Source organism: Tursiops truncatus, chromosome 20 (assembly GCF_011762595.2).
Source record: "Tursiops truncatus isolate mTurTru1 chromosome 20, mTurTru1.mat.Y, whole genome shotgun sequence".
NCBI lineage: Eukaryota > Metazoa > Chordata > Mammalia > Artiodactyla > Delphinidae > Tursiops > Tursiops truncatus.
Genome location: NC_047053.1, coordinates 10,353,835 through 10,424,760, shown reverse-complemented (window position 1 = coordinate 10,424,760; position 70,926 = coordinate 10,353,835). Strand labels below are relative to the sequence as shown.

Here is a 70,926-nt window from a genome sequence, read left to right as displayed (position 1 = left end):
AGGAGGAGGGTATCGAGCACAGTGTCTAGATGGTCCTGACGTACAGGACGTGCAGGTGAGATATGTGCCTTGGTGGCCTAAGCCATTGAGATTCCCAGGTTGTTTGTAGCTGCAGCACGACCTGGCCTCTCCCCAGAGTGACACCCTGAGGAAGGGAGAGAGTGTGGGCTGGAAGGTGCCCAGGAAGCAGTGCAGGGGAAACGCTGACCATATTAGGGACCCTGAATGAGATGTGGTTCTTAGAGGACACACTGCGCTCTGCTCCCCTGCCGACCCTTGGTGGTATGGGATGGGCTCATAGCCCATGGGCCCCATGGAAACCTGTCCTTTGGATCAAGGTGAGTCTCAGGGGCCCTCAGGGAGGGAATGATGCAAACCGCCACTAAGGAACGATTCCAAACCCAAGGAGTCGTGGACTTGATTTTGGGTTTCAAAAACAATCTCTCCAAATGCAGTGTGCTGCTATCCTGCGTTTGATCGTGAAACAGAAAAAGGGCATTCGTGGTGACCCTGGAGAGATCCAAGTAAATGTGTGTAGTTCAGTTTTGTACCAATGTTAATGTCTCAGTTTTGATAAATGTACCCAGATTACACAAGGAGCTTTTAACATCAGGGAAGCTGAGTGAAGGGAACTCTCTGTGCCGTCTTTGCAGCTCTTATGTAAATCTAAAATTACACCCAAATAAACATTGTGAAAATAATCTCTTGCTGCTTAATTGATTCTTTTGGGAATAGTGAAAATGTCTTAGAACTAGATAGAGGCGTTGGTTGTACAATACTGGGAAATGTACTAAATGCAAGTGAATTGTACTCTAAAATGGTTAATTTTATGTTATATGAATTTTTTGCCTCAATTAAAAAAAAAACTCATAGGGAGGAAAACAATAATAGAGCAGTAATTAATACCATAGGTGTTTGGGATCTGTATAAAGCCTCAGACTTAAGGATAGCTCCAAACTTCCGTCTTTTCCCTCACCTTCTTTGGTGTGTTCTCCCAAGTACCACGTCCTCCCTCCCTCTCTCCATATCCACTCCTAAGCCTTGGTCCAGAAGCGCTCCCAAACTGCCTCCTCCTGGCTCCTCTACACTCCCAGCAAGTCCTGTCTGCATGTCTGTTAGTTCTTGTCACAGAGAGAGAAAAATAGTAGCAGTAATAATAATAATGACTACAGTCACCACACACCAGTCATGGCATTAGGCTCTTCACACGTATCAGCTCCCACACACCTGTGGTCAAGTAATCTCTACAAAGGAGGCAAGACTACACAATGGTGGAAAGACAGTCTCTTCAATAAGTGGTGCTGGGACGACTGGACAGCTACATGTAAGAGAATGAAATTAGAACACTCCCTAACACCATACACAAAAATAAACTCAAAATGGATTAAAGACCTAAGTGTGAGACTGGACATTATAAAACTCCTAGAGGAAAACATAGGCAGAACATTCTCTGACATAAATCGCAACAATATCTTTTTTGATGTGTCTTCCAGAATAATGGAAATAAAAACAAAAATAAAGAAATGGGACCCAAGTAAACTCAAAAGCTTTTGCACAGCAAAGGAAACCGTAAACAAAACTAAAAGATGACCAACAGATTGGGAGAAAATATTTGCAAATGATGTGACCGACAAGGGATTAGTCTCCAAAATTTACAAACAGTTCATGAGGCTTAGTACCATCAATACATATATCAGCTGATTATATGAACAGCCCTGTATGTTAAATACAGACAGACCTTCTAGGTATTGCAGGTTCGGTTCCAGACCACAGCAATAAAGCGAATATTGCAAGTCATGAATTTTTTGGTTTCCCAGTGCATGTAAAAGTTATATTTATACTATACCATAATCTGTGATGTATGCAATAGCATTATGTCTTTAAGAAAACAATGTATATACCTTAATTTTAAAAATACTTCATTGCTAAAATATGCTGAGCATCATCTAAGCCTTCAGCGAGTCATAATCTTTTTGTAATAGTAACCGCAAAGATCACTCCCCAGGCTCTGGCTGGGAGGTGGACATGTTGGTGGGGGGAGTGAGAGGCCTGCTCAGTCAGCGGGTTGGTAGGTTTGCGGACTGTCCCCAGCAAAGCTGTGTCACTGAGGTGTGATCCAGAGCGGGCAGGCAGTGGAGAGTCTGCAGAGCGTGGGGTATGAGGTTGTAAGTCAGCAGCTGAGGGCGTCTGGCTTTGGGTACCTCCACTCCCCAGCGGGCAGCAGGCACAAGCAGGTCTTAGACCCTGGGATCCCAGGCCTTTAATTCTCTGAAAGACCAAGAATGGGATAGCCACGGTAAGAAGAAATGTGCAGGGTTAGGAAAACTACGTTTGCTAAATGAGGCCCTGAATACTTCCGTGGGTCTTCCCGAGTTATCCTCATCACATCTCTGCACAGGAGATGGGAAAGGGGAGTCTTTATGAGACCAAACGGCAGGGCTGAGTTCAAGCCCAGGGAGGTCAGAATCCAAAGCTCACGTGCACTCCCCACACTGTGCTGCCCCCAGGACACAAAGGGCTCCAGCGAAGAGAGCACGGTAGGAGCATCCAGTCACCTGTAATGAGGTGACGTTTAGATCGACGTGAGTCCTCTGTGCCCCAACAGGCTTGACTTCCTGTTCCGATGGGCAGAAGGATCAATTAGCTCATCTCACTTTTACTGTTGGGCCCCTGGTTTCCAAAGACCAATCAGCTTGGGGAAAACTGAGGCAGGGTAGCCCTTTGTCTTTAAATCAGGAGGCAGATCTCCTTGGAACGTGTTCAGGCTGGCCATGCCGGCCCGACGGTGGGCTCCATCTCTCCTGGCCCAAGTGCCTGATGGGCCCAGGAAGACAGGGGTGAAGCCTGACTTCCAGACCGAGTCAGCCGAGAGGAAGCAGCCCTCTTCCGATGGGATGTGTGGCATTAAACAATGAGTGCATCATCTCCTAGTCACATTACCTCACCCCAGGGGGTGTTTCCTGCCCATTATCACATGGTGTGGTTGGCTGGATCTCCATTTGTCACAGCAAACATCAGGCATGTGTTAATGGTCCCATAAAACATGCCCTGTTGGGTCTTAATGTCTATTTAATGACACCTGCTATGCTGCTATGAAGGCTCCCATAACTGAGCTCGCAGTGGGAGATGAGGGGCTATTAGATTTTGGAGAAGGAGTGTTCTCTGAATGACAGGCTGCCTCTCCCCAGGAGGCTGATACCCTGCTAGGATGGGTGTGGGTGGTTGATGTGAAATCACAGGGTTTAAGCAGCAGGAATTTTAGGAGATGAGCTGGTCCAAATCCCTCCTGGTTCTAATGGGAAGGCGAGGAAGCTGAGGCCCGGAGGGAGAAGGGCAGAAATGATTCCAACAGGGACGAATGGAATATCAAGTCTGATTTATTTTCAAGCTTTTCCCAACCGCTGATTTATGTTCAGGATGAATCCCAATCACTCCATTTCCTATTTAAGGAGGGCAAGAAAAATGGAAGCTATGGGAGCAGGAAATACCAAGGGAGGGGAATTTATTTCTCACCTTCCCAAGAGTTGGAAATCTCTCACCCCCTTCCTTCCCTCCCTTCTTTTCTCCCTCTCTCTCCCCTCCCTTCCCCGCCCCCCCCCCCCCTTTCTCCCTCTGTCTCTTCCTCTTTCTACATCTCCTGGCCTCAACGCTCATCCTCAGGTAGGGAGAGGCACAGGGGGTCCTGGAGAAAAGAAGGTTTGAACAGGAAAGCAGAGAGAGATGTCACTTCCCCTCTGTGTCAAAATCTTATCCTGGGAATGGTGGCAGTTCACAGAATACTTAAAATCCATTCATTCATTCATTCGCCATAAATTGGGCTCAGAGCTGAGATGCTTATTGTGCTAGACGGTGTTTCCCAAAGACAGCTGCTCCAATAGCTTCCATCCCACTCTTTCTTCTATAATGGGACCTCATCAAGAGGTGTAGTCTAAGTCCCCTCTTTGAATCTCTGCTGGCCTGTGACTCACTTGTAACCAGTATGATGTGGTTGGACATGAACATTGCATGATTTGTGAGGTCGTATACAGCTTACTCCTGGTCTCTTGGGACACTTGCTCTGGGGAAGGCCACCACCTGAGGACGTCGGACTAGAGAGGCTACACACAGACCCTCCAGTCAACAGCACCATCTGAGCACCCAGCAAACAGCCAACGTGAGCTGCCAGCCACAGGAGGGGCCCACCTTGGACTTTCCAGCCCAGTCAAGCCTTCAGATAGATGACTGCGGCCCCAGCTGCTATGTGACTGCAAACTGCCTGAGAGACTCCAAGCAAGAACTGCCCAGCTGAGCCCTTCTGGAATTTTTGACCCACAAAACTGGGAGCAAAATCAAACGATTGTTGTGAGCCTCTAGGTTTGGGAATAATTCATTATGCAATGGTCAGTGGAAAACCTTCAAGGATGGATAAAACGCAGCCCTGTGCTTGACAGCGTCACAACTTCATTAGAGATTGGGGACTCTGTAATCACAGCCCAAACTATGACACGGTGGGTGCTTTAACCCAGGAGCACACATCGGAGTTTGCCAGAGGGTCAGGGAGGAAGGCCATTCAGTGAGGAAGGGATGGCATGTGGAAAGGCAAGGAGGCATCACAGGAGGCCAAACGGGTGCTGTCTTGATGCCAGGATGGGTAGCTCCAGCACGCCCTCTGAGACGTAGAGCAGTATACGAGGGGCTACTCGGAACCACTGGTTAAATATAGTGCATCTTCCTAGAATATGAATTAAGCCCATTGGGAAGTAAGTTAAAACGTTTTCATATTAAAACCAACAAGAATATATTACAAACTAAAAATGCAAAAGCTACATGATTTTTTTAAGGATTGAATTAGAAAAGTTCAAATAAATTTCATACCTTTTCAGGTCTTGCTGAAGCCTCCAGGGAGATTACAGGCTGCTTAGGGGCCCTTTGATGGAAACTTTGAGAAGCCCTGTGTAGGAGAGGGGTTGCTCTCAAGAGGTTTTCATCTGGGGGTGTGATCTAGCCAGACCCATTTAGAAACATTTCTCTGGAAACAACTGGGGAAGATGGTCTGGGCAAGATCGAAAGCAGGAGTCCTATTGAGAGCCTGCTGGAATGTCCAAAGTAAGAGGCTTCGTGAAGTAGGAGGACAGTGGGAATGAGAAGAGGGGTCCACCTGAAAAGACCTTTCAGACTTAGAGCTGACAGCACTCCTATCCAGCCTTTCAGGTCTGGCTTGGATGTCTCTTTCTTCAAGAATTTTCCATCTGGTCTGGATTAGAAGCCCTCCTAAGTGGTCTGACAGTTCCCTGTGTTCTCACCATGCCACCATCACACGGTGTGGTCATAACATTAACAAGACTAATGGCATTTATTGAGTGCTTCCCACATGCCAGGCATTTTACTTGTTTGCAGTTAGGAATTTGTTCACCTGTGTAGAACAGAACCCCTTCACACACACACACACACACACACACACACACACACACACACACACAGAGTGACTTCAGCAAGCAAGTGGCCTAAGCAAGAACTATTCCTCCTATGACGAGTCTGGAAGGAAGTGGAATCGAGTTGATGCAGGTGTCCAAGGATATCATTTGGAAGTCAAGTTCCTTCCCGATTTCTGCTCCACCATCCCAAGCATGTAGTTTCATCCTCAGAGTCTCAGAGTGGTTGGATGTTCCATATATGTGTTTCTAACAAGAAGATGAATGAAAAGTGTCTCTCATGAAACTTTGTCCTAATTATTCAGGAAGGAATGCCCTTGCCAAGACTTCTGTCTACTTCTCACTGGCTAGAACTGAGGCACATGCTACCATAGCTGCAAGGGAGGCTGAAAAGTTGAGTATTTTGGCAGGATGCCTCATCATTCCAACAAAATCATGGTTCTCTTAGCAAAAAAAGAAGGGGATCATGAATATTGGGTAGGCAACTGGCTGCGTCTGCCATACCATGTACTAATTTCTTTAATTCTCACAATAATCCCATGATGTACTTTTTGTAATTTTATTATTTTTAATTATTATTTTTGTAATTTTATGGATGAGGAAGTTGAGGGACTGGGAAGTTAGGTGAATTTTTTTTAAGATTACACAGTTAGTAGGAGGAGCTGGAAATGGTAAACTCCTATGAGACTGTAAGTGACCCAAGGACAGGACCATGTATTTATTCTTTTACTTGCATTACTTTATCCCCATCACCTGACAGAGTATTAATTGGTTTGATGACTGACTGGGTGCTTTATTGACAACCTAATAAAAGTCTGTACTCATTTCATAGCTGGCTTCCCTGTCTTCCATCTCATGACAATGCAAAGAGAGATCAGAAAGAAACTCCTGACATGCTTTCCTCTTGGCCAAGGTCAGCTCAGATTTGGTACAAGGACTAAGGTCTGCTGGCTGCCAGCCCGTGCTTGGCTGACCACACCAGGACTTAACGAGGTCTGAATTGTTTCGAGGAGTGTTTTTAACAAGTTGTAAATGTATTTCACCAAGTCCCATTGCTGTATATAATTGATGCAGCTGATGGAAAGCAATCATGATCCTGTGAATCATTTGTGTCTGTCTACAAGTACATTTCATTCCCCATCTTCCAGAGCAGATGTGCAAAGCGAACGTTAAAGGGAATGTATTTGGTATTGACATATGGTCGGACTGTCTTGCATTCCACTCCCTCACTGGCTCATGTGAAATGTGAAAAACAAAAAGGCAAACTCAAAATTACTATCGATTTTATTTTTTTAAATACCCACAGATAATTGCTTTTAAGTATAAGCAAGGGCATTTGCAGCAATGATTACTTTATCCCCACTTGGTTTGTTTTAGGATAAATACGGCCGACACCTTGGGATGTAATTATTTGCTTTCATGTCTGTCTCTCTCACTTAAAGAAATGGAATGCATCTCATTCCAATTTATAACCTCCCCTTACTTGCCCCCCATTGCCCTTGCTAAGACTTAGCACAAGTCTCCATTTATTGAGTGTATGAACAAAATGAATAAAGGAATAAACCTTCTGGAAGAAAAACTGAAAACCCTGAAGGGGAAGATTTTATTGCTTGTAGTGTTTGAGGTTGTCTAACAGTCTATTTGGCAGTTGGACTTAAGGAGTGAGAGTAGAGGACTTGAACTAGTGAGGTTGTATCAGTGAGCTAATGGTATAGTAATGCTGCATAACAAACCACCCCAAAACTCAGCGGTTTAAAACAGTAAGTATTTATTTTCACAATCTTGGATCTGCAGATTGATTATAGTATGGCTGATCTAGGGTGGGCTCAGCTCCAGGCTACAGGGTAGACTCAGGTCTTTTTCACATGTGATTCTTCTGGGGCCCAGTCAGAAGTGGCAGCATCTATCTGGCACATAATCTTCTCAGGTGTATCACTGGAGTACAAAAAAGCAAACTCAATTACACAAGAACATTTCAGGCCTCTGATTGTGTCACATTACTAACATCTTATTGACAAGTCATATGGTCCACCCAAAGGTCAAGGAGTGAGGAAGAACATGAGGCCATGGAAAGGGCATGCAAGTAAAATTTATTACAGAGCAGTGAAGAGTTAGAACCAAAAATTCAGTCTACCACAATGGAAGCTATAGGAGTAAGGAGGAGAGAACGGATACATGAGGTGATAGGCAGAAAGAATAAATAGAAGTTGGGAGCAGATGGGATGTAAGTGGGGAGAGCAGGGGGAAAGTCTGTGATACATCTAGGTTACTGAGTCAAGATTTTAGTACCATGAAAGGGTAAGAACCACTACGGTAGGCTGGGCATTCCCTAGCTCAGCACACTTCCTAAGGCATCTCAAAGACCTTCCGATGTAAAAATGTCATAGTGCCACATAACTTATTCTGTAAAATTGGAATTTCCTAAGAGTTATTAGGTCTGTTGATGAGAGTAGAGACCAAAAAGCAAAGTGGAGGTAAGATGGTGGTCAGGTCAATAGCCCACCCTGTATCAGCTGTGCGACTCCTTCCCCACACCAGCCAGCTCACTCCTCACGCCCCTGCCACCTGGCTTCTGCTCCCCAGGCCCCACTTTTCTGATGAGACTCTCACCAGCTCATCAGTGATTTTCTCCATGCTAAGTCCAACAGACACCTGCCAGCTCTCCTTTTAATTCTCTACACCATGTGACACTGTCAACAATTCCCTTCCTGAAATTCCCATTCCCTGGGATTCTGCTTTGTGATTCTCATTTGCATTGCTCTCCTATCTCCCTGAACATTTTTTTTCTCACTGTCTTTTCCTGGCTCTTTCAAATTTTCAAGGAGGGAAATTTTGGCGACAGAGATAGAGAAAAGAAGTATTTGGCAGTAAATAGTCCAAAAATTTTTTGCCTTGGAAGCAACTAGAGCCTGACGCTACCAATGCCTGCTGTGCTGTGGAGCTGGACGGGTGGTAGGCTCATCTGGGGCCTCCTGCCTCATTTGAACAGTGACCCCCACCCACACCTCCCGCCACCTCCAATAATAAATTCAGGCGCGAGCTCAGCCAGTATTGGCCACATCAACATGTCTGACCCCCTTCTGAGTTTCTGAGGGGAGGTTTTGTAGCTAAATCGTCTGGGTCTCCCACACAGCCCTAGCGCGGGGTCTGGCACGTAGCGGGTGTGTTCTACCGATTGTGTCAAGTTAATACCTATCACACATGCAGAGGGGAAGGGGCACAGCCATGAGTTAAAAAGTTAAAAATCTGCTTCTCCCACTTCACGACAACCTTCAACCTATCTTTCCACTCCATCTCTCCTCCCGTCACCTGTCTGTGCTCCACTGAAATTGCTCGCGTGTTTGTCCGAATGGCCGTTCACCTCCCCACCCCCTCCCACCCCTTCAGCATTCAGCTCAAACGCCGCTTCTTCCACGAAGCCTTTGCTGATTTTCCAGCCGGAAGCAAGCGCTTTGCCTCTGAACTCCAGTAGCCCTCTCTCTGCATCTCTTCTGGAGCATTTTTTGACTGTCCACCCTGTGTCATGTTACTTCTGTCTGCTGCTTATGTATTCCCTTACCTGATTGCACATTCCTTGTCATGGGGAATTTGGTCCAAGTTTTGCTTTTCCCCGGTATTTAGCTAATGATTCGAAAAGAGTGGGTCCTCAGTAAATCTTTCGGTAATAAACAAATGGGGGTGGGGGTGGCAATCTGGGGAGAAATCTGATATATTCTTGAAAACTCCTCTCTCAAGCTTGTCGTTTTGGAAGAGAGAAGACTAAAATCCGTTTTTATTGAATCTGTCTCCTGTTTGCAGAATTATTTTGTGGTCTCATTCACTGGGCCAATTATCTTTATGAAGATGAATTACGACAGGCGAGAACCCACTTGCCTGGATTACTGTGTGCTAACTGTGTAATTAGCGGCCGGCGTCTAGGAGGGGAGTTTGTTGGATATTTCCATCAGAAAAAAAAAAAAACACATTATGTTCCATAAAAAACAATGAGCAATGATCATTTCATTTTTATTGGTCATTTAAAAACATTCACTGATAATTCTCCCCCTGTTTAATAAGCATATGTTTGCTTCCTTCAAAATATATACATAAAATTGTTGCCAAAAAACTCCCACTCTTACATAATCGTTCAGCCTTCTCCCATTATGAAACCTTAATGAAGGATTTTCAAAGATGGAAAGTGTAGAGTTCAGCAAGGGCATTAAACAAGTGGTCCAAGTTACCCTGAATGAACAGGTCTTTCCCGAGAATCTGGCTCGGGCCAGGCCCCAGATGAACTGCTGCCTTGTCCTCAAGCCAAGAGACTTTTCACACCTGAGAGGGTCTATCCTCTGTTTTGCCTTTGAATTAGACCGAGAAGAGTCCTTGTCACTAGTATCCCTTCCTTTCCATAGATAATCAAGAGGGGACTCCAGGTCCTTTCAGGGTAACTGGACTCCAGGACCAGGCCAAAGGTAGACCCAAAACAGGTGATGATAAATGTTAACTGTATGAGCGAATGACCCTAGGCTGGCCGGCTGGATGGATGGATGGATGGATGGATTCCACTGAACTGGATGGGACTTCCCATATCTCATTCCTTGTGGTTCTTGCAGAGACTATATATGTAACTCACTGCCGTTGGTTCCCAGCTCTTACGGAAAGAGAACCAGAATCTTGAGCTCCCAGGGAGCTAGTTACAGCCTCTGGATCCATCTCCCAGGTTCAGAAAGGAAAACGCTTTCGTGTGTTTCCAAAACCACCTTAGGACGTTGTGTCCGTCTTCCTAAGTAGAAATTCAGTCCTCTGCATGAAATGTGTTGTCTTTTCCTCCTTGGTCCTTTTGGCTTTGCACCTTTGTCTTCCGGCCCCTGTCGGATCCTTGGCCTCTAGGTTCACTTTCCTATCATGTGCAAGGCCAGAAAATCGCCATGGATGAAAATGGAGACTGAAAATCCAATTGGCGGCCTCTCAGAGGGAGGAAGCTCAGAGACCTTCCGGACGTACTGGTTTCTCTCCAGAAACAAGATCCGCCGACTCGTGCTGTGAAGTGCTGGAAGCCTGACCAGCCTTCCCAGCATGTGTGTTTGTGTGTGTGAGTGAAAGTCTGTGTGCTCCCATGTCTCCAGAATTCTTCCTGTGGGGGGGAAGGTGGGAGAAGGGAGGATGGAGAATGCTCTAGGGCTTGCCCCCCTACTTCTGAGCATCAGGCAGGGCTGGGTGGCCGCCAGCAGGCCAGTGGGCCACACCCCAGTCCGTGTGTTTGCTCCCGGCTGAACCCCAGGTGAATATGGCTCCCCCCGAGCTAAGCTTTTCTGCCGTGTGCCCACCCAGCACTCAAGGTGTCTCTGAGACCAAGGCACAGGGTATCCTTCCCACATTCCTGCACCATGACCTCCATTTTGCTAGCACCTGTGGTTCCCCACAAGCAAAGCCCCAGCTGCAGCCTGGTGTCTGCTCTGCCCTGGCGGCTCTCCATCTGCCCGCCCTTTTGCTTCCTACATCCCATTTGGCTTTCTTGGGCTCTGCAAACACTTTCTGCCTGTACCACTCTCTGACACCATGTAGCAGTCTTCGAACCACTGTTTGTCCCCGGAGGATCATGGGAGGGGCTGTGAATGAGCCAGAGTCACCCACCCCTCCCGTCCTGGGTGCAGCTCTAAGTTCCTGTCCTCCTGGGATCATCACAGCATTGTCCTCTACCCCGAAAGATGAGACATTCTTCTCTATATCCCTTAGGAATATGTCTGGAATGACACCCACTGGTGTGGCTTCTATAATAAGTGTGTTGATGGAATTTTCCCGAGTGGCAGGGGGGCCACCATTGGATGATGAAGGAAAATGTTTATGATCATTACTTAGATGCTAGGAAATGCCTTGCTTTAGTCAGTGGAGTGGATAATTTTTCTATATTTGTGTGATTTTTCCCCTCATTACTCATTTGCTCATTGATGTGTTTGATTATTCATTCAACAAACATTTCACAAACACCTAATGAAGCCGATGGGTCAGAGAAGTTAGCACGGGAACTGGGCACCCTAGGTTCAAATGCCAGCTCCCTCATTTCCACACAGTTTTTCAAACCCCCGATTCCTTATCTGCTAACTAGGAGTAAATATAGTATCGGCGTCATGAGGTTGTTCTGAGGGATTCAGTAAGATCACGTTTTAAATCCTCCATAAATGTTAGCTACTATTACTGTCATTGATGTTGTCATTGTCACTATTACTTTTAGCCAAATGTCGAGTGGGATGCTGCGGAAACAGAGATAAATAGCATGGCCCCTGCCCCTCAAAAGCTCACAGCCCAGCTGCAAAGGCCGATATGAAAAGTGCCAGTGAGGGTCAGTGGCAGAATGATTGAAGGCGACTGTGGGGACTGCAGAGGAGAGACCTGTGAACTCTGCCTAGGGACACAGAGAAGGCCACTCGGAGGACGCAAGTCCGTTCAAGTGGGCCTTGAAGAGTATTTAAGATGCTAACAGTCAGAGAGGTGAACGAATGACATTCCAGGCAAATGGAAGACCACGAACATGGGCAAAGGACAGCTAACCATCTAGGGTAGGTGAGCATCCTAGGACGAGAAAGAGGATGGTCATGTGGCCAGGTTACAGAAAGCTTTGAATGCCAAGCCAAGGCAGGGGCTGGGGGCATTTGGGGTTTATTCTGTTGGCCATGGGAAGTGATTCCAGCATCTTAAGCAAAGGAACAATGGGATCTGATCTGGGCCAAGGGTACAACTTGCCATTATAAAAATAAATACGTTCACCTGAGACTCTGAGAAAACTGGCAGGAATAAGCAGCCAGATTTTCAGCGCTTTGCCTGTGTGAGTTAGCTTCCTGCCACAGGCAAGGGGGCCAAGAAGAATGATGTCACGGAGGCTGTGGGATGCCTCGTGTTCAGAGCCGGCAGCCAAATGACGCCTACCAGGCACCGTGAGGCAGGGGAGGTAAACAGGAAGGCATTTAGCGCGACGCCTAGCTTCCTCCAATCCCTGCGGCCCCAGTGGGCCCCTGGCAATCTGGGGAAATTATAGATGGGACACCGAGGGGCAAAGCACATTAGAGCCAGATGGACCTGAGTCTGAATCCTCATTCTGCCACTTAACTAGCTGTGTGACCGTGGGGACCAATTGCTTAACTTTGCCAAGGCTCAGTTTCCTCATCTGTAAAATGGGAATCATGGTGACCATTTCACAAGGTCGTGGTAAGGACTCAGTGGGAGAATGTACGGGAAGTTTTAAGCACACGCCAGGTATGCAGTAAGGGCTCATCAAATGGTAGATGTTAAAAGGGGCTTTGGGGAACTTTGAAAAGACTCAGCACACAGGCCTTCTCCACTTCCCAGCACCCCTTCCTCTGTCAGGTCTTCTTGCAGTTCCTCTCTGCCCAGGCTGCAAACTGCCCCAGGACTGGCTGGAGAGTAGCATGAGTGGGAAAGCACAGCTGTCTGCCCTGGAGGGTTTACGGTCAGAGAAAACAAAGGCATATCATGCATTTTTTCACCACTTTTCTCTTAAGAGGGTAAAATACACGCCATACGTCTTTTTTTCCCCCAGAACCTTACACATTTTAGCTGTAAATGGTAAAACACATCAATGAATTTCCCCATGAATATTTATTGAAATTTCACTTTTAATACAAAGCCATTTGAAAAGTGAAACTCCAAGGAAAACCATTTTGTGCAGCCATTGATCTTAAAATATTTACTCTGAATATGCTCATCCTAGAAATATCACACACTGCTTTTTAGTATTTGTTCTGGATGAAATTGCAGGGATTTAGCCTAGTTGGTTTTTACAAGCTGAACAGTGTTGTCAAGATGACCCTCTGGACGGCATTCAGCTAGCTTTCCTTCTAGTCCTGGATTCGTTGGTTTCTAGCAACTGTTCCACAGGTGTCTCTGGGATTCACAAACGGCTAGTCAGTGGGGACTAGAGACACACCTGGAGCAGGTAAGCTCTGAAAACAGATAATTAGAGAAGCATGGACACTTGAGCTGGAAGGAGCTTCGAGGTCATCTCGTCCAATGCCGTCACCTATACCTAATGGGCCCTTAAAGATTGGACGCCAGTTTTTAACCCATCCACTGGACTGGCAAACCCGAGAAAGACTGATAATTCCCAAAGCCCATGAAGACGCAGGGGAATAAGCATTTTATACGTTGCTGATGGGAATATGAATCGTTACAGACTTTTTTGAGAGCAGGCCACCAGTATTGATTAAAATTATAAGTACACACCCCCTTTGAATCAGCAGTTTAACTTTTGGGAATCTGTCCTATAGATCTAAAAGCACTCGTATAGAAATGCATAGGTAGAGTGAGGCTTTTTTCAGCGTAGTTTGTAGTGGCCCTAACTAGAAATTGCCTGGATATCCATCAAAAGGGCAATGTGTGGATAAAGTGTTCTCTGATTCTGTAGACTGGTGGTCTCTAAGTATTTTTTTTGTTTGTTTTTGCTTTTGTTTTTGTTTGCGGTATGCGGGCCTCTCACTGTTGTGGCCTCTCCCGCTGCGGAGCACAGGCTCCGGACGCGCAGGCCCAGCGGCCACGGCCCACGGGCCCAGCCGCTCCGCGGCATGTGGGACCTTCCCGGACCGGGGCACGAACCCGTGTCCCCTGCATCGGCAGGCGGACCCTCAACCACTGCGCCACCAGGGAAGCCCTCTAAGGGGCTTTTTTTTGGATTGCTCATTTAGTGATAGCATGCACCTCCCAAATATGGATATCTTAACTGTAGGATAAACACATACAAAATAGAAATTTTAAAAAGGTGAGATAAAAATAAAGAGAGCTAAAACTTTGAATAGTTTTTCCTTGTGCCAATGGGGTGTATGCACCCTGTTTTGGAGATCCTTACTAGAGAATATTATGCTACCTTCCTAAAAGAGTGAAATTGAATTTTGGGGGCCATCATTTGATTTTGCAAAAATGTGATTATACAATGCAGATTGTTCTTCCTTTTTATCTTCCACTAAATGATGCACTATGTTCATGGATGTAGATATATGGATATAGGCATAGAGACGCACACACACATGCTTTTACATATTCATAGGAATACAGAGAAGGGTCTGAATGGATTACACCAGGCTGTCACTATTGGGACTATATTGGGGACAGGACAGGAAGGTTTGAAAAGAAAGGAAATTGGTGGGGGGGAAGATATAAAAAAGACTATAGCAAAATGGGGAAATTTTCGTAATATAATGCTAAATAAAGAGGAAAGTAAAAGTCTACATTAGTTCACATAGGTAAAAAATTAAATTAGCATATGATAAGGGACTAGAAAACTATATGGACAAATGAGGGTAGTGATTGGATGAGGTGCATAACTTTTGTCTTGTGTTTTGGTTTTCATTTAACCTTAATATTAACAGCTACCGTCTCGTCTCCCTCTGGGGTATTTACTCCTAGGTTCTCCTTCTCCCAGGACAATGACATCACCCATTGTTCTCTCTGCAGAGACCTTGTGCATACTGGTGCCCGTGCTCCATGGACCCCACGCTCCCGTGGTTTCATTTCACACACCTGGCAGACAGGCTTGTGTCTCTCAGGCCCAAGTCCAAGTGACCAAAAGAGAGAATCGGATCACCCCAGCTCAGGTTAGAGAGTCCCAATGAACTGTGGCTGGGAAGACAAGGTCGTGAGGTTAAACCCAGATGTCGCCTCCACCGCCATGTGTGAGTGATAGAGAAGGGGACGGAATCTTCCACAGATGCTTGGATGGTTAGTGGCCCAGACAGTTCTGGAGCCCAAATTCTGTAGATCCCAGGTCTGGTGAGCTTTCCTCTCCTCAGAGTTGTCTTATTCTCCACATCCGAGGACTAGCTCAGTGATCTATGGGGTTAGGACATGCAAGAGGTATCAAACAGGGCATTTCTGTGGGAAAATGGCAGAGTAATTCACAGAAACAGCATGTGGGTGTTTAAAGGAGTGAGAATAGCTGAGCGTGTCTCTGGATTATTTCCATCTGTTGTTCTTCTGCAATCAAAAGTCTGCATAAAACGTTTCACTTTTGGAATCCACTGCCCAGCGCAGCTGTCAGATCTGAGGGTTTGCTGGCATCCTTTGCACCCAACATCCTCTTCCTGGCCCCATGACTTGGCCTGACCCTGAGCAGCAAAACAACCTCAGCCCAGTGATGAGAACGACAGAGAGAGAAGGTCTGGGCAGAGGGTCCTTGGACGGGGCAGCCATGGTTGGATAAGCCCTGCTTGGTGCTCTGAGGGGCAGGAGACGAAGTCAGGTCCAGGAAGCTTCCTCAGTCAGAACTCAGTGGTGCCCGAGATGGTCCCACTGTCCTTGGCTACTGGGCCGTTGGAAGGGAAAATTCAATTATAATCCTAACATGCTTGGTACATCTGAAAATGTGTCATAGTAATTAAATGCTAATAAGGTGAGGGAGAATAAATGGGTAGTTTCCTTAAAGATTACACTCCACCACCCAAGGTCAGGGGGAAATTATAAGTAATGTAGTGGGGTAGTCAGATCACTCCGGCTGAACAAATGTCACAGTGAAGGCAAGGAGTCATTCAGTTTTCTATATTTGAACATCTCATTAGCGTCTGTGTCATTCAAAGACGTATTGGGTGGCAGAAAGGTGACATTTAAGGCCTCTCATGGAAAGCCAAGCCCTTAATTATCTGATGGAGGTTAATGTGGCCGTGGAGCAGGGGAGGCCTGGGCGGAACAGGGAGTAACGGATTATGCTAAGAGCTGGTTTCACGGGTGAGCCCAAGGAGTGGGCCATCCCGTTAGGATGTCTGGCTAGAGTCTTCCTGACTTGTTGGTTCCCTGCCAGGCTGAATGTGGGGACCAGGACAGTTCTCCTTGGTATCAAGAAGTGATGCCTGTGATTATAAGGGAGGAGACGGCAGGAAACGAGCCCTCACCGTTAACAGTGATGTAGGCAGGAGCCCCGCCAGCCTGTGGGTCTGGGGAAGCATTGCTCAGGGTGCTGAGGGCGGTGGTGTGGCTCTGTGCCGGGGAGACACCCAGCGGAAGCAGCCGCGGGGCAGACTGTGAAGGGACTGACTCAACGGTCGAAGGTCCTCCGCTGGAGTTGGCGGGCAGCTACGAAACGGCTCCCAGATGATCTCACCTTTCGGTATTCATGCCCCTATATACTCCCTTCCCCTGGATGTAGGCTGAACCTTCTGACTTGCTTCTAACGAATACAATACAGTAAAAGTGATGGGATGTGATTTCCAAGATTAGGTTACCAAAAAACAGTGGCTTCTATCTTGTTCACACTCTCTTTAGGTCTTCTCACATTCTTACTCTGATGAATCAAGCCTTACGGAGAAGCTCACATGGCAAGGAGCCAAGCGTGGCCTCTGGCCAACAGCCAGTGAGAAACGGAGGTCCTCGATCCAACAGCCCGTGGGAAACTGAATTCTGCCAATGACGACATGAAGGAGCTTGGAACTGAGTCCTGTCCCAGCTGAACCCTCAGATGAGGCTGCAGCCCAGCCAACTTCTTGGGTGCAGCCTCATGAGAGTCCTTGAGTGGGAGGACCCCGTTAAGCGGTGCCCGGATTCCTGATCCAGAGGAACTCTTAGTTAATGAATGTTTCTTTAAAGTTGTGGCTCTAAGCTATGCCTAAATTTGGTGGTAATTTGTCACCTGCTGATAGATAATGGATACAGTGAGCTTTAGACTCTGTGAGGCTGCTGGGTCAAGGAGCTCCAGGCTGCCTAGGAGGCAGACTCTCCTTGCTCTGTCTCTGCATTTCTCACCCTTGCGCCATCTCCTAGAGAGAAAGGCTCTACCTCACCTAACTTGGGAAGTGGGGCTGGGGGAGAAACCTTCCTCATTTCCTGCCTGAGCCAGGGCATGGGAGTCGGTCCAGGGAGGATATCCCCTCCATCCTTCCCTCTCTTGCCACCCATCCAAACACACTCTCCCTCTTCTATTGCTCTCAGGAGAAAAAGGAAGGGTGAATTGGGTGTTCTGTGTGCTACACCTCGGAGCCTCCAATAGAAAGGAGGTTTTTATTTAGAAGAAAAAAGTTTTGCTAGAGGTTTAATTAACTTTAAGGAATGAGCTGCAGATCTGGAGGAGGTAGAGAAGCTACCTGTCCCAAGGCAAACAAGAATGGCGTCCATCGGCAGTGGAGGCTCCCATGGGGAGCAGAGGTGGGGATGACACCATTAGACCATTTACCTGAACATCCAGGGAAGAGCTTTTGACAAGAATCCTGCCAATCTGTCTCCTGTTCTTCTCTATGAGTCAGGAGCAGATGGGTGACTGAGAACTTATGTAACAGTTCAAAACAACTCTCCAGTGGCATTTGGGGGCTGCCATATTTCTTCACTTTTTTTTACCTCTGGCAATGAATGCTTATAGATCAACCCAGTCCCCAGGCGTCTCAACAAACAGGGGATGGAAAAATTCACCAAGTGTCTCAGCAACATCTCCTCAGCTCACAAATACGAAGAAAAAGGTATTATTTTCCAGGAAGATGTTACTTTCCTGGAAACTTTACAAGCCAGGCGATTTAAGATTTTCATGCGTCCTCCTTCCTTCCACTAATGTTTCCTGTGCCTCTTGCATATCAGGTCATGGGCTAAGGGCTGAGGTTACAAAGATAGATACTGTTCCTGTCTTCACTGGTTTAAAAGCCAGTGGAAAAATACATAAATATAGCCTTTCAAGTGAACAAAAAATGTTGGTGAATTGATCATCAAATTTAAAAAAAAGAATGGAAGGAATAAACAAATTATTTGATGTTAAGAGGATTTTATTTCTCCTCTTTTCCATTTTGGAGGAGACCTGACGAAGATTGGCTTCTCAGGCATCCAGGCTCTTGTCACCTGTAGTGGTCAGGATGCTGGCATGTGAGTCAAAGGGGCAGCTGTTTGTCAGCAACTGGAGCGCACATCTGCACAAACACATATACATAAACACACAGACTGCTGGGCTCCGGTCCACCAAAGATGCCTATCTATTAATATCTTGGAGGAGCAGGGCCTTTCTGTTGCCTCGGGTGCTGGTAACTTAGGATGAAAACTCTGGGCTCCTATCTTGTGCCAATTACGGTGCCTCTCTTTAACCCCGGTCCTTTGAAAAGTGCTGCTCTGAGCAGATTTTCAAGTACTGGGGGTGCTTGATAAATGGCCCTTAACATTGAACTCAGGTACCCACCAAAAAGCATCTTGGCAAAGAATTAGCAGTGAAACGAATGGAGTCGCTTCCAAATAAGCTGGACGTGCACACGTGCCTCATGTTCAGCAACTTGTTGAAGAGTGATGGGGACGCCGTACAGGGGCAGTCAGGTGGTTCTGGGGAGGGAGCCCACATTCCGGCCCTAGTTCCCCCACCCATTCTCACAGCCGAACCTCGTAGAAACCCGTTCCCATTCCCAGTCTCATTTTTCTTATCTGTAAAATAAAGGATTTGAACTTCGGGCAACTCGGTCGCAGAAACTAAATTTTTCTTCCCCGCAAACAGAAATAATGTCCACCTCACTGAGGCACATGTGGGGTGACATCTGTGACACTTTCTGACCTGTAAGAACACTATTTACTGTAATTGATCATCACTGGCTACATCATCAAGCCATGGATCTGTCTCAGCCTGAAAAGAATATCGCAGGTACCGAAGACACCTTGGAAAGTTCATTCATTCAGCTCGTGCTTACGCATCCAGCATCAACTGGAACTGTTTTTTAAAAAAACCCCAAAACTGGAATTGTTCTCATTTTTGTTATCAAGATTCCTCCTTTTATAGAAGCAATTATGTTTGTCATCTGGGTAGATGTGCTCGTACTTCCCACGGCAGGGACCCAGATTTCTGCAATGCTTCTGCATAGTAGAAGTTCTCAGGAGGGCCCCAAATCTATCTTCAGTCACAAAAGGGAGTACTGGGGACAAATGTACTCACATCGATTTCCTGGGACTCCTGACTCCCTCTACATATTTTCTGGACCTCTGTCCTGCACACTGTATCATGGTCAGACTTGCCACGGAGAGTTTGAAGATAAGGGCCACATATAACTCCCTTTGTCCCTCCAATTTTTAGCACACAGTAGGGTTAAAGAGGTTAAAACAGAGGAGGGGACCTCTCAGTGGCATCATCCCACCTCTCCGCCAATGGCAGCGGTTCTGCTTTGCCCCAAGCTTGCGTGTCCAACTCAGCAAAACCGAAGCGGCAGGGCTACGCAGACCTACCCTCCTCCAGGTTACTGCCTCCAGTTTACTGCCCGTCAGCTGTTACCTGAACATGTCCCTCAGAGGGGGTCTCACGCTCAATCCAAGTAACTTGTCAACGCATTCCTTCCAACACGACATCATATTCTCCATGAAAGGAGTTACGGTAAATAGAACAGGACCACGGTTTTATAATCATCACAGATTACTATCCCAGTCCTCTCATCTGTCAAGTGGAGATAATCACATAGCATTGGTTAAGGATTAAAGGAGACAGCTTCTAGTGTGGGCTGAGCAACCAAGAGGAATGATTTTCTCAGGATATGCAGGTGACCTCATAATGTACTGACTTCAAGATGCTACTTGTCCTGGCTGACAGAGCACAGCTTCCTCCTGAGGATTTCACACCCACCCCCCATTCCCGTAAAAAGCAACTTCCTAACCTGACAGCTCATTCTTGTCTAAGCCTCCGTCTTCATCTACTTCAGCCATAGAGACAGAGAATGTCAGAACCCCAGGGCCTCTCAACCCAAGCCCTTTGTACACAGCTCTGGGTTGTAAGTAACAGAAACCAGACTCAACCCAACTTAAACAATAAAGGGACTATATTGGCTCATGTAACAGAACCATCCACGGGCAGGGCCAGTCACAGGCAAAGCTAGATCCTGTACTTAACAGTGTCACCAAGGACCTGGTTTCCTTCCCTCCCGACTCTCCCTTCAGTTATCAGCTTCATGCTGGGAGCGGTTCCTGCCCCAGGATCGCAAGACAGGTACCATCAAGACCCAGGATTACCCACTTCCTCGTTCACATCCAGCAGAGTGCATGAAAACATTCCCAGAAAAAGTCTTGAAATTCCATCTGGTTCCATTGCCTTAGCTCTTATGACCATACCTGAACACATCACTGTAGCCAGAGAGATGGGAGGGTGCTGTGGGCTCAGTCTAGGTCACGCGTCCCACCCCAGAAGTGACGGTAGAGACAGCTCCAGCACATCATAACCCACCCCTGCCAACGGACATCAGGGTCTGCTGGGAAAGGAAATGGGGCAATGAACATTGAGGATGCAACCAACAACCTTGTTCAGGCCAACTCGGCAAATGCTGAGTGGTCATCAACGTGGGTTCAGACCAATCAATTTCTCCCTAAAGGCTAATGAACTACTTCGGAGGCATCACATTTTAAACACCTCCAACAAGTTTCCAGCCAAAAGAAATCAAACTTCAGCCCCAAGAATTCTTGCAACCACAAAGATCAATCCCAGCACTTCCATCTCCCCTCTTGGGACCCCCCTAAGAACCAAGTAGCTCCTGCTACTTTTAAGGGAAAAAAGTGCATTCTGGTATGCAAGCATTATCGCATATTCACGCACTCAAAATCTAATTGTAGCTGTAAGAGACTTCATTATAAGATGCGCACGTAATTAGGCAGCTTTCTAACCAGGGTTTGGAAGCCTGTCTATTCTTCTCTCTCATTTACATATCGCGGGGATTATCAGAATGAGTTTTAGTTTTTTAAAATTATATATTTTGGTTTTTCCAAATCGATCCACAAGGGGAGGTGAAACCCATGAGAATTCCATGTTTTAACACAGGTTTGTGTAACTCCACAGCCTTACTATTAAAGTTGGAATCTGTGGACAGTCGGGGTTTCCCTGTTCTGGTCTGGTTCCTGATGCATTTGTCACGCTTCTAAATACAGAGCCTCTTTTACTCTGTGGCTGGTTGGGACAGTATCTTCTTTATGGAGAAGCTAAGAGCTATAGATGAGACCTAACATGGGGAGAGGCAAGTGGACTTTCCCAAAAGGACAAATTCCTTTCCTGTGTTTCTCGGAAGCTGGGCGACAGCTGCTGAGAACCGTGTACACACAGGACCTTAGCACCTCCACACACAGGGCCTTAGCACCTCCTCACCCAGTGTCTGGGAGCACGTGCCAGGGGTCAGGTGCCTTGCTGGCTGGACTGACTCAACACGACCTGGATGCACCCTGATCCCATCATTCCATCCATCTGCGTGCCTGGCTACGGTGCAAAGGAAACTACAAGGCCGTTTGAGCAGGTGGCCCTCCACCTGGAAGGACAGGAGGTTTCTGGGTACCTGGCAGCAGGGAACGGACTCACGCATCTTCCAGGAAGAACGAGCCGGTGCCGCTGTTCTCCTGACCCCCTGGGGTGATGCGGGAAGCCCAGGGGGCCAGGCCCTGGCTGCAGTCCTGGTCGGTCCTCCAGCTACTCCACTGCCCTTCACAGACTCCTCGGCATATGAGCCTCCTCCCTGGAGGTCGTCTGGGTGGCCAGGATGCCAGTCTCCAGAGGAGGCCAGCTTCCCTATTCTCCATCACTCAGTGCTACGGTCTCCTGTGAGACTTTAGGTTTGCTCTGGGATGCAGGTATCCCCTGGCCCCCCTTCCAAGGCAGTGTGGAAGCTCCTGGTGGGTTTCAATTACACCTACAACTCAGGAGAACTGGCCTCATCAGGGGCCGTCGCAGACTTGGCCACGGAGCCATGCTGTATCAATCATTGTTTACAAAGACCCTGGTGTTTCCAGCTTTGAGCTGAGCCGAGTGATGCTTCAGAAGGATCTAGAACAGCGTCGGCATCGGTGTGGGTTTGGGGGAGCCTCAGGAAGAACCTGGAGGCCACCAGGAACAGATACTCTAGGCCATTCACCGGCAAAACCGAAGGCGTGGGGGGCTTCCCTCTGAAGAAGGGCAGGTCCGCCAGGCCTCCGGGCCCTGCCTTCCCCACTGGGAGTGGCCCTCAGCTCCCACTACCAGCCAGGGAGCAGAGGGTCTGACATACCCATGCCCGGCTTTCCCAAACCCCTCACCCCCTTTTCTCCTGCTGATGCAGAGGTCAGACCAGCAGGCCCAGCGCAGGCCTGGAGAAGCTGCAGAGGGGCTCAGGGGCTGCCCAAGTTCAGGGCCGCCCACATTCCTCCCTCGCAGGGGTCAGTGTGCAGCTGAGCTCTCCACAACCCGCCTTGGGTCTCAGCTGTCCTGGGCTGTGCTCCTGGGCTCGACCCCACCCTCCAGACCTGAGCCCCCTGGTCTCCGCAGCCTCATTTCTGAGCCCAAGACATGTAGCAAAGGGCGACCCAAGAAGGTAATTAGCGGGCTTCCCTGGTGGCGCAGTGGTTGAGCGTCCGCCTGCCGACGCAGGGGACACGGGTTCATGCCCCGGTCCGGGAAGATCCCACATGCCGCGGAGTGGCTGGGCCCGTGAGCCGTGGCCGCTGAGCCTGCACGTCCGGAGCCTGTGCTCCGCAACGGGAGAGGCCAGGCTGAGCACTAAGTGGCTGCAAGGAGGGTCCCTTTCTGTGTCCCCTCCTCTGTCCTCGCCCACCCACTCCCGTCCTCCTGCTGCACAGACTCAGACAGACACACGCCCCACACCCACTCACCTCTTCTGCAAAACATACAAGGGTTTTCTAAGCCTCTGAGCCTTTGTACATGCTGTTCCCTCTGCCTCAATTACCCTTCCCCTCTGCGTGGCTGGAATAATTCCTACAGGTTCCTCAAGACCAGTTCAAAGCCACTGTGATGCATTCCCTGACCCCCTGGGAGCCCGCACAGCACACACACTCCTCTGTCACCGGGCTTCTCACTCATTTGTGATAACCCCTCCCCAATCCCCACTAGAAAGTGGGGGAGGGGACCTTATGAATCCACCTTCTCAGGAGGCCCGTAGGCTTGTACACAGCAGCAGGCATCAGTGCCCGGGACTTCCCTTCCCCTTCTTGGATGAACGAGTGGGAAAGATAGCTTCACAGAAAACAGAGACAGAGGGGGTGACAAAGAGGCCCAGTGACAGGAAGTGGTGGGTGAATAACAGAGAGACAAAGAGGGCTGGGCCAGTGGGGATCAGACAGGAGCTGCAGCCTGGTTGACAGGCCATGCCACCCCCCTTCCTCATGAACCCGGGGCGACCCCGTGGAGAGCAGGGGCCCGTCAACATAGGGGGGACAACCAGCGGCACCCAAGACTCATCCCTCCTGGGTCTGCCCATGCCCATCCCTAGCCCCCTTCTGCTGGCATTGCTGGTGTACGGGGCCCCCAGGTCTCGGGCTCCCCTGGAGGCCCAGCCCCTTCCCTGCCCTGCTGTCTCCTCGCCCCCACACCCTGCTTCTGGGACATGACCCGAGTCCCCAGCGTTATGGGGACAGTCGGAGAAAGAAGCCAGGCAAGGAGGCGCCCACTCCAGGGAGTGCTGATTTTGGACGGGGGGTCGGGGGTGCACAGAACTTGTGGCCGGTCCTGAGGTGCGGGGTTTGTGTGGACAGCTCTGCTCCACCCATGGTGCCACCAGCCCACCCCCAGCGAAGGGAGCGGCAGGGCCGCAGAGCTGGTGGGGCCCAGTCATCACACCACACACACTGTGGGTTGCAGGTGCACGGTCAGGGCTGCCCGGCCCGGCGGGCACAGGCTGGGAGCCCATCTCCAGGCCGGGCTCCCGGGTCCTCAGAGCACTAAGCTCGCCCAGCCCAGTATCCCCCAGTCAAAGCCCCTGAGCAGCAAGCCTGCACTGGGCTGGAAACAGGAAGCCCGGGGCCTCCGAGAGCCCAGGGTGCACGTGTGTGTCAGTGTGTGGGAGAGACGGACAGGCAGCCCCTAGGAACGTGCAGACGCCACACGCCTGCATCAACGTTCACGCCTGCAAGTCTGGGAGTGTCTGGCACAGGCGGGGTGGTGGCGTAGGCGCGTTAGGGCACTGTGAGCAGCGAGTGGCAGGTCTAAGCGGGTCTGGCTAGGAGTGCGTGTTCCCTCGCATCCATCCTGTGACATCGGGTCCGCCTGGCCGGGGCTCACGTCCAGTCTCCCCGTGCGGGAGGCAGGCAGCCCTGGGGGCGGGTGGGGAACCTCCTTGCAGGTGGCATCGTCACCCGAGCATCCCAGGGGGGCACCCGAGCGTTGGAGCACGTGCGTAGCCCCGCGGGGGCGGCCGGCTCCCAGCCGGGTGGGCAGAGCGGGCCGGGGCCTATCATCTGGGCACGTACTCCCGGGGCAGCCCGGCCCAGTTGTGGTCACGCAGGGCCCGGTCCACCGTCCGGATGTAGCCGTTGATCAGGTCCTTCATTGCGGGGGTGAAGGGCTCGAGGTCGTGCGGGCGCCGGCCACGCCGCCGGAAGCTCCCCTCCTTGTTGTTCTCCACGCAGAGCAGGCGCTCCTCGCTCACGGACACGTTGAGGAAGGCCACCATCTCCCGCAGCGTGGGCACCAGGCTGCGCCGTAGCTGTTCGTAGTGCACCACCAGCAGCCGCTTGCCGTACTTGAGCCAGTCCAGCACGTGCGAGGACCACCATGACGCGTAGCTGTTGACAAAGTCCGGCCACTCTGGGTGGGAGAGAAGGGGCGCTGTGTCAGGGCCCGGGCCCGATGGGGCTGCTGGCCTCCTGGGGGCCAGGATGCGCCATCGTCCACCACCCAGGGCGACCTACCCGATCTCCCACGGAGGAAGGCCCTCTTGGTGACCTCGTGTAGGGAAGGGTTACTGTCAGGCTAGGCTCTGAAGAGCTGCAAGCCCGCCTGGGAGCTGTGACCTCAGGTCCACCTTCTCCCAGCAGTTTCCTTGGAAACACACCAAGTTAAGACGAACGGGGACTGTGCGTTCCAAGAACTGGTTCTCTCTCTGGTGGACCTCGCCCTCTGGGACTGTCCCTGCGTGGCAAGAGCCCGGGGTCTCGGGCTTATGGGACACAGTGGAGTCAAAGATGACCGAGGCAGGGCCTCTCTGTCGAGATGACCCTCGGTTCACCTTGATGTTGCCCTGGCAGCTCTGCATATCCAGTCTGGGTAATGGGGGCCGAGCAGTGTGTGTGGGGCAGCTTCTGTGCCTCCTAGTCAGATGAAGACGCTGTGCAGACCGGATTTCCTGTCCCAGGGCCTCCCACACAGCTACGTGAATGGGGTGCCTAACTGACGCTTCTTGTGTCTTGTGGGTGCAATCGCCGGTGTAACAGTGACGTACAAGGAGGCCACAGACGGGGCCGCTGCAATCTCTGGCAGGTGATCTGCTCCATGAGGTTTGTTTTCAGCAAATTTAGAAATTCGGTGGGTCTTTTTTTTAAGTGGGGAGAAGGGTGCAAAGGTCAAGAATCACCCCAACAAAAATCGCTTCCATAACTGGGCTATTAAGACACCTAAAATGCTGTGGGAAGCATCTGCCTTCTCTAACCTTCACAACGACCCTATGAGATGGGACCACCCTTGTTTTTAAGGTGAGAAAACCGAGGTTCAGAAGACAAGGTCTGCAGCTTGCCTGGGGTCACTGGGCTGGTAAGAGACCCAGGAGGGATCAGAGCTCAGCCTGCCTGCATCCTCAAGGGGAGTCAGCAGGAGGGCAGGGGTGGCTGATGGGGGCTGCTCTAGAGGGAGGGTGATAGGGAAAGGCGGGGACACCCACCAGCCTCAGGTGATCCGGAGTCACACAGGGACGGAAGCACAAGGCTGCCCAGCCTCAGGCCCATGTCGCATCATGCCACCCACACTGCTGGACACAGCTGTATTTCTGATGGCTTCATTTTATATCACTCGCTATCCTGCCTTGTGTCTCTTTAATTCATTGCCCAAAGGCTAGACTGTTCGTGCCTTGAGGGCAGAGACTGTGACCCCTGTAGCCTGGGCTCCTGGCGCCTTGCCCAGTGCCTGGCACATAGTAGGACTTCAGTAAGCGTGTATCAGCAGACTGACCCCACGAATAAAGTTGCAACGGTTCCCCCCACCCCGCCGGCCCCTTCTGCTCACCTTTGCTCTTCCAGTTGCGGTCAGCTGCGTAGCCCAGGTGGCCGGCACATTTCCTGTTGAACTCGGCCACCAGGGACCTGTACGGGTTCCGGATCAGCAGGATGGCCGAGTCGAACATCTCGATTTCCCTCCTGCCGCTCTCGTGGGTCTTCACGCAGATGGTGCGCCGGCTCCTCCAGTGGTCCTTCTCGCCCTTGAACCCTGCCCGGGAGAAAGGCATCGTGGAGCCCCCGCTGCCACTGCAGCAGGCGGGTCTGAACGCTAACCTGCACCCCTGAGGGAGAGCCGACATTGGGGGCACGGCAGAGGGCACTGGGATGGCCTGTGGATGGCCGATAGGGCCTGACCCTGCCCAAGAGACAGTGAGGGCAGGAGGCATCTAAGTGGGGAAAGATGGCGTCTGCAGGAGAAAGAAGGTAAGGCACCTCCCATAGATCCCAGCAGTCAGCAGGCAGAGCCGATCATGCCCTCTCTAGACACTGCAGTGCATCCATCTGGGCATCTGCGTGGCTATGTCACACGAGCACTGCAAATAACCCTGTGCGTTGACCACAGCGGGAGGCACAGCCAGATGACGAGACTGAGGCTCAGAGTGGGTGTGTGACTGGCTCAAGATCACACAGCACCACAGCGTCAGAGCCAGGGCTCTCTCCACGTGGCTCTGTGTGTCCCTGTGAGGCCTCCCCACAGAAGGGGCAGGGTCCCCATCATCAGGCCGAAGGGCAGTCAGCAGCTGTGGCCCCACCCTCTGACCTTACGCCACAGTCCTACCCTCTGACCTTACGCCACAGTCCTGTAACTGGGCTCCAGTCTTGCGTCTGTGGAGACTCTACCCATCCCTACACAGAGTCACACATTTATCAACAAATATCATCGTGTGCCCCTTCTGTGTTGGACTTTACACTGGGGACAAAGGGGTAACACTCAGACCCCGTCTTTAAGCTTACAGTCTAGTGGGGGGGCAGCCCAAGTGTAATACACAGCATAGGGGCTCATGGGAACAAAGAGTAAGGCGGACTAGTTTGGGAGTGTGGTGGGATGTCACAGAAGGCTTCCTGGAAAGATGTCCCCTGAACCTGGTCTCCAGGCCACATCTCAACGTAGCCCGTGCCATCCAGCTCTGGTGACAAGCTCCAAAATTGCCCGTGAGCTTGCCTCGGGCTCTTGGAAACATAAATGAGTCCCCCCCACCCCCCCACCCCCCTTCACGAATGGTTGTGAAGTATTCGTATCTACAGCAAGTCTTTGATGCCTGGAAAATGCAAGTGTCCTTTGAGTCTGTAAGTCTGGGGTCACCAGCTGAAACTCAACACATGTTTCAAATTCATCTCTGCCACGGGCCGAACACCAAAAGTCTTTGCTTTGATTCATTCTGTCCAACAGCTGGGAAGTTCCAGGAAAGAATGAGTCAAACCACGAGCCAAGTAAACATGAGATCTGGTCTTTGACACCCTGCGGCCCAGGGTGCCTTTTGTACTGCCTTCGCCTATTTCAACAGGTACCACTTTTCCGCGTAACTCAGACCACGCTCGCCCGTGACGGTCTGGCATTTTGGCATTGGAGCTTCCTTGCGAATTTCACGTGTGTGCACGTGCGTGTGTGTGTGTGTGTGTGTGTGACTGCTCTGACAGTGCTCTGAGGCCAGTGGCTACACCTAACCAGTCTCGTAAGGCTCAGAGATGCTTCGGGGAATCTCTAAAGCCATTCTGAGGCAGTGTCGACCCAATCCTTATTACGTCCAGCTATCGAGCCATTGGGCCACTTAGCCATTTGTAGACGGAGACAGCCAGCTGTTTGAATAAGGGAAAGGCCTTCTTTCTAGATGAATACGGTGGGTAGCTGCAGCCTGTACACGTTAGGTGGTTCCCAGGGGACTAGGCCTGAGTGGGCAGGTCCATGTGCTTCATCTGGTCACTTCACCTGTAGCTGCCGTAACACTCAAGACTCCCGGGGGTGATGAAACTGGGTTACATGCACACCATTGGCTTTTTCCCAACCAGACCAAGATGGCTGTGGGTGATTCCAGAACCCGCTGCCCACCTCAGGAAGTTTGTGTTTTCTCCAGGCTGTTAGATAGTATCCTCATTTCCTCAACCAAACTCTAAGAATCCCAGAGAAACTGTTGTTAACACTTGACAACAGAGGAATATATTTCCCCAAATATAGATCCCACTTGGCTTATCTGAGGTTCTTAGTCTTAAACAGTGCACAGATTCGAGCCATTTTAAAGTTCATTTACTTGACATAATGAGGCCTCTTATTTCTACAAGAGAAATATTAGAAATCATTAAACTCTTGAAGATTTTTGGACCTCGTTTTAAAAAATCCTATTTTGATAAGCTACACTTGCCTCAAAAAAAAAAAAGAAAAAAGAAATGAACACATGAAGTCAGTTTCCCCTAATTATTGAGGGTTCTAAACATTAAGGAAAACTCAAGAAATGTTTACAGAGAGGGAATCTAAGCTAGTAGGCTTTCCCTTTGAATCCAGAACAGATCTTGTGAATTTTCTCTCCAAGTGTGGTCCCAGGGCTGGCTGTGTCAGCACCACCTAGGAGCTTGTTAGAAATGCCAATTCCTAGGCCCCATCTCAGATCGACTAAGTCACACTCTCTTGGTGGAGGGGGGCATGCAAACCAGGAAGCTATGTTGAATTCATAAGCCCTCAAGGTGACACTTACGCGCGTTCGAGTTTGAGAAGCACAGCTCCAGTGCTCCAAGGAGGACCCGGGCTGGAGAAGCTGCAGGCTGGGCGCTGGGAACCGCCTTCCTCCCTGCCCTGCAGCCGGCACTAACCTTTGTTGTAGAGCGTTCCATCGAAGTAGTAGCTGCCCGTGTAGAAGCCGGTGGCGTGCTCGATGAGGTGCCGCGCCCATGTGTTCCCGGCTCCCGGGAAGCTCGACAGAGCCACGAACACTTTGGATTTGGTGGGCAGGAACCTCCGGTCCGTGCACCGGGTATCTGAAAGCCCAGAAGTCATCTCAGGGTTACCCACCTCCACTGCGACTCCCAGACTCTCTCAGACCTCCCTAGATAGGAAATGCTAACCCACGACTCCCACTGGGAGATGAATGGGAAAACTGAGGCCCCAAAAGGGGAAGGGATTTGCCACCTGGACCTTGCCTGCACAGGCCCACGGCTGGCCAGAGAAAGCCCCAGTGACGACGAGACCTCCCCGTGTAAGAGTCTGGTGGGAATCAGCGTCCTGCAGACTCCCAAGGTCAGCTGGGGGCAGACCTGCTTCTCACACAAGGAAGATGCTGGAGCCTGGGCACACAGCCTGGGGGACTTACTGGTCCCCAGGTCCTGGACTGGCTCAGGGAGGCCCCCGTGGCCACTGGGCTGCCATGTCACCCAGCCCCACCACCCTGCCACTGCTATCCCTCTAGACCCTGCCTCTCTGCTCATCCTCAAACCACCTTCATCCCCAGAGAGACTCAGATAAAGGTCAGGTGCTCTTCAAACCGAGCCCCGCATCCTGTGTCCTGCCTCCAGGGATGGTGGAGGCCTCCTGTTCCCGTTATCCCAAGATAGGACCACCCACCAAGACACCTTCCCCGCCCCAGGACCGCATACTCAGTTCAAACCCCCAGACCAAGTGCCACAACCAGTGGCAGACACAGGAGGAGGGCCCTGCACGCCTGTACACCTCCAGGGGCAGAACTCACCCTGCACGGGCGTCTGGTAGACCTCACAGTACTCCGCTAGCCTTTGGGCCTCAGACTCCTGGCCACACAGCGAGCTGTCCACAGCATCCCGCAGGTTGAACTGGGGGGTGGGGTAAGCACAGTAACACTCCCAGCCCCTGAGGATGGCCAAGGGGAACTCCTGCCAGGGAAGGAGAGAAAGAGAAGCATCTTGGGTGAATGCAGGGGCCACGCCCCCGCTGCTCAGGGACCAGGGTGAGCACGGGGGATGTCCTGCCAGCTGCATGGGATCTACAGGGGTGTCTGTCCATCCTTCCAGCGCTGGGCTCTGGGCCCAAACCCAGGGGAGACAAAGCTCAATGAGACAGGACCTCTGCCCTCTAGCAGCTCATCCCTGGCCGGTGACGAGTCCACTGTTTTTTGTTTGTTTGTCTGTTTGGTTTTGTTTTTTATGATAATTACAGTCTTTATTTATGTAACTGGTCACATAGTCATAGCTGGTATTTATAACTACCTTCTTCTATTACCCATTCTTTATATATGTGTGTGTGTGTGTGTGTGTGTGTGTGTGTGTGTGTGTGTGTATAAATTTTTTTTTTTTTGCCACACCACATGACATGCAGAACTTCCTTGACCAGGGATCAAACCCGTGCCCCCTGCAGTGGAGTCTTAATCACTGGACCACCAGGGAAGTCCAGAAAAGTCCACTGTTAATAGCACCGGTGCTATTACAGAGGGGTGACTCCACTGGGGGGACTGGACCTGGATTTTGGAGACATCTAGGGGGTCGTCAGGAGTGCCAGGGAGGGAACAGCGTTCCAGGTGGGGAAACCACATGTGTCTGGGTTAGAATGGGACAGAAAGGCCCACCCAGGGCAGCTCAGCATTCAACATCTTTAACCGACAGACTGTGAGCCCCCAGTGAGGTCTGGAATTCCCACCGGCCCTCCCTGGAAAGAGACAGACCTAACCCCTGCTTCTGCAGTCCTGCTGCGGGGTGGGGTGCAGGGCCGGTGACAGATTCCCACACAGCATCTCTCCAGGACAGGAGGGGTGGGCAAGGTCAGATGTGCTCAGGCTGAAGGGGGCTTCCTTAAATCGCAGGGGCCCTGCCAGGGTTAGAAGGCCAAGCCAATTCCTGGCGGTTTTTTACATATGTTTTCTTGGTTCCGTCTGGGGAGGAGAATGCACCCACCGCACAGCAGCGAGAGCTGGGGCGCTGGCATTGGGAAGGCCTGAATGTGAATTCACGTTCACAGCCTGGGTAACCTTGAACCTTTCTGAATGTCACCATTGAACAAAAGGAATAAAACCCACCTTGCACATCGGTTATGAAAACTAGATGAGAAAGGTCCAAATTGCCCAGCGCTGGGCCCAGCACACAGTAGGTGCTTTCTTCACAGAGGAGCAGGCCATCCTCGGCCTCCTTTCCCTGGTGGGCAATTCCTCCACTCACCTCTCCCAAACATTTTACTTGAGCACCTACTATGTGCCAGGCACCAGGTAGGACACTCAGCCCCATTTCCACTCTGCCTCTCCCTGCATCTTGCAAACAGGAGATGAAGGCCCCCTGGAGCACAGAGAGAGGAGAGGAGTCCATCGGGTGTGTGCTTGGGGGCGAGGGAAGCAGTGGGCAGAGAAAACTTCTCGCTAAGGGAAACGCTGAACAAACCTTTTTATTTTTTGCCCACAGCAAAAAAAAAATCTCATAAATAAATAAATAAAGGAAAATCAATAGTGTCTTCTGAGCGTGGCTTGGCGAGCCCAGGATCTTGGCACTCAGAAAAGACAGTGGATGGTGTCCCAGCCGGGGGAGGGTGATGCAGAGCCTGGGGCCGGGTGGTCCCTTAGGAGGTAGGAGGGGAGGCTGCCGCCAGTGGAGGGCTGTTCTCCTAAGCGTAGGTGGGATGCTCTCCCAGAGGCCTCACAGCCCCCACGAAGGCCTCTCCCCATCCCCCTCCTCCTTCATCAAGGCTCAGGGGCAGCTTTGCCTCTGCCAGCCCCATGTCCCTCTCTCAGGGCTGAGCTGCCATGTGGGGACAGGAGAGGATGCTTTCACTATTCTTACACTACACACCCCTACACACACACACACACAAAATCTGCTTCCAGAGCTCAGTGCTCGCTTTGGCATTAGAAATGCCCTTAAACATTTTATGGGACCATAAGCAAATCACCTCCCCTTTTGGAGCCTTAGTTTCTCCATCTGTAAAATGGACATATTCCTTGAGTTGTCCTGCCTGGAAGAGTCGGAGGATCTCATTTCTCTCCCTCTGATCCACCGTGAGGGCCAGTGAGACTAGGACATTTACCCCCATGCCTTTCCTGGATGAGGCTTGAGTTGCAAATTTCTCCCAGGACAGGGGGCTAGCAGTAGGCAGTCATTCTGGGTGTCCATGGGCTCATGTCCAGAGGCACCAGGGAGGAAGCACCCGGTAGGAGAAAAAGCACCAGGTTTACAATCCAACAGACCTGGACTCGAATCCCGGGGCCACGGTTGAATATCTGTATGACCTTGGACCAATCACTACCTGTCCCCCAAGTCCTGGCTGTCTCATCTGTCATCTGGGGGCAATAATATTCACACCATAGAGTGCTGGGAGAGTGAAGGGAGGATGATGCATGAAAAGGACCCAGCACATAGTAAGGGCTCCCTTACTCTTAACTCTTAAGACCTTTAATTGTACTAGAGGCGGGCCCCAGACCACCCTCCTGACACGCAGAGTACCTGAGAGTTTGGTTCCTAAAATTCCTCTTTTTGGCTCCCCCTCCAAGGCCCCAAAAGCTCAGGATCAAGCAAAGCTTGGAAGTCCCTCCCCCAAGCAGCACTTGTGATCCTTAATCTCGATCAGACACATAAAGAAAAGAATCGCTGGGATTTCCCTGGTGGTTCAGTGGTTAAGAATCTGCCTGCCAATGCAGGGGACACGGGTTTGATCCCTGGTCCGGGAAGATCCCACATGCCGCGGAGCAACCAAGCCCATGCGCCACAACTACTGAGCCTGCGCTCTAGAGCCTGCGAGCCACAACTACTGAAGCCTGCGTGCCTAGAGCCTGTGCACTGCAACAAGAGAAGCCACCGCAATGAGAAGCCCGTGCACCGCAACGAAGAGTAGCCCCTGCTCACTGCAACTAGAGAAAGCCTGTGCACAGCAACGAAGACCCAATGCAGCCAAAAAATACATTTTAAAAAATACATTAAAAAAAGAAAAGAATTGCTTTGAGGGCTCAGTGGCCACAATGGGGCCCTAACCCTGGAACCAGGACCCACTCAGCCACAGCTGCCGTCACTGTCAGAGCTGCGGTGATGTCCAGCACAGGCAGCTGGGGCCGCTGGGCTTGGAGTGAGGGGACAAAAGGCTGGACAAACCCCATCAGTACCTCTGGCTAGACTCCACCCACCCTGGGGCCCCCATGTCATTTCTCAACAGAAAGCCAATCTGTGTCCTGACCCTCAATGAGAATGTTGTTGGCTTTCTGGAAGCAAGTTCTCCTGCTGATGTGAGTTAGTGAAAAGCCATCACAAGAACTGCAACCTCTGGCCTCTCCCACTGCTATCCATCCTCTCCCGAAAAGCCCTCATCCCGTCTCGTCCCAGCTCAATACCTTCATCACAGCGAGCAGAGGGAACAAGCAGCCTGGGTACCACGGCGGCAGCAGAGAGCACGCAGCTGTCTGCGTCTGTGTCTCCCACACTTCTATCCACGCTGGCTGTTACGGGCTGAATTGTGTCCCCTAAAATTCATATGTTGATGCCTTAACCCCCAGCACTTCAGAATATGACTGTATTTGGAGACAGGGTCTTTAAAGAGGCAATTAGGTTAAACTGGGGCCATTAGGATGGGCCCCCATCGAATCTGACTGGTGTCGTTATGAGAAAAGATTAGGACCCAGACACACAGAGACGGAGGAGGAGGCCATTGTCAAGCCAGAGAGACAGGCCTCAGAAGAAACCAACCGTGCCAACACTTTGATCTTGGACTTCTAGCCTCCATAACTGAGAGAAAATAAATTTCTATTGTTGAAGCCACCCAGCAGTCTGTGGGAATTTGTTATGACAGGCCGAGCAAACTAACACTAGCTTTCTTACCAGTCCTTGGCCACTGCAGTCTCGCTCCCACCTCAGGGCCTTTGCACTTGCTGTGCCCTCTGCCTGGAATGTCCTTTCCCAGATACCCTCACGGCTTTCTTTTTTTTAATTAATTTAATTAATTAATTTTTTTTTTGGCTGCACTGGGTCTTCGTTGCTGCAGGCGGGCTTTCTCTAGTTGCGGCGAGCGGGGGCTACTCTTCGTTGCGGAGTGTGGGCTTCTCATTGCAGTGTCTTCTCTTGTTGCGGAGCACGGGCTCTAGGCACACGGGCTCCATAGTTGTGGCTCGTGGGCTCTAGAGCGCAGGCTCAGCAGTTGTGGCGCACGGGCTTAGTTGCTCCGCAGCATGTGGGATCTTCCCAGACCAGGGCTCGAACCCGTGTCCCCTGCATCGGCAGGTGGATTCTTAACCACTGTGCCACCAGGGAAGCCCCCCAGATACCCTCATGGTTTTCTCCCTCACCTTCTGCAAGACCTCTTCTTTGAGGCCTTCCTGGCCACCCCATTTCGAGTTGCAACATCCCTCCTGCTATCACCGATACACCCAATCCCTTGCTGTGTTTTCTACTTTTGTTTCAGTGGCATAACTTACCTCGATGGGACACTCTGACCCTGAATGTACCACCCAGTCTGTTTTGATGAACGCCTAGCAGGATACACAGCATTTCCCCCCCACCCGTTTCCTCGGCCCCTTCCCAGTCATACCCCCCTCCCCCAAAGCAACCCCTAGTCTGACTTCCATCATCACAGATGAGTTTTGTCTATTCTAGAATGGTCTATACATAGAATCACTCAGCACATATTTTTGTGAGCCTGGTTTCTTTCTGAAAATATTTGTGAAGTCCACCCATGTTGTTCTGTCTGGCAGTGGACCGTTACTTTTCATCGCTGAGTATCGTTCCGTGCGTGGACATAACAAGCTGTGGACTCCTTCACTTGGCGGATCCCTGGGCTGTTTTCAGTTTTTACCTGTTACGAATAATGCTGCTACGCACATCCTTGGGCAAGACTTTCAGTGGATACACGTCTTCATTTCCGACGGGTACATATGTAAGGTTCCTGCTTCATTTTTCTCCACGGTGCTTGTCACCGTTCAACATACTATATATCTTACCTGGTTACTATCTGCCTTTGCCCACAAGGATATAAGCCGGGATTTGTGTGTGTCTGGGGTGCCTTGCTGCATTCTCAGTACCTAGAACGAAGTCTAGAACGTGGTGGATGCTAATGGATGTTGGATGGATGAACCAACGAACAAATGGATGTCCTCTCCAGATCCCAACTCCCCCCAGAGTGGTTGGCAACAGACTCGGACGTGAGCCTTCTGTTGGTCACTTGTGCCACGAGGAAAGAGAACAAAGCCAGCTCCATCTGAGCAAACCCTCCCTGACAACAGGAGCCCCAGGGGACTCCGCCACCCTGAGATTCCTGTCCGGACAAGAACATTTCACCAACACGGTTTAAAAAAAAAAAAGTCTGCTCAGGGCAGGCGGGGTCTGTCTCCCTCCCCGGAGGTAATGGCTGATGTCGGTGCCTCACGATCCTGTATCCCAGGGCTGTGGGGCCAGGCTGCCCCCACCAGTGACCCGAACCTTTTTGCTTCCCTGAGTGGATTAAACTGTCACGTTCCCGGGTGCTTGCAGAGCAACGGGAGAGCTGCAGACAGTAATGTGGTTTTATTTACAACATAACCTCTTCAGCAACATCATTGGATTCTGAAAACACAGAACGATTTTCAGCCCCTTGGGGATTTCTAAGACATGATTTCCTTAAAAATTAAATATTGATGAATCTTATCTCTCTGCCAACCTTGCTGCTCCCCGGCACCTCCACGTCAAGCTGCAGGGAGAGAGGGAGAGAGAGAGAGAGAGAGAGAGAGAGAACAAAAGCAAGAGCGAAAGCACAGAGAGAGAGAAGAGGAGACAATGAACCAAGACTAGGCAGAACAGGAACACAGAGGTGATACTGCTTCGGACAGATGAGGGGTTCCGAGGGCAGGGTGGGTGCACACCCTGATCCCAGTACTTTCTCTACAGCCTGAGCCTGGGTGTCCAGGATGGGGGCTCAGGCGGGGACTGGGTCTGCAGTGTGTCTGGGCATTCAGCCTGGAGCCAGGCTGGGCTCTCTGGGTGGCGGGGATCCACACGCCAAGGCTTGGCAGTGGCCAAGGGGTCAAGGAGCGGACGTTGCAACAGGCAAGGAGCGGGGCCTCAACAAGTACCCCCACTGGGGTCTCCTCTTCTCCATCCTCGCTCCTCCTTGGGCACCTTTCTCAGGATCTCCAGGATTACACAGAATTACCAAAACTTCCGAGATGAGAACTTCTGGTTTCAGAAGGCGAAGCTGAGGCTTGGAGGCCGGCGGCAAGCAGCCCACGACCTCAGGGTGTGTGGGAGCAGAAGCCAGCCTTCCGGACTCCCCGTCCGGGGCTTTGCCACACACCGCACTCAGCCCCTGGGAGGCAAAAACGTGAATGCGGTGGGTTTGTGACGAAATTCAGGAACCGGCATGGAGGTTGCCTCTGACCAGTTTCTTGCCTCCAGAGGCAGAACTGGGGAACATTCAAGACACAGAAAGGAGAGGAGAGGCCCACGAAGGGGGATGTGGGGACGGGGATGAAAGGACCGACTCTTGCTTTCCGGCGAATGTCAGTTTGAATGCAAAGCCGTCCGCTGATCCTGTAACTGAGAGCATGTTTCCCTCTGATCTCACTGCAGGTGTGGGGCTGTGTGGTTTGGACGGGCAGCTACGGGAGGTGGACCCAGACTGAGGCCTGTCGTCAGGAATCCCGGGCTTTGAATCTCATTTGTGTGACTGTCGACAAGCTACCGGGCAGCTGTGAGCCTTGGTTTTATCATCTGTAAAAGGGGCATAGCTTAATGATTAAGGGCTCTGGTGTGAATTTAAATTTAGATGGCTTGAGTCTTGATTTCTCCAGCTGTCAGGGGGATTTTAGGATGCAATGAAATACTCCCATCTCTTGGTATCTGCAGGGGATGGGTTCCAGGACCTGGCACAGATACCCAAATCCGTGGATCCTCAAGGCTGCGGTTCCGTGTTCATGGATTCAACCAATGGCTGATGATGTATACTGCGGTACGAATTTATTGAAAAAAAATCCACACATAAGTGGACAAGTGCAGTTCAAACTATACTATTACGGGGCCTTTCAGAGAGTAGACCCTCAGCAAGTTGGCTGGTCCGAGTCCGGAGGAGGCCAAAGGTATGGGGTGGGGGCATTAGGCCATCTCTCTGCATTCACTCTTCTCCACAGGAAGAGCTAACGCACCAGCCCTCTTCCACGTGTCCAGCCTCGAAGGTGCTGCCTCAGGATAACTTTGAGCTAAATGTCAGAGTGTCTCCAGGGGCCCCTAGGGGATGTCCCCTTGGGCGATGGCTCTCCGCAGACTGGAGCCCCAGACAGCAGACAGAGGTAGTAATTCACAAACCCCAGACCCACGCAGGATGGACTGCATCTATCGGGATGCAAGGGGACGTGGCCAGAGCCACCACCCAGCAGAGAACAAGCCGGCTCCGCGTTAATGCGCACAGGCAGCTGGGTTAGCGCCTCCTTTAAACGGACAAAGGAAAAACCTCAGAAGAAATGTCGAAGGGAAAACATCCAGGTGATAACTATTCTGTATGAAGAACGTATACACCCCAAAGAGGCTAAAAGAGGGCAGGCAGAAAGGATAACACCTCTCTCCCTGCGATGCCTTTCTCAGTAGGACCACTAGCAGTCGCTGGGAGAGCAAACCTCAGATCACAAGGTGTAATAGCAGAAGCTTCACACGTTAGTAAGCGAATTGCTGACGGTACCAGATTTCGCCCATCAGTCCCACCGCAGGAATGGCACACTCCCACGAACGCCTATCTACTCGAACAGCAATACGGGGCTTCAAAATTAACGACCCCGCATCCGAATGGGCAGCAGTGCAAACATCTAAGATCATTTTCACCTTCTGTTCAAATGAAGGAGGTGATAACATCTAGAGGCCAGAGAATGAGCAGGTTTTCTTCCATCACCAGCACGATCGCAGAAAATTAGACAAGATCATTTTACTGTGTTTAAAAACACATTACACAGGTCAAGTCGCCCTTGCTGGCAGAGAGTCAGATCATTAAGATGCGGACGTGGCCCCCAATGTTCTTTCCCCGTCAAACTACACTCTGGGAGCTCCCCACATCCGTTGTAACGAACTAGCAAAAAAACGGTAGAGATTTTTATCGGGAGCCACAAATAAATCTCAGGTGGTACTCGAAATCGGGGCACGGCACCAAGAAGGCTCCCCGTCTTCTCCTGCTTGCGTGCCCCACCTCTGGCATCTGCCGCTCCCGGCCCCTCTGCCCAGCCAGCCCTAATTAAGCCTGTTGTCCCCACCCTCAGGTTTAGCTCCGCCCCATTTAACAGTCTGCTGTGAGCACTTTCCATCATAAAAGTCACTGAAAACATTTTCCGTGGCTGTATCATAGTCCGCTGTATGGCCGTGGCATAATGTAACCGTTCCCACATCGTGGGACATCCGAGCTTGTCCTGCAGCCAAATTAGAATGAGATGAAGCTGCCACTGGGACGTCTCTGCAGCCTCCGTGCCACCCGCCTTTCCGGAGAGGAAGTGCTTGGCACGTCGGTCAGGAAAGTACAGCCAGAAATCTCCAAATTCACCTCTCTCATTCACCCTCAACGTCCAGGAGAGGAGAGGGAAGACCCTTCCTGCAAATAGATCCCTGGCCCCTGCAGGCCTGGGTCAGCTGAACTTCCAACTGATCCTGCATCCACCAGACCTCAACGCTGGAGGCGGAATTTGCTTCTTCATCCTCCCTAAAGAGTTGTAGAAGACAATCGATCACCAGGATTCAGATGCGTGGGGAACGTGAACCGGGCCTGGTACGGCTGAGCCAACACGTGCCAGGTGGCCCTCTGGGACAGTGGGTCCCCTGCAGGGGACCCCTGGCTGTGTCTGGAGACAGTCTGGGTTGTCACAGCTAAGTGGTAGGTAGTGGGTAGAGGCCAGGGACGCTGCTAAACATCCTACAATGTACAGACAGATCCCCGAACAGTTATCCAGCTCGAAATGTCAGCAGCTGCAAGGATGAGCAGCCCTGCCCTAGAGTGGGGTCAGGGTCCCCGCCTAGCTCCCACTGAGAACCTGAGAGCCGACAGGGAGCATCAGAAGGCCTGAGTACAAGTCATACCGACAACCGCAGAGCAGAAGGAGGGAGAAGCGAGGAACGGACCTTCTGGGAACCGGCGGCTCACTCCGTCAGGCAGATGGTGGTCTTACTTACAAGCATGACATCTGGGGCCTCATCCTCGCCCTACCGGGAATCCCTAATTCCAGAGCCGGGTCACAGGTGGACTTCAGCCACAGTTTCGCCAAGGCATCTCTGGGGGTGGCCCCGAGGACTGCTGTCTCCCAAAGGGATCCACAGAGAACACCCCTCACCCCGGAGCATCCTACCCACAGCTACGAAGCCCCACACCAGTCACACCGCCCCCTCCCTGCCACACCATCAGTAGCTCCCTCCTACCCACCGAAAAACATCTGGACTTGGAGGCGGGCATTGCAGCCTGTCCCCGTCCTACCTTTCACATGGCACCGTGGAGCCCTGCGCTCTGGGCGGGCTGGCTGCCTTCCCACTACCTCACCCCTGCCCAGCCACTGCCTGGTTTTATAATGCACTCCTCACGCCCCTCCCCTGCCCGCTGACGCCGCCCCACACCCTCCAGCTCTAACCCTTCCAAAAAGCTGCAGCCCTCCTACTGAAGCCTCCTTCATCCCCAGCAGGCACTGACCTTCCTCTGCTGTAGGTCAGAATCACCCAGTTCCTGTCTTAGCCCTTCTTCAGGGGTGAGCTCTATCTCCTGGGGCAGCTGGCATCCCCCCCATAAGTGTCAGTGTATGTGTTTGGCCCCTGTCCCACAGGTATGTCCTGCCAAGACCTGCTTTCAACTTGAAAGCTGGAAATGGTGACTCTGATCCTCACAGCTGCAACGTTCCGTGGATCGAAACAATGGGATTCAAGGAAACAGCCACTGTCCCTGCCCCATCTGACAATACAGGGGAGGCCAGGATATGAGCCAAGCTGTCAGCACAGATTCTGACGCCTGTAGGGCAAAGGCCATTTCTGAGAACCCTGGACGCCCTTTCATCCTTGTCCTGACCTCAACAATTCGCAGCATCGCTGCCCAGAGCCAAGCAAGTAACCAGCCCTTGAAACGCATCTCGAGGGGAGACGTACAAAAGGCAAAGGTGCAAAACGGCATAAGCGATCGACAACCCTCGGGTATCTTTTGGCGCACGTTGCAACGTGAGATTGCAGCGACCTGGATTTCTGTCAGTAAACATGAAGAATGGCTGGAAATGGGAGCTGAAGAGTTTAAAATCTTCAAGTTCTGTGTCTGTAACCACAAGGCAGAATTCTCTGGGCCCCTGTGGGCTGCCCCAGGGGAGGCATCCCCAGAATACCGGGCCGTCTACCTGGGATGCTGCTTTGAAGTTATCTTCTCCAAAAGAAGAGGCACAAGGATGCCTTGCTTCCCTCTCATGCAGAGCTGGTGGGGCATAAAATGAACACAACCTTTGCCGAGGGCAGCATGGCAACGTTTACCCACAGGACAAGGACAGACAGCCTTTGGCCTGGCACCTCCTAAGAATTTCATCTGGCAGGTCCACCACCGACACAAAACGACCCACCTACAAGGATAGTCATCAGAGCCTTGTTTGTAAAAGCAAAAGACTGGAAACAACCTAAATGCTTAATAGCGGGGCGTTGGTTAGATAAGTTATAGGACATCCATGTAATTGAATAAAGGAGTGGGAAAGCGCTTTCTGTGCCAATGTGGAGCAATGTCTAAGAGAGAGGAGGGGATCGTGGGGCAGAGCAGTGTGTGTGGCTCGTTACCATCTGTGGGGTTTGTAAAGGCATCGTGACTCTGTAAAGGAACAACCACTTGAATATTCATAGAATCTCTCCAAGAGTGGCTGGCCGAGGTCAGGTCCGTCAGCTGCGTCCAAGGAAGGACACTGAGTGGACGACACACAGGGGTGAGAGGAAGACTTTCCCCTCGACCCCTTTGGTGTCTTTTTACTGTGTTCCACGTGAGCATGTTATCTATTGAAAATAATTTAAAACATCAAAGAGGCAGAGCCGTGATGCTGCCCGCTCCCTTTCCTCTTGTTTCTTTTCCTGTCTCCTGTCTCCTCCGGCTAACTCGCCTGTCCCCTTCCCCCGCCGATATCACACCGAGAGGCGGCAGCAGCGTGAAAAGCACGGGGCATGGTGTCGAGAGTGGGATGTAAAGCCCCGTCGCTCTGTGCCTGCGTGTGAGAGCTCTCACTCCTGCAAACCTGCACTAGCTCCGCAGCAAGCAGGGGTCAGACTATCCCCGCTCACGGAGCACTGAGAGCCGTGAGCCGACCACCGGTGGGAAGGCTGCAACCCAACGCCTGGCACACAGGAAGACGCCTCTATGTCTGCTGACCGGGAGGCTGGCCTTCAGCAGGCCCAGATCAGCTGAGTTCCTCTGATTCCAGTGCGCGGCCCTCCAGGGAGCCGCTCTGAACTGCAGGTGTGAAGGAAGCCCAGAGAGGGCGGCTTGCTCCCCTGCTGGGCGAGCAGGTGTCCCTGCCATCTCTACTGGCTCTGATCCCACCAGGGGGAGAGGGGCGGAAGGGGTCCCCAGGCCAGATGTCTGTGAATCAACAAACAGTCTTTTCGGCTCCCAGAATTGTGTCTCATGAGCCCTGATGCCTAAGACATCCTTGGCAGTGGCTTTGGAAATGCCAGAGTTGTCAGAGAGCCACTTCAAAGGCCGCGACTGTGCAAGAGGGAAGCGAGTAGGAAAAAGGCTTTGTCTCCCCCCACCTCCAAGGGAAGCATCTCAATAGGGCTGAGAGCGCGGCAGCTCCCTGTGGGTCGGGGCCCCCTGCAGGGAGTGCTTCTTTGTGTCCAACTACATGTGCTTTGGCTGAGGCCCACGCCCTATACCCTTCTAACAACCAGCAGGCTACGGAGCTAGGCGGAGTTCAAATCCTGGATCTCCCCCTTCCTGGCCCTGTGACCTCGGGCAGGATGCCCGAGCTCTCTGTTTCCTCACCTGCAAAATGCAGTTAATCAGAGCACCTACGGTTGTCAGGAGGATTCAATGGGTTAACACGTGCAAAGTTGGAACAGAACCTGGAATAAACGATCAGTACCTGTTAGCTTCTGTTGGTAAAGACCATCATCGTTGCCAAGGCCCTCCTCTCTCCTAGCCCTACTCTGTTACACGGCCACGTATCACAGTCCCGTCAAGGCTACTGAACCCCAGCACATCGGAGCAGCCCCAACTCCCAGCCTCCTGCCACCTGGGGCTATTTCCAGGGCCACGGCCTCCAGCCCAATCTGGAGACCACGGGTCTCCAGCCCCAGCTCTCAAAGCCCTTTGGGCGGCCCGCCGGTCCCGCCAGCCTCGCTTCACACCCCGTCCCCGGTCCTGCTTTGTGCAAGCCCCACGTGGCCTTGATCAACATTTCCCACCCTGGAGCTGGCATGCAATGCAGGGACAGTGGGCTTTGGTGCCCAGCCCAGCCCCTGCACAGAGCCACACTCCAGTCCTCAGCCCAGGCTGAACCAAAGGTACATGAGTGACTACAGCCCCCGGAAGTCAGATTCGTGGCCCAACGCCGTCAGCGCAAATAACAGAAAATCTGCACTCCCCAAGTCCCAAGCCAGCATCTTCCTGTTTCCAAACCAAGTCAACTTAACATCTGACACTTGTGCCAAGAGCTCACGTCGGGAAAGGCACGATTCTTTCAGCTTTACAACCTTCTCTGACAATTCCCCACCCAGCCCCGGATCACCTCGTTAGCGGGCTTCCTGCCGGCATCCTCGGCGACTCTGCTACATCATCGCCCGCCCTCCGGGACCTCCCTCCTCAGCCCCCACCCAGGCTCCGAGGACGGACAGCCGCAGCCCCGCACGGGCACCTGCCCCTCCCCGAGACCACCACTCAGGCTGGACGGTTAAAGGACAGGGCTGTGAGATCACAATTGCTCTTACTTTCTGGGAACAAAATCCTGAACACGTCTCCACGGTCACGTTGGCCTGTACCAGGGAGTCGGGGAAGGCGTGGGTGACGTTCTCCAGCAGTCGGAAGCAGCCCCGGTACGTGACGGTCCTTCCTGCGGGGAAGGAAATGGGGTTCCGGTGAGAAATGGTGCCCACCATTCTCGGTGCCTGTCACAGAGGAAAACAGTGGCTTCAGAGGCCAAAACAGGTGGAAAAACACTCAGGAAAGGCAGATTTCCAATCAGAGAGGGCAAACTGCCCGTAGAGGCTGTGGTCAAGCCAAGCTCCTGAGAGAAACCAGGCACCAGAACCTTCGTTAGCCTGGGTCGCCGGGGTCACCGACAAGGGACCATTTGCTGAAGCTTCTGCACTCATGTCTTGCTTCTCCTGCCAGCCCTCGGGGGACAGTGTGCGTCCTCTCCTCCTCCTTCCCTTCCTTCCTTCCACAAATCGGGATCGTGCACCCATTCCGTACTAGATTCTGCACTGGGTGACCCAAGAGATTGACACTCTGGAAAACTCTGTCCTACCCACGCACGCGCGAAAAGAAAAGTCGACTTGGAAACCTGAAATCCTGCCACACTCCCTCTTGCTGTGCCGTCGAGTCACACCACTACTTTGCTTTCTCTGGTCTTGAACTCCCGCCAAATTCTAGGAATACTCCTCAAGCCTGTGGTACACAGGCTGCCAAGTTGTTCTACAGACCTTCTGGTGGGGAAGTTCAGCTCCCTAGTTGGCTTCCTTGGTGTGGGGACAAACCTTCTGGAATGTTCCGGCACCAACTGTTCCTATTTCCTCCAGACTCCTCAGAGTTTCTCTGGACGGCGTCCTGATTCTCATCCCATGCTCCTCTTAACACAACATCTCCCGGGGCTCAGCACCTCTCCCGGTTCTCTCCGCCTGCCACACCTCTTAGAGAGAGCAGAAACCCTCTAGCCAGCGGCACCACGGCGGGAGGCTCTCTCCATGCAAAATGACAAAGCAGGACCAAACTCTGGGTCTGGAAGCCCATCCTATCGACCATGGCACCAGTGGTCTGGGCGTCAGGGCACGCACCTATCAGGGCACAGATGAAGGAAAGCAGCCTGGTGCTGGGAAAAGAGTCCACGCAGAGCATCCTAACGACGGCCTGGGATCAAGCCCCGGCACCGCCAGGGACTCAGTCAGCAATCTGGGCGTGTCATGGACTCAGAGACTCTCCATTTTCTCACCTAAGGAACGCCTGGCGGCTAGAGTTGTTCTGAGGGATGACACGCACCCACATGCCAGCCCCCGTGGGGCTGCATCTCCCAGAGCCACTTTCCTGCCCTGGATTTTGGTGCAAGGGCCTGGGGTGATGACTTGTGCAGGACCCACAGAACTCCGTCCTGTCCTGTGGCATGACTGGGCCCCCAAAGGACAAAATATCTAGACGGACTGGGCTGTGGTCCTCGGTCAGCTGCACTGGGGTGGGACAGGCTCCAGGGAGGCAGGCTTCGGGCCACATGGCAAGGGAGGGTGAGCAGTGTTCCGGTGAGTACCTCCCTGCGGCCTGCGAGGAGGCTGCATCTGGGTCACCCCAATGCTCCCCACACCCGGCCCAGGGCCTGACACACAGCAGGTGACCAGTATGTGCCGACAGAATAAGGAATTGGACACGACAGGGCAGGTGAGGGCGTGGCACAAGCTGGAACAGGTCAGTGACACAGGATGCTGCTAGAAGTGCAGTATCAGCTGCCTCTAGACTTCGCCGCTGTGACTGTCGGGGAAGAGGCTGTGACCCAGGGCAGCCCATTCCACACCCTTCTCTCCCGCTCCCCAGGTGACAGCTCCAGGGGCGCCTGGGGCAGAAGGACGCCTCCAAGATGGAGCCACTGATGACCTGCTCTGCCCCTCCCCCTGATCCCACCCCGGGGGGCACCTTCACGGCTCTTACTCCTGTGAGAGCTCCTTGCCAGTGAGAAGCTGAAATTTCAGATGGCCGGTCACCTGGTCACCTCTTGACAGAGATCCTGTCGGTTCATGCCCTTGAGAGGGGAGCAGGCCGGCAAAGGCCAGCCGTGCAGGCTCCCCAGCCTGCCGGAAGGGGTGGCTGTCCCACCGTTTCAACATTAACTGTGACAACAAGTCTAGCCAGCTTGAGATCTGAGGCTGGCTTGAATGACTGGACCATCTGACCCTTAACCAGTGGGCAACCTAGAGCCAAGTACTGATCTCTGAGGGTCAGTGGCTGAGCAGGCAGGACGAGCTGCCAGGGCAGCCCAGAGCCCACGTACAGACCTGATCCTCCTGGCGGGCAGGGCTGAGGAGTCAGGGGGGCTAATGTTGTTTGAACCCAGGAAAATCAAAGGTCCAAGAAGCCCTCCTGGAGCAGTTTGGTCCTCAGGAAGCCCATGTGGATGCCCAGATGACAGGGCGGGACTTGGTACATCCATGTACCATGGCAAACTGCTGAGCCAGGACAGGGCCTGCCACGGAGTAGGTGTCAATGAGCATCTGTTGAGGTAATGGCTCATTGGTGAATCGCAGAGTGCACTGTCAGGGTCTCCACCCCGTCCCCATTCCCCCATCCGGAGCCCTGGTTCCCCGACAATCCTGTCTGAATATAGAAAGCACTGGAATAGCCTAGCTGGCCGGGTCTGAGCACTGAGCCACTCTCCCCATCACTCCGACCCCATAGATGATAGCCAGTGTTGGCTTTGCAGCTCACCCATGCTTCTCTGAGCTGGCCTTCCGGACTGCTTAGCAAACTCCTTCGTCACTCGGAAAGCTCTCCCAGAAACCCCTCTGCAGTCTTCGCGTCTGACCTGACCCCTTTCTCTGAGCTCTGTCCAGTTCTCGAACTAATCCATCAGCTCTCCTGGAGCCCTGGTCCATGGCCAGAGGTGGCTGAGTTCATGAGTTGATGCTCCTGGATGCTGGGCTGTGCTTCCATCACCTGCAGTCTCACACTCGCCAGCGGTGGGGGGAGGTCTCCCACGCTCTGACTGTTTCCCAGCCTGGCCCCTCCCCGTCAGGAAGAGGACGGCCCCCCAAATGTGCAAATGTACACAGCCATATTAATTTATAGAAGGGCCTTTTATAATTACAGCAAGTGGATCTGCAGCTCATCTAGCAATGAGGACAAATTCGAGTTTCACCAACACCTAGCTGGGCCCCCTCAGTGATCATCTCTGTTGAGATGACATCTCTGCACTTTCAGGTGAAATTCCGGGAGGTTCAGTCTTGCTGTTTGATGTATCAGTTTACTCTCCCTGTGGTCGATTATTTCCCCCTGGGTTCTATAATTTTGAATTGTAAACTCATCTTCAGTGGGAATTCAGCTACGGGAACCCTTTACACCTGGGTTGGTGGCAGAGATCCCAAGAGAGAATTTTGCACGTGCCTCTGTTGGTACCTCCAGATGGCCCAGAGCCAAACTTCATGTTGGAGCTTTCAGGACCAGGCAGACGGCACAAATCTGAACCTTAAAACGCAGACAAACGCAGGCCTGCAATTATAAACTCTTAGGTTATAAATTCTTAGGAAAATTGTTTTTCACCCAAAGCTCAGGTCAAAACAGACAAGTTTTTCTATTTCTGGCAGGTTGTTTTTTTTTTTTTAATGTAAAATTTCACTGATTTATACTTCAGTGAAATTGGATCCAACTTTATACAGAAGTTTCAATCCAACTCCCTACCCTGACAGGCTCAAAGCCTCCTTTTCTGTCCTCTGTGGACATGAAAACCTAAGCCGTGTGATCACCAAGATGAACAACTTCCCCTGGCGGAGACCCAGAGCTGCACAGCATCCTTGATTACCTTCATCTCACCACTGTGATTCCTACTTCCCACTTCTTTCCTGGAGCCAGGGATTTCCTTACTTGCTTGTTAGTTCAGCTGTGCATTTAAGACAATTTTACCCAGCATTTCTAGGTGTTTCATAGCTAGGAAAGATTCAGACTACCTGGTCTGCCCCATTGCTAGAAATCAAAGTCTGCCTCTGCACTTCACAAACTAGACTGGAAACCAGAGAGGGGAAGCAAACTGCCTGAGGCCACACAGCATGTCTGAGACACACCTAGACCTAGGCCCTGGGCCTCCTGATCAGTTTCTCCCTCCTGTAGAGGATAAGGAAAGATGTGCCTCGGTCATGAACTCGAGCGAACTTAGGCTAACCCCATACCCCTGCCGCGAGCCTGTCTGGGGAAGGTGGTGAGGAAGGCGGAGCACAGGTTCGGTCCCATGTGGTTTGGATGAGGGGCTGCAGATGTGGGGGTGGTGGCAGAGCAGGGGACAGACGGAACTCAGGGACAGACTGGCACACTCACGCTTCCTGGAGCCGGGCTGCAGCTGCTCCACGCGGTACACGGAGAGACGGCCCACACCCCCGCACACGGAGCTCTTCTCCCCTTTGCACTCATGGTTACACTCCTCTGGCCCCATGCTCATTGCTGGGAGCCGGTTTCCACAGTAGCATTCGGCCCCGGCCTCCAAACCGGCATAGACGTAGGACCTGCAGGCAGAGTGGGGCCTGGGGTGAGTCCTGACCTTGGCCCAGGGCACTGAGGTCTGGTTCCAGGAATGGCAGCTGGGTCTGGGGCCAGGCTAAGGGTGAGTCCTGGCATTGCAGGAAGTGAACCCTGGCTCTCCTGACACTGAGCCCAGAGCTCTTTCCATAACCCCCTGCCGTCCCGTCAGTAAACTTTCTTTGTTCCGGACAACTGGGATCTGATCGGTCGAGCTCTGCTTACACTATGACAGCCAACTGGAAGCGGACGCATCACCTCAGGGACACCACTTCCACTTTCTGGACCTTATTTCCAGTGGAGTTGATGGTCAGGGTCCCACACTTACCGCTCAGCGCACGCATTCTGGCAGTGGGAGACGGTCATCTTTCTCAAGTCAAAAAACACAGCCCCCTTCAGAGTTCTCTCCTGGCCGTCGTCACTGAAGCATCCCATGTATGTGCCTGCAGGTGGGGAAGAACAGCAGAGACTCAGAGGCCCCGGAGAGAGGGGAGATTACCTGGCTCCACCCTTGGCATTGCCCTTCCTGGCTAAGGCTCTTCTCAGAGAAGCCCAGGGGATGAGGCTGTGGTCCAACCCTCCCTGAAGCGCCTCTGGACACTTCCACATTGTTCTCGTCCTCCCCCTTTTCCTAGTTAATGGCCCACTGTCCCTCCAGACACCCTGCCAGGAGCCTGGCATCAGACAGAATACAACTTTCTTCCACTGACCCTCACCCACTGAGTCTGGCTCGTTTAATTTCTTCCCCTGGACCCCTCTCCTCTCCATCCCTACCCTTCCTAGACTGCAAAAGGCCTCTCTGCCTCCAAAAATGTCTCGATAGGCAGGTTCTGTCACCTCCTCGTGATCCAGAGGGAAGAAATGAGTTATGGAAAGTCTGATCTTAGCTAACATAAAGATCTTGCAAACAGGGAGAGTTATATCAAGAAGAAAATCTGCCACCCCAGGAGGAAGTAAGCCCCCATCCCTGCAGGTATGTAAGCAGATGCTGCTTACACACCTGTTAACATGTAAGAGAGCTGTCCTGTGTGGGAATCATTAGGACCAAGGGACAGCTGAGCCCTCCCCAGTGAGGGCATCTGTGGCACATTCCTGCAAAGGGACACTAGGGGACAAGACTCTACAAAGCAGCGACAGTGCTGACCCAACCGTGCACATGTCAATGGGAAACAGCCCTGACCTGTCACCTCAAGAGAGGGAGCTGCCTCCCAGAAATGCACAGCAAAGCCTGGAGAACTCGAGCACTAAGCAGGTGTGTCAGGTGTGTAAATGTCACGTGCATCGCAGCGCGCTGAAGGAACTGTGCATTGGGAGTTTGCAAACACGCCATCACGTAGTCCGAGCTGTGAATGCACACCCTCAATAGCTGAGCCCAGATCTGGACCAGGCACCCGTGATAAAGATGCTTCTCGTCTCCAGGGCAACGCCTACACTCAGTTCCAGGATGTCTCAGGTGGCGCCTGAGCGGTACGCTGCAGCCTCCGGAAATTAGGCTGTCTCTGGGAAGCCGTACACCCAAGGCCTCCCAACAGCCTGCCAGCTCCCAGACGGCTTTGCGGGGAGGAGTAGCGATCTCATCCACCAGTCCAGGAGCTCCCTGTTCAGGCCAGACTGGCTTTTGCTGCTGCCAAGAACCTGGCCCAGAGCAGCAGCTCAGGGCCGCCTGCTGAGTGGTTTGGAGGAGTGGGTCTGCCAGCCTTCATTCCTGGGGCCCAAATCAGGGAGTGATTTTCCCGGGTGTGAACAGCACACTTAAATCCATCTCTGACCTTGACTAAATCACTTCAACATTCTGTGCCTCAGTTTCCTCCACTTTCAAATGCATAAATGCAACCCACCACCCCACCCAAGCTCATCCCTCTTGCCACATTTGGACATGTCCCTGCTCCCTCCCGCATGTCCACACTTTACTTCCTACCTGTCCTTGACAACTTACAGCCCTGACCACTCCAGCCCACTACGGCCTCTCCTTTCTCTGAATTGTCACACTGAGTGTCTGAAAACCTTGCTGTCACCCAAATCCTTATCGTTAACTGTTGTTGTTAAAAATCGTGTACACCTGTGTATCCTGTCTCTGTACCATGACTTAAGGCTCATTGAGGGCAGGGACCACACCTTCCCCTTAGCTGGTGACTCACCACACAGGGTCAGGCACGATGCCAACAGTGGGTCAGAGCTCCTAAAACCCACACTGACATCCTGCGAGGGTGCGAGAGGGGGAGCAGAGAGCCCAGATGCAAGGAGGGGCTGGTCCCATTGGCTGCACCAATGTGCGATTCCCAGGGCCCCAGGTTAAGAAAGGTAAGGCAAGAGGAAGATGATCAAGATGGGGGAAGATGGGACTCTCCGCCATGCCAGGAATGGTTGAAGACCCAGAGACCTCAGGTTAGAGGACCTGGGGCTGAGGAGACAGCAACAGTCACCTTCTCAGTGTCTGCCAAAGGGTCTCCCCCCCTTCCAGGCTATGAACGTCTTGAGGTCACCTTCATTGCGGATGCCCAGCGGCACACACGTGGCCACACCCAGTGTCTGTCCATGGACACAGGCTCCACTCCTCTACTCGGGACCCCAGACACCCAGTCCCCACAAGCTTCTCTCTCTTTATATAAATCTCAGGACTACCAAGACCAGAAAGCTCTCACCCAGGTCAGTGAGAATCAATCGCTCTCCTTAGCCTGCCTACTTAGTAAAAAAAAAAAAAAAAACTAGTATTTAAGAAATTTCTGATGTGTGTTGCTCAGCAAAGAAGAAATTCTATTATAGCTTTCAAGTAAACATCCAAAACAAGCTCAGGGGTTGCTAAACATTTATCACCGTTGATGGGAAATTAACCAGAAGGTTCTAAAGGTACCTGGGCTCAAGACCCCTGAAGGCTGAGACCGGCGCATACACATTTTGAGGGGAGAGTGGGGAAACAGCCTTAGGGAATGGGCTGCCTTAGATTCAAATCCAGGTTCCACTACTATCTGACTGCGTGATCTGGCATGTGCAGCTTCCCCTTCCTGAGCCTCCACTTTCCCATCTGTAAAATGGGGATATGGTCTCCTGGAATTCATGGGGTGGTTGTGAGAATTCCACGAGATAACACAGGAAGTGTCTAATGCAGGCGTGGCATGTAGTACGGGCTCAGCGGTGACTGCTTTTATTGTTTATATGTCATTATTAACAATAAATATTTTTACATGACTATACTTCCCTGAAATGCAAAAATCCTTCGTCATTAAAACGGTGACAGCACCGCTGACATCATAAGGCTGTTCAAAGATTACATTAAATGAAATAACAGATGTACATCTAGGCACGTCACAGATGCTCAGATAAGTGACAGCTATAATTATTCTGATCCTACACTCTAACCTGGGGGCCGAGTGTGACAATGGCTCCGTATATATTTTTTTTAATTTATTTATTTTTGGCTGTGTTGGGTCTTTGTTGCTGCACGCGGGCTTCCTCTAGTTGAGGTGAGCGGGGGCTACTCTTCACTGCGGTGCGCGGGCTTCTTATTGCGGTGGCTTCTCTTGCTGCAGAGCACAGGCTCTAGGCATGTGGGCTTCAGTAGCTGTGGCTCCCGGGCTCTAGAGCACAGGCTCAGTAGTTGTGGCTCACGGACATAGTTGCTCCGCGGCATGTGGGATCTTCCCGGACCAGGGCTCGAACCCGTGTCCCCTGCATTGGCAGGCGGATTCTTAACCACTGCGCCACCAGGGAAGTCCCGGCTCCGTAAATATTAGCGGAACACATTAATAGGAGAGAAAGAAATGGTTTTGAGCAGTCAGGCTTGGGTTCTTCAAAAACAAGAAGAGGCTAACCAGCTACCAGCTGGCCATCGGGTGGAACTGACCGGTCTGGAGGGGACGCCCATGCCCCGCTGGTCCCATCTCAGTTTGTAGCAAAGGCCTGAGACGCAGGCGCCTCCCCCTCTGCTTGTGAGGAGGAGAGGAGCCCCTTCTCTTGGAAAAATAATGAATGGCTTTTCTAACTCCCTGACAGAGTTAGAAAGAGAGAATGTGCAAAAAGAAAGGACTTCCCAGGGAGGCACTGGGACACATTCTGAGACGGATTTATTACTTTGGGCTGAAACGGAGGCGATATATTATTGTCTGTGACTCCGCATCTGCTCATTTGCACATCAAAATGGACATGCCGTGAGGCTATTAACGATGGCTTTGGAGATATTGCAATGTCTTTGCAAATTACTATCAATAAAAAACAAACTGGCTATGGAGAAGTTACTATTTTTCCCCTAGTAAACTTACTGACATTTTATTCCATTATGGATGTTGTCCAAGGTATAATGAAATGCTCAGTGATTGATGGGACCTCCTGCAGCTTCCAAGGCTTGCCTGCCGGATCCCCTTACAGGGGGATGGCAGGCTGCCTGGGCCGCAAAGAGACGCTCTCTTTGTCTGCAACCCCAGCAGCTGTCCCGAGGGCTGGCCTGCGAGCTAGCCTCCACCAGGGAGGCCCCCCTGGCTGTGCGGGGCCCACAGAGCCCCAAGAAGGGAAGGGGGCTCCCAGAGGATCCTCAGGCCAGTGCCTGCCTCTCCCCACTTTCTCTGAAGATCTCCAGCCAGGATACCACAGCCTTTCCCAGAGGGCGAATTCTTCCTCCAATCCTGGGGGATATTCAAAATACTGAATAACCTATTGGGGCGGGGCACCAACCTGTCAGAATTATCACCATTCAACACCAGAACCTGACAGTTCCCGCTGTACCAGGCATTAACCCTTCACTTGCTAGGTTTGGGGGTCACCAGGGAGGGTCAGCCAGAGCATCAGAGTGTGGAGGGCACTCAGGGGCTCAGGGCAGAAACTGGTGGTGTATAACGGGTGACGATCGGTCCTGTTTGCATCTCACCACGATCTCCTCAGCGTTCACGGCAGCCTCTTCCATCGCCTCTCTAAATGATGACTTAAGGGGTACCCACTGGTTCTCCTGGATATACGTATTCTATACACAGGGCTATAACCAGGTCACCCTGAGTCCTCTCCTCTGCTGCCCAGTCACCCTGAAGCCAGGTTACAAAGAACTTGTCACTTCTGTCTAATGAGCCCCAAGCCCTTGGCACGTGCCTCTATGATGCCTCAGTCACACTGTGGGGTAATCATTTGGGTGCACATCTGATTCCACCACCAGACTGAGCTCCTCAAGTGCACAGTGAATAGCACACGTGGAGACTCATACGTAGGTCCTCAGTAAGTGTGGACTGAGAGAAATAAAAAGAGGAATCATGGCTAATTTGCCCCAGGTCATAGAGCCAATAACTGGCAATACCAAGAGAGAAACCCAGGTCTGTTTTCAAAACTTGTGCTCTTTCCATGCCTTCTTTCCAAGAAATCCATGGCAACTTTGTTTAGTCACTTACACTTTAGTCTAAAGGAGTTACACTGGTATAGCCTGCCTAGAGACCCAGCTTCTAGATGTGTTGGGCAGAGTTTACAGAAATTGTATCTATATGAAATGAGCTACAGAACCAGTTCCTCAATTCTCCCTCATTCTTACATGGAAGCCTTGCTGAGGAATCCCACGCAAGGGCTATGACCTAGAGGATTTCAGATGAAACTTCATTCCATGGAAGTTTCTTTCTTGTAGAAGGCAGAGTTCTCCAGTCTTCACTGTACTGGGCCACCAGACTCATCCTCTAAGGCTCTTGCCTCATCTTCTATATCCTGCCACTGAGGACTCTAAGCTCCAACTCCACTTCTTATACTCAGGATAGCAGTTCTCCTGTGATTTGTGGTACAGGACCAAATGGGGTGGTGACAGGGATGCTGGGACACTGACTGAGATCAGTCCCCACCCAACAATAGCTGTGACACTCCGTGGGTGCTCACGTCACACAGGCTCAGTTAACTGGGCCCTGCACAGTCTGGATAACTTGGTGTAAAGAGTCCCGGCCTGGAACCAGGCTGATCCCATGATGGAGTCCCAGCTGCATGACTCTGGCGGTCTGATCAGCGTCCCGCCCGTGTCCCCGCGGCCTTGCTGCCTCCAGGCTGCACCCTAAGATGCATGTTCTAGCCTCGCTCCAAGCCCCCACTTGCTCCATAACGTACCCTTTACTTACCACCTTCTCTTCCCTGCCTCACTTCCCACTCCCCTACCAGTGTTCCTTGGATCACATCCCAAATTAACCAAGTCCATTTAAATCCCGATTTCAGGGTTTGCTTCCGGGGAACCCAGACTAAGAGAATGACCTTGGGGGAGTTTAAATAATAAGAGCTGCCAGTTCCTGAGTGCCAGCGAATACGTCAGGACGCCTAGCCCAGCGGCCCTCAGCTTTTGCGTGCATGAGGGCCACCTGGAGACCCTGCTGCTCCAGACTGCCGGCCCCCGCCCCAGAGTCTGGGACTTGGTAGGTCTGAGAATCTGCACTTGCAACAAGCTCCCAGGTGATGCTGAGGCTGCTGGTCTGGGACCCTGCTTTGCAAACTGCTGCTCTATATGATCACATTTAATCCTCACCATAACCCTGGGGCAGGTACCTCAACCTCCATTTCCGAGGAGCCCATAGAAATTAAGAGACGTGGTCACCCAATAAACTTGGAGCTGAGCCAGGATTCAAGCCGAGGTCTGTCTCAGCTCCAAGATGCTCACACATCTCAACCTCCAGCCACGTGCGAGCCCAGCTGGGGAGCGAGCAAAACTCCAGAGGGCTTCCCCTCCCAGGCCCCTCCTGTCTGCCTCGGAGCCGGGGGAGGGGCGGTGTGGGAAGGCCCTGGGCTCTCGGCGCCTACTTCTCGGGCTGCCGCCAGGGCCAGGGAGAGGGGACCCCAGTCCTGTGCCCCCGAATGGGGCCCCTGGGAGTAGCTCCCATACAGGCAAGGAGACCCGGGGCTGAGGACCTACCTTGGCTGCTGGCGGCTGGCCTGGGGGCCTCGGGGCCCAGGGCGGGCGGTCCCTGGGGGTCCCCCTTGAAGTGGTGGAACCAGCGGCGCCGCAGCTGGCGCAGCTCTGAGTTGCGGCTGCGGAGCCAGCGGGGGCCGGGCCGGGGCCGGGCCAGGGGGCCCCGCAGCACGTCCACGCCGAGCAGCAGCTCTGGGCTGACCCGGGGGTCGTGCAGGGCTCGGCTGTCCAGCAGGCCCACGCCCAGCGCCACGGCGGCCACTGGCAGGGCCTGCAGGGGGCCGGGGGCCCGGGGGCCCGGCGGGAGGCCCACGCGGGCCCGCTGCAGCAGCAGCAGGCTGCCGGTCATCAGGTAGGCGGCTGTGAGGAAGAAGAGCAGGAACTGCGTCCGGCGGAGAAACTTCTGGAGTCGGAAGAAAGGTTTGGCCATGCCCCTGGGCGGCAGGGCTCCCGGCTGGAGCCCAGGGACGGCTCCTAGCACCCAGGCGGGAGGGAGGCTGGGGCCTGCGGAGGCGTCATCCCTGCATCCCGGCAGCAGCCTGTGCTCTCCTGGGGTTACTGTTCCTCCAGCCTGGTTTTCAGCAGGTGCTCACGTGACACCATCACTTAACTCCGGCCCGGACCCTGCAGCTGCAGCTTCTGCCCAAGTGTCACAAACTCTGCCATCCCTGGGCTCTAGCGACCCTCATCTCCAGCTTATAAATCTGGAAAAGAAGAGAAAGGGCACTTAGATGCAATAGGAGGGTCCACTTCTCCCACTGCCACAGGGTCAGGCACCCTGCACTCCGGGGCTCTGTTTACCAAAGGGAACCGCCGTGTTGCAAGAACACATGACAGAGAGCTGGGTTCCAGTCCCAGCTCTGCCACTGCATGACTGTGTGACATCAGGTGGGTTACTTCACCTCACTGGACCTCAGCTTCCTCACCTGTAAAAGGGGGCTAACACTCTATCCCGGAGCGGCAGGAAGATCCAATAACGATAGCGGTAAGGAGGAAAAACAGTAGCAGATATATTTAAAAAGGATAAACAACAAGGGTCTACTGAACAGCACAGGGAACTCTGCTCAATGTTATGTGGCAGCCTGGATGGGAGGGGAGTAGGGGGAGAAAAAAAGAAAGAAATAAACACCTTCCACTCCCATCAAAAAAAACCCAAAAAACCCCAAAACCCCACAGCAGTGTCTTTGTACTGAATCCTTACTTCATGCCAGGCACTGAGCTAAACGCTGTATGTATCATCTCATTTAATCCTCACACCAACCCAGTGAGGTAGATATTGTACAGCACTATCCGCATTTTACAGATGAGGAAACTGGGGCAAAAGAAGGCAACGTAACGTTCCCAAAGTCACACAGCTGGTGAGCAGAGGGGCTGAGGTTTGGAACAGCCTGTATTCAGAACCTGGACTCTGAACTGACACATGGCCCAGCCTATAATGAGACCCCATCACCTACGTGTGCACCCAGCCCAAGGCATGAGTATATAGCAGGAGCTCAATACATGCGTGCTGACTCCCCGGGTGCCTTGGGGCTGCAAACTGTCTTTTGGAAATGCTTCTGCAGACGTGGGTCGGTTTTAACACAGGAGAGGGCACACGGAGAGAGAGTGGGCTTGCATAGTCTCCTAAAGGGAGGAGGCCAGAGCAGGAGAGTGCCCCAGGCCATGCACCTGCCAGCGGGGCTGGACACCTGATGAGGTGAAGCGGGGAGGGCTCTCAGAGCAGCCGTCCCGGGTGCCCCTCTGCTCCCCAGGACTCAGCTCTCACGCTGGGCTTTGGTTTCCTTTGGCGGCGCCTCTGAAGTGCACTGTCACGGGTTCGCAGAGGGTCCCGCAGCTGCTGTGAGCCGGGCTGCTGGGTGAGGACGGCCCTTAACACAAGGACAGGCTTGTCCCGGGGAGAAAGACTCCTAGGAGCGTGACTAAGCCGCTGCCTGTAACAGGGCCCGGTACCTCCGCCAGGGCCCCACGGCCCCTCAATGGCTGCTCTGTGCCCTACGGACGGCGGCTGGGTGTGAGAGGAAAGACAATGTTTGGGCTCTTGCGGCCTGGCACTCCAGGGTCCCGGGAGGGGCCCAGACCAGCATGACCCTTTTTGATCCAATGCTGAGAGCTGCCAGGTCCTGAGGCTTCTGGGGAGGGCAGGATCTGGGAATATGGGGGTCCGGTGGGTCCTTCAGGCTGGGGCAGGGGTGGCAGGCTAGGGAATCAGCAAATGAAGGTGGAATTAAACCCTGAGTCTGGGAGCCCTTCCAGACGGGTCTCCAGAGCTTTTATTTCCTCTCTAAGCTGGTGTGTGCCAGGCCCACCCCAGCCAGCCTCGTCAGATTTGTAGAACTGCAGAGAAAATGCCAAGAAGTCCTGACTGATCTCCCTGCCTCTAGCTTTGGCCCCTCCAATCCATCCTCTGCAAGGCCGCCAGGGTGATTCCACTAACACACAAATCAGATCATGGCAGTCCCCTGCTTAAAACCCTTTTCAGTGGCTCCCCATGGCTTTGGGCTAAACTCCAAGCTCCTTAGCAGGACATACGAGGCCCCCTTCCTGATCCAGCCCAACCAGCTCACCTCTCACCAGGCCCTTTCCTTCTGCTTCCCCATGACGTGTGCACATGTGCGTGTACACACACACACACACACAGAGTCCAGCAGAGCGACCACACAGCACATCTGCCCTGGTGCCTTTATACACAATGCATTTGATGTCTTTTTCTCCCTCTTTGCCTGGTGAATCCTTGTGTATCTTCCGAGAATCAGCCCAGGTGCCACTTCCTCCAAGAAGCTCTCCCTGACTACCACCTACCCACTGGTGTAGATTTCTCTGTCTTCCCACAGCCCGTGCTGACCCCCATCCCAGCATTCACCACCCCGAGATAAGTTTAATTGTCCCCGTACTTGTCAATCATCCCTGCAGGACTCTGACTGACTCAAGCCTAGAGGTCATGCCCCATGCATTTTAGTAACCCTGGCCCCCAGCATGAGCCCCAGCAGCATAGATGCTCAGCCATCTCTGTTTCTGAATACATTTTTTAAAAATGAATGAGAAGATATGTTAATAGGCGAATCATGATATCAGAAACCTCCTCCTGTGGGTGTCAGGGCAATGAAATCTCAAATTCCGGTTATTCAGAGCTGTGGGAGCCTCACTGGAAACACGGGAGATGGAGTAATACGTAAGCGCAGAGGACGCCGCTTCACCAGTCAGGTCTTACAGATACATGGAAATTAATAAGGGTGCCTGAGCTTTATGTTATCCTTCCTGTGTCATGCTACGAAGAGAGGTTTCCGGATCTGCTTGCAAAAGGCTTCTGGTTACAAGATTGGGATTCTATCAGTGAAAAATCCTATAGAACTAAAATATAAGGGGAGAGAGGACGCCTGCTGTGGGGAGAAAGGTTCTGATGAGTTGGAGCCACAAGGTGGGCAATGGATCAGCAGTTCAGAATTTTGAAGCCAAGACCCGGCCAGAACTCCATACACATTTGTATACAGGCTCTGGGAGCACACTGCAAAGGGCACAGTGGGATGCGGCACTGTCAGGGCCAAGCCCCACCCCCCAACCAAGTCCTCTCTAGAGCCACCCCTTCCCAGAGGGGCCTCCCCTGGTCTGGGGAGGTGGGCACTGGACGTGGGGGCAGGGGGCAGCTACTTTCACGCCAGCGCTCAACGACCCTGGCCTCCTATAAGGCAGGCTGCCGCTCTGAACTTGCAACGTCGCGAAGCCGATTCCCAGCCCAGAACACCTGCCACAACAGGAACCCGTCCCCCTGCCCAGACTTCCAGCCCACTTCCCACTGATATTACGTTCGTCAGTCGTCCCCCACTCTCTGCCACGCTCACCTCTCCCCCAGGGCACAGATGACACCCGATCTCACATTCTCGCCACATCCCCAGATCCTAGCACACATCCGGCAGGGCAGTGCCCGTAAAAGTGTTTGTTGAGTGACTGAACCTGAAAGAGGCCTGGGGTGGGGGTGGGGGGCTGGGCTACTGCAGCATCTGCACAAGGGCTCACAGCCAAGCCACAGGGCAGCTGCACAGCGGGAGCGGCCAGCGCCTGGGGCGCGTATGTAGCCGCTGCCCGTCAGCTGTGCCCGCTGTACCCCAAGGCCGGGAGGCCCTCCATTAGAGCAAATCCACCTTGATCAAGTCACCGCACAGGGCAGAGCCTCAGGCTCCTCATGTTAAATGGGGGTAAGTACGCGTTGTCCTGGGATCGAATCAGGGAGTAAGCCTTCCGTTACCTACAGCCTTCAGCTTACCAGCGCAAAAGAGGCAAACGTGGAGACGCTGGAGGAGGGGCCTGCAGCAGCTGAGCTGTGGGGGGAATCAGCCACCCACACCTCCTCTCAGCCTCCAACTCCCTGGGGTGGGCGCACTAGCCCAGGCTTACTTGAAGCTGCCCCCATGCTAAGACAGCTGTTAGCGATTGCTTGCCTTTTCAATGCCACCATTTATGAAGCACTTGGCAGCGTTGAATAATCCAACTAGACTGGGTTGTGTATTTCACCTGCACCATGTCGTTTACTCCCATCTCCCTCCGAGGCAGATGCCCTGATCACCCCCATCTGAGAGCCCCGGTCTCTAAAGCTCAGCTGGGTGAAGCCCCTTGGCCGAGGCCAGACAAACCAGGACCGGAATTCAGACCCGGCTCCCTGCTCCCAGAGCCCACCCCACGCCCACTAAGCTTCCCGCCTCTCGCCCCACACCAGCTTCACACGAGGCAAGATTGAATCCTGAAAGGGGGTTAGCGTGTCTCCATCACCACCTTTTTGAAAACATGCCAGGATGAAGCCCCCAGACATGGTGCCTCACACGGTGTCACCCCCCCTCGCCCCACCCCTGTCAGACCTCCCAGATGCTGCCATGTGGTCAGCGTCCCAGCCTCCTGGGCCCCTCCCCTCTGCTGCAGGTCTGGACCATTCTTCCCCCAGGCATGCTTCCCATGTGACACCGCCTGTCTGGGAATCATGCAAAGTGCTTCAGGGGGACGATGGGGGGCAGGGGGCCCACCCCTACCCGAGGCTCCGGCCGTGTCGGGAGGGGGGAGGCACCAGGGAGGCACGAGCCTCAGGCTGGACAGGTGGACGCCAGCTGTCCTGCCTGGCGGCCTGCCAGAGGCCCAGGTGTCACCCCAGAGGAGCCCAGGGCCCAGGGGAGGGAGCCCCTCAGCTTCTTCCCAGGAATGAGAGGAGAGTATTGGGACAGAGGGGCTTCTGGGGGTCTCAGCTGGGGACTTAGACAACTGAGCCCTTGGCTGTTACTCTGTTGTTATCTGGGCCCCAGGTGGCAGCTGCGGCTCAGCCCGAAGGGACGAGGGTTGGGCAGATGACTCCAGGCTGGGGTTTCCAAGGGACTGAACAGGAGAGGGGTGGCGACAGCCGGGAGAGGAGAGGAGGCAGACCCTCGGGCCTGGGGGCTGGAGAAAGAGGTCAGAGACGGCCTGGGCCTCACCAGTGGCCACTGGGGTTCAGTCATGTGACTCCATCACCCTTCACCGCCCCCTGCCAGAGAGGACAGGCAGGCGAGGGGAGAACAACTCCAGCTGCCCCAGAAGCATTTCGGCCACTGCGGCCACTGCGGTGAGGGCTGCAACCCTCTGGGGATCCAGAGCGGTGCGCTCTTAGCAGGGTGATTGCCCTAAGCTCAAGGGACAGGGACCGCCGTGTTGCTCCCCAGACAAGGAGGTGGGCATTCGTGCTCTAGCAGTTCGGAGCCCCAGCCTGCGTGACCGGCGGCTGGGGTCGGGGCAGGCGGCTGTCTCAGCCTCAGGACCTCGGCAAAGCCACACCGGCGAGCTTCCAGCTGGGCTCAGCGCTCTGAATTAGCCCTCCCCTGTCTCTTCCCACCCTCAACCCCTGCCTCTGCCCTGCTCAGGCTCAGTGCCTGTCCTCTGGACCCCGCCCCCTCTCCGAGACGCTGTCCCCTCCCAGCATCCTAACAAAGAGATCTTTCTAACACCAAGAACGAGCAATGCTATAGCCTGCAGTGGCTCCCCAGGACTCAGACGGCCAAGTTCAAGCGCCTCAGCCTGGCATTCAGTGGCCCTTCCTGGTTCAGTCTCCCAGCAACTTCCCTTCAGTATTCCTTCCAGAACTCGACGCCCCACTGGCCAGCGTGCAATCCTTCATGCCCCCTTACACATACTCTTCCGCCGGCCAGGGATGCCAACGTGGGCCCCACCTTGTGGCTCTGAAAGGCTTTGTGGCTACCAAGGCTCAGCTCTAATGCCACCCCCTCCAAGAAGGTTTCCTGATCCCCAGAGCAGAGCCACTCCCCAGCACTCGACGGCGAGGCTGGATGCTCTGGGCGACGTGTCCTGCCTTGAGTCCCGGCTACGCTGCCCACTTCTCCTCCCAGCCTATGAGCCCCTCCTAGACACAGGCAGTGCCTCTGTCCACCTCTGGGTGGGGCACAGGGCAGACCCCAGAACTCTGTGCCCACTGGCCACCCTCCAAGGCTCAGGGCCATGCTGCCCTCATCCCAGGGTCTCACGCCTCTGGCTCTTGGAGATTCAGAAAGAGAGCAAAGGGCCCACTAAATACAGATCTGCGGGGCCCTGGGGTGGGACAAGGTCTGGGAAATGGGAATGGGGTGGGGTCCCTGCCTCTGAGGAGGCAAATCTTTTGATCTTCTGAACTTCAGAACTTAAAAGGTCCAAAATAAGAAATATTGCTAAAAAGGTATAAAACATAACAGTAAGGCTGAAACGCCATTCAATGCAAAGGAGGTGGGGGGAGGGGGGAATCCTCCAGCAAACCAAAGTGCTGGGGTTCATATAAATAAGAATAAATCTTTATGGACCATATTAGAGATTGCAAGGTACTTTCACACACTCTCAAGTGTGCTGAATGAATCAACAGATCATCAAATGAATGAATGATCTTCCCATAAACTGGTGAAGTCAAATCATTATCATCTCCGTCGTGGAGATGCAGAATTTGAGGAAGACAGAGGGCAAATTAACTTGACCAAAGACAAATAGCTATTGCTAGACTGAACTCAAGTTTGCGGATTCCAGGTCTGTGGCATCATCTACCATATCACATGGTCTTCATCTGTTCAACTCCAGGGATGGAGATGCCTCCAGGCACCCCTCTAGGGGCCAGGGCTGCAAAGACAGACAGAATAGGACCAAACGCGCTAAAAGGCATTTCGCCTTTTTAGTTGGTTGATGTGGAGCCCAACCCACTCTTGCAAGGGCCAATCACAGACGCTTTTAGGCTATCTCTGGGCCACCTCTTTAGTAGAACCCGATTTTGTTCATGTGTTCGTATGTTTCTCCCATTGAGTGGCAAACTCTCGAGGTTTGTGCAAACCCCACTGAGTGATTTGGATAAATCTGGGCAAGTGGGTGGAGTACCCAGCCAAAGTGAACCTCGCCCTTCTCTGGCTCTGTGCCCGCCGTGCCTCAGGTCACTGGGATGGGGGACTTATGCCGGGGGTGGGGGAGGCCAAGACACCTCGCGCCTTCCTGTCCTCGGCACCCTCCTGGCCCCCTCATGAGTTTCCAGGAGCAAGAAAAAGAGAATCAAAGTGGAGGAGGAAAGCCTTAACAGCTACCAAGAGGCACACAGTGTTTTACGATGTACACAATTAATTCACCCTGTTCTTCCAACTACTCTCAGCTCTGCATTGGGAGATAGAGTTCCTCCCTAAATACGTTCTCCAAAAGTGCCACCCTTCCAACAACTTTCCAGGTGATACGTCAACGTGCTGTTTGTCAAAACCACGAGGAAGAGAGATTAAAAGCCGCAGTGTGAAAAGAGGCCCAGGGAGAAGGTGGTCCAAAGCCACGTTCAAGCACTCACGCCTCAGATGAGCAGGGCTTGCCTCCAACCCAGTTCCGCCCCTGTTGGTGGGTCTGATCATCACTCACATCCTGTGGATAAAGACCCCGAAGGTCTATAACACTGAGCTTTGCCCTGGCCTCAGTGTAGCTCCGGAGGGAGAGTCCGGGGCACTGGTCTCACTACGGCTGACTTGGGTCTGAGCCAGATAGGATCTCAAGCCGGGCGTGTCTACAAAGAGAAACACGCCCTCCTGAGAGGCGCTGCTCGGACATGGTTCAGTCCTGGTCTAGAGGCTCTGGGTTGCCTGTTCAGGCAGACTGTACGGGCAAGCAGCTCTGCAACTCACTGCCCAGCGCTCAGAGGCTCAGGCTTTAGCAGCCGACCAACGGGTGGCCCACAATATCCACTTCTGCCTGGTTAGGCAGACGGGAAGAAAGGGGCAGGGGTCTGGCCTTCTGCCTAATCCTAGTGTCTCTTCACTCCTAGCCAGACATGCTGCAGGCCACAGGACAGTGCCCCGCAGGGCTCCAACGTCCACCGAATGAGGGATCCCCTCCCCCCCAAATAAGGCATTCTTCCAGAGGAGCTGTGGCAATGGTCCTGCTGAAGACAGGGGGATGCAGCTGCGGGTGAGGGCCAGGGGGCTTCTCCTGGGGGAAGATGAGGCTGCCGGGCTCAGCACACCAGCCCAGCTGCCTGCCACGCTTCCTTCAGCGAGTGTGCATCAGAGATGAACACGGCTGCTCCTCCCCATGGAACTGCTGGGCTCTGATGGCCCACCGGGGCATCTTCTCCAAGGGACTGGTGAGGCCAGAGCTAAGGGTATGGCGTGGGGCTGGGGGCGGTGAGGGGAATACTCGAGGGAAACCTCCCTGCTGCCCTCTCTCCAGCCCTTGCAACCAGCAGGCAGGGGCGGCTGCAGGCAGAGCGGAGCCAGCCAGCTTTCTCTGCCTCCTGTATTCCACTCACCACGAGCCCTCACTCTCTGTGCCCGATAACCTAGGCTATTCAGAGGAGAGAAGGAAAAGGCCCCCCCAGCTCCTGTTCCCAATCACGGCGTCCCAACATGGGATAACCCGAGTGCTCCACAAACTGAAGCACGCCCTTCCAGCGGCAAGAGGGAGGACAGCGTCTAACGCTGTTAGAAAAGTAGAGAGGAGTTCCGAGTCTGTCCATCTTGGGAGCAGGTGGGGAGCAGGCGAGCGTGGGCAGCAGCGGGATCCCAGGGCAGGACGGGGTGGGGGGCTGGAACCCTTACAACCAGCCCTCCCACTGCTCAGAGAAGGGTCAGAGGTCTCCCTCTCCGCCCCCGCCCTCCCCACGGGCGAGCCAGCACCGAGCAGGCATCATCGGTGGGCACAGAGGCTCAGGAAAACAGACCCCCGGGAGGTTGGTTACCCTGAGGCAGAAGACCCCCCTGGAGGCTTCGCATGAGAAACGAAAAACGCAATTAGTAGCCTCCAGTCGTGAGTTTCCGTCTACTCTTAGGAAAATGCAGAGCTCTCCTTGGAGTAATTTTTCTGGACGAAATACGTGCGTTTCGCCTTTGCCCGTGCCTCAAGTTCACCAAGAGACAGAGAAAACCCTCCGCTGACCGGAAGCCTGGCGTGGTGGCGGAACAAGAGCGAGCTGCCACTGTCTCCTCTTAGAAGAGGCAGTGCGCACCCCAAAGCCTGTCCTCGCCCCCTCCCCAGATCCACGGCTCCCTCCGGGGAAACGGAGGGTCTCTGAGGATTCCAGGAGGCGGACGCGGCTTGGGAAACTGCTTTGCGCACCCCCGCCCCATCCCGCTCGTGCCGAAGCAGCCCCCCAGCCCGGCTCCACGCGCACACACTCCCGGGCGAAGCCGCCGTGGCCCGGCGAGAGGCGTCCCCCCGCCAGCGCGCCCCGGAGCCGGAGCAGGTGCAGCCCCGCCGCGCTCCCGGCCGCGTCTACACAAACTTGTTGGCCCGCGGCTGGGGGAACCCTGCCCGCAGCCCGCGCGGGGGTCCCGGCTGGGGCACCCGGAGATCGCACTCACCCCGCAATCGCGACCAGCTGGGGCGGCCGCTCCGGCGGCCACGCGCCCGCCTCCCTGGGGCGCCGAGCCCGCAACCCCGCAGTGCCCGGAGCCTAGGCGCCCTTGGCGCCCGCACGCCCCCGGGCGGCCCGCGGCGAGGAGCGGCCCGACGCGCCCCGGGCACAAGGCGCCGCCACCTGGCTCCCTGGGCTGCGGACGTCCGGGCTGAGCCGCGGCGGCGGAGCAAGCGGGCGCCGAGCGGGCGGCGGGCGGCAGGCGGCAGGCGGCGGGCGGCGGGCGGCGGGCGAGCGGGCGCCCGGCTCTGCACATGCTCACTCGCGCGGCCCGGGGACAGCGGCCGGCCGCCGCCGGGTCCTAGAGGCGGCCGTCCTACCGCCACCCTCAGCCCGCCGCACGTGGGAGGGGTCGCGGCTGGGGGGCCGGGGCGGCGCCCACCCCCAGCCCAGGTCCTGGGGACCAGCCCACTCGCGCTGCTGGGGAGCAGAGACGCTGACACTCACTCCCATACACACACACACACACACACACACACAGCCTCGCTCTCCGTAAAATACACACACCGGGCGAATGCATTGGCGCTCACACCAACACGCGTCTACACAAGCACACAGGGCACGAGCACGCCGCCACACTCGCTCAAACCCTTGGGGACACACGCACACTGATTCAAACACACTGAATCACTGCTTCACAGACACCCTGACCCCTACACTCACTCACACACACACACACACACACACACACACACACACACTGGGCTCTGTTTTGCTGGGGCACTGTGACAGGCACACCTGTACCTCCAGCCACCCAGTTTGTAACGCTCTGATACCAACTCACAGAAGCAGACACACACTGGATCACTGTCCCATGCAGAGCTAGACACTGACACCCACATCCTTATGCGTGCACACACAAACGCACACACACACCGCTGTCTGAGACAGTCACCCACAGAATCACTACCCCACAGACAAATACACTGACACTATCTCCTATGCCTACACACTCAGGACTCTACCGCCAGCTACTACACTGCCCCACACAGACCTACGGGGACAAATCCACACCTAGGTATAGCCGCCCACGCACCGGAGTCCACTGACAGACACACTGTTGTACAGAGAGTCATACTGGGCATTGGTCTGCAGGCATACACAGAGACACACACACACTGAGGCGGACAGGCACTGATACAGACACACAGGTGTACAACCACACTGCTGTACACAATCCCCTTCTTAAAATAAGGGCTGGATCCAACCTTGAGGATTTCCCCTCCACGCCCCACCCCTGCTCCCCGGAAGCCCCCAAGCCACAGTGCTACCCCTGCCCTGCCTGGTGCATCAGCGGCCCCTGCCCTCACCCAGGGCTGGCTGCGGAGATGCTCCGGAGGCTGTGGACCAGCAGGGGCTGCGAGAGCAGGATGCGATGGCACGGCTCGAAACCGGTCTTCCTGAAAGGGAGTTTCATGCCTCCGACGCCCGCTAGGGGCAGCGCAGCTTGGCAAGGCTCAGAGGAGCCCATTTTCAACAGGTGGAGGGCGGGCCGGGAGAGGATTAGCCTGGAGACCAGTTGGAGCTCCGCTTTATGTAGATCAGTCAAGGGGCACCCAGAAGGGAAAGGGACGCGCTTAAGTTTTTCAGGCCAAGTGCCGGAATTAGGAGAATCAGCCCTCCTCCCTGGGACGAAGGTGGGGAGCTCTGGAGTCCTTGGGGGAACTGGGAGAGGGCACAGGGAGTGCGGGGTGTCACTGGCTTGCAGAAAACCCCCCATGCACGTCCCTGTCAGAGTGTGAATGGGTGTGTTGCTATTATTACCAACAACAATAACCCACTGTACATTTTTGATTTTTGCAGTCCTCTCCAGGACCAGCTACATAATTTGTGGGACCCAATGCAAAATGAAAATGTGGGCCCTTTGATCAAGAATGAATAAGAACGTCAAGAAACAAGAACAGAACATTAAACCCAGTGCGGAACCCTTCTGAGCACGGGCGCCATGCTCTGCACAGTTCTTGTGCTGGTGAAGCTGGCCCTGAACTCTTTCATGCCGGTGGTCTCACTTAAAACTCACAATAAGTGGTGTGTGCCTTCACCACCTTTATCTGCAAATTAGAGAAAATACACCCATTCTTGGGCTTTTGTGACAATCAAATAAAATGCCTGGTGGGTTCATAGCACACTGTCTGCTGCAGGGTACACAAGTAACGCCTTTTAGTAAACATGATAGGAAGAGCTTTCTCCCAAGGCTTTGCTACAATCCAGAAATACCACCTGTGCAATGCTCTCTCGATCCACAGGCTTGTGGTGATTTCTTGTCCTTCAAATGTCGCCTCCCCAGAGGCCTGCCCAGACGTCCCAGCTGAAGCCCCCGCCTCTCTGTCCACTTCCCAGGCTGCATAAAGCATACTGCCCCATCCTCACCTTGTGGATTTATTTGTTTATTGTCTGTCTTCTCTTCCCAGCCCCCTCTCAGCTCCCACAAAGCCACGCGAATTTCTATCTCATTCAGAACTGTTTCCTCCGTGCCTAGCTTATTCTGGGCACATCGGCATGCCCACTAAATATTTATTAAATAAATAATTAATTGGTTTTTTTTAAAAAAAATGCAATGTGCCTAGCATGACACATTTTTAATGAACTCCAGCAGTTTCCCAGTGGTCACCATGTGTCTTCCCAAGAACTCAGAGACTGCTTCCTCCAGTTCGGGTCCACAGACAGATCCATGTTTGTGCCTGGCCATCTTACAATGGCCCAGCGGGTTCTACCGACCATCAGGGAGACCAGGAGGGAGAGCGTGGAGGGCTCATGGAACCGCGTCCCCCTGCCAGGAGCCTGTGGTGGGAAACGGAAGCAGGTGCCCCGCCGATACCCGCAGGCGTCTGCATCCAAGCTTCCTCGTCCTTTGACTACCTAGCTCTTGGCTTCTGCTCCATCAATACCCTGGCAGGGTGACACGGACTTGACTGTCCCAGAGTAGCCTGTGGAGGTTGCCTTTCACTCCTGGTGGAACCCTGCATCATTGGAGCAAGCATCGTTCAGAGAGTGAGAGAACCTCTGGCAACATCTGAAAAGAAGGGGATGCAGTTTCTTCTTTCTTCCTTTGCTTTCTTCCCCTGTAGTAGTGCTGTGACTTACTGGTGCCCCCTCCGTGCGCTCAGACCTGCAGCTGGCTACAACACTTTGCTCTGCTGCCCATTTAGTTGCTCTCTCCCATGAGTACTGCAGAGACTTAAATATGCCTTTGTGAAGACTCCAGCCACACAGATGGTAATTGTACCCCCTGCTAAGCCGTGCCTGCAGATACCAGACCAGGCGGGTGGCGGGGGGGGGGGGGGGGGGGGGGGGTGGGGGGTGGGGGGGGGGGGGTGGGGTGGGGGGGGGGGGTGGGGGGGGATTCTGTACCTTCCTGGGAGGGATGACTGGTCTGGTCTGGGACCATCTGGACTTCCTAGGCATGGACCAGAGGTGCCCTGAAAGTTTCAGGAATTCAGAGGTAGCGGAGAGAGACTGGGATTAGTACGAGGAGGAAGGCTGAGTTTCTTTTCTGACTAGACCAGAATAGGCTGTGTGGCCTCATGCAAAACCTACCTTTCTATGTCCTGGTTTGCCTTTCTGTAAAATGGGCAGGTTGTTTAATTGATATTCAAGGGCCTTTCTTCAAGAGAGGCAGGGGAACAAAATGAGGGTGCTTTGAGGTCAGTTCTGCTTCTCTAGTTGGGCAAATTAAATCCTTTTCCCCAGATGTAGTTTTTTTAATCTGCAAAATGCGGAAAGGGTCTTCCTTCCAGTGCAGAGTTCCTGGCACACAGTATATATTCAGGAAGTGACCGCAAGGATGATTCAACTCTAACTGGCTCTGGTGTGGGGTCTGATGTGGCAGGAACAGGCAAAGAGTTTGTGGGATTCAGTTGAGAACTGCCTGACCCCGCCACCCTTCCTATCTGCACAGAGGCAGCAACGAGCTGGGGCTGAGGAACAGAAAGCACTGAGGCACTGCCAGCCGAGTGCAGAAGTATGTTGGGTTAGATGCAGAGCTTCTGGGCTCAGTCATCAGCTGGAAGGTGTAGGGGTGCAGGGACTGCAAGTAGGCTCTGGAGGAGAGGGTGGCAGAGTGGACCCCTGCTCTGCTCCTCCTGTCTGCCTGGTGTGCACGTGTGTGCTTAGCAGAAGAAACACCTCATCTTTGTTCCATTTTTACGAACTTCCCTGGAAGTCATTCATCAAAGACCTTGAACCTGCATGTTGTCATTTCAGTGAAGCTGCTGGAGCACCTCAAGCAGATGGCAGTGATTAAAGAGGAGATGGGTTCACTTTAATAAACTTCTTATTTCGGAATAACTTTAGATTTCCAGAAAAGTTGCAAAGATAGCAGAGCGTTCGTGTGAACCCCTCACTCAAGTTTTCCCCGGTGTTAACATCTTATATGACCAGGGTACCTTTGTCAAAGCTGAGAAACTCACATAGGCACACTCCTATTGACCAGATTCCAGACTTCATTTGTATTTCACCAGTTTTTCCATTCATGTCCTCTTTCTGTTCCAGGATCCACTCCAGGGTCCAGGTTACCACATTGCGTTTAGTTATCCCACCTCCCCAGTCTCTTCTGCTCTGTGACAGTTACTCATTCTTTCCTTGCCTTTCCTGAGAAGTACTGGCCAGGTATCCCGTGGAACGTCCAGGCGGCTCATTTCAAACAACTAGACGTCTCAGACTAGAGGAGTTTTTAAACCTGGTGACGTCATGTGACTACTGATGCTGTCTCTGTGTGTGAGCCTACTGACCAAGATCACCTGGTCTGCATCCTAAGGAAAGGGGACAAGAAAGAGAGGCCACCATGGAGGAAATTCCAACAGCACAGGGGTTGTCAGATGGCTAGTGGCCGAAATGAAATTCTGGAGGAAACATAATGTCAAGTTCCAAGTTCCAGATGTAATAATGGCCGATTCCCAGAGGCTCACCTGCTATGCAGGGTCTGCTCATTACCTGTGTTCTTCCTCACCCCAGGTATCCTGGCCACACAGGAAGGGTCACTGGAGAAGGAGCGCGGCTCCCCCGGAACTCCCACCTCCAGCCCTACCCCTTCCGTCCCCCACCCTGTGTGGAGTCCCAGATACATCCACTTACACGGTTGGCCCTCTCCCCTCACTTCAGCCTGATAGAAAACAGCACACCGATGGCGGTGGGCACAATAAAGTCTCCCTAAACATCTTCATCAGGGGAAATGAATCCTTTGTTTGGAAGTATTTTTAAGACAGAGAAACAGGTTTGGTTTTTTCTAATCCCCTTCCTCTCCCTCCCCTTTGTAGGGATTTCTACTACAGCGCCTTAAACACAGCTGTGCTGCTGTGCTGGGAAGTGGACTGGCCACTTTGGGACCATGAGATGACAAGCCAGCCCTCTATGCGGGACAGAGCACAAAGACAGAAGAGGCCTGGGTCTGAACCAACGGAGGACCCCCTTTCCTCTGGACTCATGTTAGAAAACTAAGATCTACTTGTACAGAGACAACTCCTGCTCACTTTTGCCCTTTTATATGGCTTCCTTCCTCCAGATTGTGAGTCCTCAATGTCCGGCGTAGGATCAGCAAAGTCCTGATAACCGAGTCTGCTCACCAAGTGAGTGGAACTCCAAACATCCTGCATAGCTTGAGTTTCTGCCTTCTGGGAGGTTGGGTGTACAAGCAAGTGGATGAGTGGAAAGTGGATGGAAGGGCTGTGGGTGTGCAGCTGGACATAAGGAGTTGTGGGCAGACAGAGGGCAGATGCCCAGTAGGAAGGTTTGAACGTATAGATGGTTAGCTCCACGAGAGCAGGGAGCTTGTTTGTCTCCAAGGTCACGGCTGTCACCAGCACCCTCCTCTCCCCTGCCCTGAATAGCCTTACCTCCTAGAAGCCCAGTCACATGGTAGCCCCTCCCCTACCTTGCCCAGGTTCCCATCCACCCCTCTCCACCCTCCTCTCACACTGCCTGGCCCCTCCCCCTATAGGTCTCCCTCTGGGCGTTCCCATGCTCTCTGTCATCTCCCCCCATCAGCCTGTGTCACTCCATCTCTGGAGTTTGCCCATTCTGTTTCCTTTGCCTGAATGCCTCTCGCCTCACAATCTGTCACTCTCTCAGGGCCTGGGACAAACTCTCCCTCCTCCCTGAAGTCTTCCCAGATTTCATGTCCAAATTTAATCTCCTATCCCCATCAGTGTTCCCACAGTTTTGTGCTTGGGATAAAAGCCAGGATGGGGAAACACAGGAGCCAAATAGGAGGAAAACGCATGTGTGTATATATGTGGGGGGGGGGGGGAGGGGGCGTGTAGAACTGTTCAGAGCTTTACTGTCCCAGAAAGTACTTATGTCACCACCTGTCTGCCCCAGGGGAGCGTGGCAGGAGAAGGTGCTGTCACTTAGGAAGAATCCGCAGTTTGCTGGGTCCTACGCTAGGCACTTTACGTTTGTTAATTTAAGTAATCCTCCTCACAACCCTATGAAGTCTGTACTGTTTTAGTTCCATTTTACAGACGAGAAAACTGAGGCTCAGAAGAGTGAAGTGACTGAGCCAAAAATCACACACCCAGAAAGTGGAAAACCTGAGCTGGAGCTCAGATCTGGTTGGCCTCAACGGGACCCGTTCCAGTGGGCTCTAACTTGGTCACTCATGTCGACCCACCTGTCCACCCGCCCCATGCCACCCGCGAGGCACACAGGGACAGCCTCT

The 70,926-nt window shown here is 53.0% G+C and overlaps 1 protein-coding gene across 1 annotated transcript; it reads right to left on the bottom strand.

Annotated features, from left to right (window-relative positions):
• Nucleotides 1–21,863: 21,863 nt before the first annotated feature.
• WSCD1 (WSC domain containing 1) lies at nt 21,864–64,639 on the bottom strand. The gene is made up of 9 exons (XM_033847524.2): nt 64,219–64,639; nt 54,413–55,113; nt 47,891–48,005; nt 47,365–47,549; nt 43,068–43,189; nt 29,954–30,113; nt 29,082–29,246; nt 26,287–26,487; nt 21,864–24,876 (listed from the first exon to the last, which is right to left on the bottom strand). The coding sequence occupies exons 2-9, from the start codon at nt 54,837–54,839 to the stop codon at nt 24,524–24,526; spliced, it is 1,728 nt and encodes a 575-aa protein (XP_033703415.1). The 5' UTR covers nt 54,840–55,113; nt 64,219–64,639; the 3' UTR covers nt 21,864–24,523.
• Nucleotides 64,640–70,926: the final 6,287 nt, after the last annotated feature.

Coding starts and splice junctions, on each gene's coding strand:
- WSCD1 (XM_033847524.2), bottom strand. CDS start 54,839: ATGGCCAAACCTTTCTTCCGACTCCAGAAGTTTCTCCGCCGGACGCAG. Junction 43,190..47,364: donor GCAGCCCGGCTCCAGGAAGC/GTGAGTGTGCCA, acceptor CCTTCCCCGCAG/GAAGGACCGTCACGTACCGG. Junction 24,877..26,286: donor CCGCAACTGGAAGAGCAAAG/GTGAGCAGAAGG, acceptor TCTCCCACCCAG/AGTGGCCGGACTTTGTCAAC.